At 40.3% G+C, this 60,948-nt stretch overlaps 2 protein-coding genes across 3 annotated transcripts; one reads left to right on the top strand and one right to left on the bottom strand.

Moving 5' to 3' along the window:
- Positions 1–366: 366 nt before the first annotated feature.
- Positions 367–4,041, bottom strand: LOC117827942 (transcription and mRNA export factor ENY2-2-like). 2 transcript variants are annotated; one of them, XM_034704829.1, is made up of 5 exons: positions 3,801–4,041; positions 3,627–3,706; positions 3,464–3,534; positions 3,300–3,374; positions 367–629 (listed from the first exon to the last, which is right to left on the bottom strand). In XM_034704829.1, exons 1-5 carry the CDS (start codon positions 3,864–3,866, stop codon positions 553–555), a joined length of 369 nt encoding a protein of 122 aa, XP_034560720.1. In that variant the 5' UTR covers positions 3,867–4,041; the 3' UTR covers positions 367–552. The 2 variants fall into 2 exon arrangements, with proteins under 2 accessions (XP_034560720.1, XP_034560721.1); XM_034704830.1 differs by having other exon boundaries at positions 3,627–3,701; positions 3,801–4,031.
- Positions 4,042–4,077: 36 nt separating this feature from the next.
- On the top strand, positions 4,078–53,346 carry nudcd1 (NudC domain containing 1). The gene is made up of 10 exons (XM_034704828.1): positions 4,078–4,295; positions 5,672–5,826; positions 9,785–9,970; positions 12,860–13,043; positions 19,133–19,321; positions 30,173–30,380; positions 36,743–36,887; positions 39,237–39,362; positions 48,851–49,010; positions 52,645–53,346. Exons 1-10 carry the CDS (start codon positions 4,181–4,183, stop codon positions 52,932–52,934), a joined length of 1,758 nt encoding a protein of 585 aa, XP_034560719.1. The 5' UTR covers positions 4,078–4,180; the 3' UTR covers positions 52,935–53,346.
- The last annotated feature ends 7,602 nt before the right edge of the window (positions 53,347–60,948 follow it).

Raw genomic sequence — 60,948 nt, 5'->3', positions numbered from 1 at the left:
GCGATACCAAAGATACCCCTGTCACTGTCAGTATTGTACTAACAGTGATAAGCTGTCACATTTTATCAGCCTGTTATGAAAAATGAACACAAGAAATGTTGCCTGGCAAGTTAAGATAGATGTGAGAGAACATGTGCGTCAGTCTCAACCTTCTGAAGGAAGCCTTACAATCATGTATTAGAGGCAAATCACACCATTTGATATCCATGGACGCTCATTTTTGTCACTGTTTACCCATCATGTTGTCTGTAAAGAGAAACATAATGGTAATAAGCGTTCTATGTAATTTTTTGGGGTTTCACAATGGGATATTTTATGAGGTTTATCATCTCCACAGCAGTTTAAAAAAAAATTCTGAACACCCTCTTGACCAAAATAGGCATGACTTTATTTTTTCCAAAACTGTGGCATAACAAACTAAAATCAATATGAAAACACACATTACAAAATAAAAATAACACTTTAGCATTGCTCACAATGAGAACATCAGTTTGGGTTTTAATTGCAGATCTACAGTGAGTACAAAAATGTCTAGACGGTAAATTGTCTCTTTCACAAAGTTGCGTGTTGAGCTAGAAAAGCTCTGATTCTCTGCAGGAGCTCTTTCTTCACACTGTCCGGTACGAGTGCTGCAAAGGAGAAATGAAAGGCATGAATATATGTGTCAGAAGAAACATAAACTCAAAGCTACATTACATACATACTCAGGAATATTTTAAGGGTGTTAAATTGTTGCATTATGATTTGTAGTATTCATTCTTTTTTATATGTGTGTATCAGAAAGGTAAATTAACCTTTCAGTGTGATGCAGTACAAACAAACGCCACCTTTCAAACACATTTGCTTGTGTTTAGCATCTTGTGTAATAGTTTCCTGCACTTCTTTATTGATAAGGTTGCTACTGCAAGGGCTCTCATTTTGGCTCCTGCATTTGACCCCTGGGACCCTGTTCCTGGTTCTGCAGCTTTTCATAAGTTTGAGCCTGTGTCTCTGTCGTTCTTAGAGAATCTGGTTGGCCATATTAAGCCATCAGGTTTCTCCCTGTGATGCTGTCCCCCCCAGACTATTTAAAGAGGTTTTCCCTAGTATAGGGAAGTCAGTTCTGGCTATTATCAACAGCAGTCGGTCTACTGGTTTTAAACATGCAGTGGTGCAGCCTCTACTTAAGAAACCTGGCCTTGATCGCAGCGTGCTGGCCAATTTCAGGCCTATCTCCAAGCTCCCTTTATCTCAAAAATCCTGGAGAAAGTTGTTCATGCTCAGTTAAAATGGTTTCTGGATGAGCACGAGGTCCTGGAGGTCTTTCAATCTGGCTTTAAAATTCTCCATAGCACCGAGTCAGCTTTATTAAGAGTTTTTAATGATATCCTCCTTGCAAATGACTCTGGTGACTCTTGTTCTGTTGGACCTAACAGCAGCCTTTGATACTGTGGACCACAATACCCTAGTGGCCCGGCTACGCCACCTAGTAGGTATCTGTGGTATTGCACTTGAGTGGTTCAAATCATATCTGGCTGACAGGAGTATAAGTGTAAGCCTTGGAAATTCAGAGTCCAGCTCTGCCCCGCTGCTGTATGGGGTTCCACAGGGGTTGATTTTAGGCCCCCTGCTTTTTTCCTTGTATTTACTGCCCCTGGGCTCCATCCTGAGGAAGCATGGCATCTCCTTCCATTGTTATGCTGACGACAGTCAGATATATGTGCCGTTAAAAAAAGAGTAATGCTTCCTCCCTCGCACCACTTCTGGCATGTCTTGAGGACATCAAAGCCTGGATGGCTTTAAACTTATAAATTTCAATGAAAAGAAAACAGAAGTGATGGTTTTTGGTCCCAGTGGGCCATGTGAACCTCCTGTTGACTTGGGCCCTTTGGCAGATTATTTGAGGCCAACAGTCTCAAACTTGGGTTTTAAGATGGACAGTGATTTTAAATTGGATCGTCAAATTAGCTCTGTAGTGAAGTCCAGCTTTTTTCAGCTTAGGCAGCTGGCAAAGGTGAGGCCTTTTCTTGCACAGCAGCACTTTGAGACAGTTATCCATGCTTTTATTACTTCTCGGCTGGATTACTGTAATGCACTCTATATTGGAGTTAGTCAGTCCTCCCTTTTAAATGGTTAACTTTGCTCACTGTCTGCTAAAAATGTCCGGCCCAGCTCATGTCCTTAGTCTGAAAATCCGGCCCGACCAAATATTTAATTGAATAGCCCTGCTGTAGAATCAAGCACCGAACCTGGGGCGACAGATCTTACTCCTCGCTGCCCCCGCCCTCTGGAACTCTCTCCCCAAACAGAATCAGAACTCCACTGACCTACAAAATTCAAAACCCAGCTCAAAAAGAACCGCTTTTAACTGTTAATGTTTTTATATCAACTGTGATAATATTTAGTTTCTTTTAATGTGTTTTATTTGTAAAGTGTCTTTGAGTTTTCTGAGAACGATATAATTAAAATGTGTTATTATTATTATAAGCAATACAATAACCCAAATGTACCCCAAATCACGTGAAACTGAGTAAATAAAATGTATAGAGTATAACCATGTCGGACTTCCGTAGACATAGGAACACCACGTTTATTTTTGTGTTTACATGATTACATATGCACTTTATCAACCATAATCCCACCATGTCAACCTGTCACTACTGACATTTTTTTTAATACTGCCTGTAATTACTTCTATTTAATTTAAATTCCATTGTAACATTGTATATATCTAAATTGTATTCTAGTTTTATTTATCTATTGTTATTTTTACTGATACTATTTTATTTTTATTTTTACTTATTTTTACTTCTTTCTTGATTGTACTTATGTCTGGGTTGCTGTAACAACTGAATTCCCCCCTGGGGATCAATAAAGTAATATCTTATCTTAGCTAGACTGTTCTCCACTGTTGAAGATCATGTCTTCCAGCTACAATTGACTCGCACTGTCCTTCTCTACTCTGGGAATCTGTGTTCAGCTCTTGAGTGGCCCAGCACTTGGTACTTTGGTCATTATTGTGGTGATGTTAATTGTTGATGATGATAATGGAAGGTCTTAAATGGTTTGGTTGCCTCATTGTAGATGTTCCTTATTTGAAGAAAAAAACAAAACCTTATTTACATTTGTGCATTGCCTTTACACTGCTTGGCAGTACCAGCACCCAAATTGACTTGAAGCACTTTGTTACTCTTACTGATCTTGTTTCCTCTTGTCTAGATCTTTGCTTGTGTCGTTCTTGTTCTCGTATGTACGTCGCTTTGGATAAAAGCGTCTGCTAAATGACATTGTAACATTGTAACACATGTGTATGTCTGTACCTCTGCCCTTTGGTGTGACTTCTGTGACCAGGTCCTCCACTGTGACATGCTCCAGACCCTTTTCTTTGATTACATCTGGACAGAAGAGTCGTAAAATACTTCAGAAATCCAGTTTAATCGAATCACCGCAACACATACACACTAAAAACTACAAAATACATTACCTTTGCAGTGTGCTTTCAGCTGATCCTTCCATCCACACTCCACCAGTTTTGCCCTGAGTAGTTCCTTCAACCTGTAGTCACATAATTGGTTGACAACATATCAAACAAATGTATAAAAGCTGCTGTCTGTAGTCATTCGCAGTGAGATGAAAAGCTCTCTTACCGCTCCCGTTCCCCCATTTCTATCAGCTTTTGGTTTATTGCAGCCCTCATCTGCGAGTCTTTGCTCATGATCTGTCTGGACTCATAAATAAAACAGTCATATATTCTGTTTAGATTCAGTTATGTGAGGGGAAATGTGCGGAGAAATGTTCAATTTTGGCGAGGAAATCGTTACCTTTTGTCGAGATGGATCAGCTGGGGAACACACAGTCCATCCACGATACTGTACCGGGTAGAACATTCCGCTTAATGGTTCCGCTTTAGTGCTAACATTGAAAGCTAACCCTTCCTCCTTCGTAACACTTAATTTAATAACTCCACAACAACGAGACTACAAACCTTATAAGATAATGATAACTGTCACAAATTACTGTCACACCATAATAACAACATTTTGAATAGAAAATTCAGCAGGAGCGCCAAAACAGGTCTTGTCCGCCGTAAATGTGAGTCCGTGTTCACACAAACCGGAAACGTGTGTCTCCTGCAACATCATCACCACACTCCAAAAGCTGGAACCAACTTCTGCACTTCCCATTCATAATTTTTAAAGACATGGCTGCGTCCAATTATTCTCTAAAGGTCAAGAGGGACCTGCTGGACCCCAACTTTGAAAGTTACAGGTTATCTCTGGACGCTATTCCAACCTACAAAGTGGAACTGGATGCAGGTGAGAGAAACTTACTTGCAGTGCAGTTAGCAAGTGTGCTAGCTTAGATTGACAGTGATGCCATACTTCTGTCACAGCTGCACACATACACATGTGATGAGCTGGATTATTTATAATTTATGGTTACCTGGAAATTCGGCAGTGTTAAAGAAGTGAGGCTGCCCTAGTTGTAGCACAGGGGAGCAAGGTCCTCTTACTAGCAGGGGTTCAGAGGGGACTGTCTATTAATATGTATGCAATGGACACAATTTTAAGGACCTGTATGGCTCAATCACACATGATTCTTAAAAGCTCAAGGCATCAGTACATAATGAATCTATCTTTGAAATAATAATAAAAAGACAGAAACAGGCAGGTTGCAAAATCAAGTTGGTGCCAAAAGAGGCACAGGAGGATTTCTGTGTTTTAGTATTTAAGTTGATTTTTATTTATTTTTTTATTTAACCTTTATTTAACCAGGTGAGTCAATTGAGAACCAATTCTCATTTACAATAACGACCTGGGCGAGAAGGCAACACAGGTGGCATGACAATAAATAAAAGACAAAACAAAAAACAGAGAGGACATACATAGAAACCTAGAGACAGAACAATACAATACAATACAAACATATGACAGCAGTGAAGAACTTAAAAGTAATTTAAAAGCAAGTGCAGTGATGTTGAGTTATGGGGTGTATTAGGTTTTTGAAAGTGGCGAGTGGAATGAGAGAGGTCAGCTTTAGGGATTGTTGAAGGTGATTCCAGTCATTTGTAGCGGAAAACTGGAAGGAGGTGCGTCCAAAGGAGGTCCGGGCTTTGGGTGGGATGAGTTTGATAAGGCTACTTGAGCGCAGGCTACGGTTTGTGCTGTGAAGTTTGATTAGTGACTGTAGATATAACAGGGTTTTACCAGTGAGGGATTTGTAAATGAATGGAAACCAGTGTGTTTGTCTGCAAGAGTGGAGTGAGGGCTGATAATATAAAAACAGAAATGCAAATATTGTTCTGCGTGGCAATGCAACAACACACTCAAGCCTCACTCAAAAGACACAAAGAGAAAATGTAGAAATATAGAAAATGCTAACAGATAACGATTCAAGGTTTTTTTATTGTCATACCAACACAAGCTGTCGCATGAGGTGGAACAAAATGTTGTCTCGATCCCGTACAAAGCCACAATAAGAAAACACAATTAAAAAAAGAAGACAAGCAAGAGCATTTAGACTGCAAGAAGCAGCATAAATAAACAATAATACATATTAAAATATAAATAATATGCAAAAGTTAAGAAATGTTAAGTGCACTGCACAGTGTTAAAGTATGGAAGCTGCAGTTTTGTGATGTCTCAATTATACGCCTTTCTTTCACCTCTTTGCTCTGTCATCTCTTCTGCAGCTGTCGAGGAAGTGAAGTTGAAGGACACGCAGTACACTTTGGAACACATGCGTGCTTTTGGCATGTACAACTACCTCCACCTGGACCCTTGGTATGAAGACAGTGTTCTGTTTGTGGACTGTAAAGGACGCGTTTTAAGTCTCACCGTCACCCTGGTAAGCTCTTAAATCCTCCAGATCTTTAAAGTCCCTCTTCCTGGTGAGCTATTTATGTGTTTGACAGCACATGTGTATTATTCATAAGCTGTTTTTTTATTTAACCTTTATTTAACTAGTTTGGTCAAAGATCTATTTTTCAAGGGAGACCTGGCCAAGACAGTCAGCAGCAAAATACACAAAGTTACAGACATTGACACACAGAGAACCAACGGACAATTTATATGCATGTTTGTCACTGGAAGAGCAATTACCTAGGAGGCAGATGTATAACAAGATACACTAAAAACAACAACATCCTAAAGATTCTACTTCAAAGTCTTTCATTTTAGATTTTAAAACATGAAGTGACACCGGCCCCTTGAGTTTCAATCTATTCTGCAATAAATTCCAGGCAAGGGGTGCAGAATAACTGAATGCCCTTATCCCAGTTCCTGTTTGAGCTCTTGGGACAGAAAGCATTAAAAAGTCCTGGGAGCGCAATAAGTACTGCCCAGCACTTTTCTGTTAGTATTTCCCTCCAAAGTTGTCACTGCAACTTTTTGTATTCTATTCCTCATGTGAAGTGAAGCAGATGTGATTCTGCTGTTGTGTCAGTGGGAACTAATACATCAGACACACCAGTAGATGGTGACCAAACACTGGTGAATATGCAGCATCTGCACATGATGCATTTCTGGCAGGTGATGTCTAAACGAAACTTTTTTATTCAAGCCAATAAAACCATGAATCTCTGCAAACATTTCCTCCTCTGGATGCTCTGTTAAACACGGACGGAGGAGTTCAAGATTCAGCAATAGGAGAGAAAAGTAGACAGTAATTTCACAACATTGTCTGGGTTCAAATCAGCACAGAGGATAAAGTTTGTTTTGTCGATTGCATAAATGACTGAAATATGCAGATCCAGGTTTCTTATCTGACACCAAAATGCTGAGGTCAGGAGCAAAATGAGCCCAATGACCTTTATCATACAGACTTCTTTTATACGTGGGATATCATTTACTTCAATTAGAGATAATTTGCGCGGCACCCATGTTGTTTTTTGTGTCCAAACTGGCCTGAATGATGATCATCAGACTATAATCCAGCCTGACTTTATCCCTGCTTTTCAGTGGCATCATTAAACCACTCTTTATGAAAATGTGTCGCCAACGTCTAATTACAATCATCACATCATAATTACGGCTCCTGGCAGGCGTTTTTCATATGTTTTCAGGCTAGTGTCAGCGGGCTCATTGTACAGAGGCGGTTCACACTCTGCTCGGGGGCATTAATGCAGCAGAAAACCATCTGAAACGTGCTTCAGACATCAGGTAGCGATATGATTCGCGGTGTCACGCTCCATGGCAACAACAACACGGCGGCTGTATGGTCCTTTTCAAAACCCTGTTACTGCACGCAATGAGTAATTGATGCTCTTGCTCAGCTGCATATCTGTCTGTTACTAATAAGCCTGTGAGAGTCATTAATGTCATGTGAAGCAGAGTCACATGGGCGGCCACATGAAGGCTGGTCATCTTTTCCTTGATGAGTACATGTTTTCTTTTCCTCAGGGTCTATAACAGGCATCTCTCTTTTTTTTACCTCTTACCATAAAACATTGTGGAAATTATGTTTTACTGTTTTTTACACTGGATGGAAAGAGCAGATTTTCTCTATGGGATTAGATAGAGCCCTGTTGAGTATCAAAGCAGCAGCCTCTCTCTCTTCTTTTGTAGTTCAAAGCACTCGCTCGTTAAGTGTCTCAACTCCAGTCATGACTAGACTGCTTAACATTTTTTAGGTACACAAAGTGTTATAACACCCAGCAGTCCTTTACTTGTAACTTACAATGAAGCATTGTATTTCTGATGCTTTCCTCAGCTTTCCATCAGCTTTGTATTTAAAAAAGTTGATTCTCTGATTCTGGTGTCTCAAATTTAAAGACCTGCTGCTTTTTTTAATCATTTATGACGGTCAGTGGATATCCAATCAAATCTGAAACAGTCCAAAGTTTTTCATTTTGGACTTTTAGAAACTGTCAGTCACTTCCCATGAAAATGATTTGCTATTCATATCACATTGTTCAGATGCTCCATCATTATATCTATTTGATACTCCCGCTAGAATCTGCATATGATTCATCGTTGCACATCCATAACACTCGATCAGTGTGCCTGCACATAAACACCGCTGCACACTGTATTAGATCATTAACAAGTGTCTGCACTCTCATCATCATCATCATCATCATCATCATCATCATCATCATCATCATCATCATCATCATCATCATCATCATCATCATCATCATCATCATCGTCTACTCTGCACTCTGTCATCACACATTTACAACTCTAGCTCTGCATTGCACAGTTATACCTCTGCCTCTCTGTAGATGTCTGATTTTCTTTTTCTCCAGAGTGCTGTGTTTCAGTGTTTTTAAGTGGGGGTCCTTAGGAAAACATGTTAGGAACTTGTATATTTAATTAATTGGATATTTGCAATCGTAATACACAATAAATGAAGCTTTATTTATAGAGCACCTTTCATACAAATTAAATGCAATTCAAAGTGCTTTACAGCGATTGAATAAAAAAAACAAAACAAATATAGAAATGGATTTCAAAGTAGAGATTAATGTACACCAATTGCAATAAAATATATAAATAAACAACAAAAGGAAATGGTTAAGAAATAAATAGATAAAAGATAAAAGATGAGGAGTTAATACAATAAAAGAAAGGTAATTATAAAATTCTAATATTAATAAAAGCACTACAAATTGAAATTGGATAGTAAAAATTAAAGAGTTAAAAATAAGTAAAACACTAGATTATTAAAATAAATACAAAGTGACATTAAAATGATAAATTTAAATAAGTTGTATTAAAAAATAGCCTAAAAGACAGTTAAATAAATTAAGGGTCTCTATGGCAAATTTGGGGAATCTGCTCTATAGCAGTGTTTTAAATGTGTCACCCACTGTCTTTATTGTTGTTGTTGTTGTAGAAAACTATGACCCAGATCTGCTCTATGATGTTTGAAGTCAGTATCTGTTAAAACAAACATTTGGCGGATTTGATGAAATTGAAAGATGATGAGACTTTTCCTCAAAGAAATGGGATGATGTGACTGTATGTAACAATGAATTATTATCAGTAGGTGTCCTCTACAAGCTGGGGCTGAATGACTGTTTTTAATAATGATCAAACTGCAGAGTGAATGTCAGATGTAAATGAAAATCTTTAAGCATTGCCATCAGTGTACCTTAGATGTGTACTTACATACTGTAGAAATGAGTTCCTGGAAAGGTTCAGTACGATCTTCTGCTCAAACCGTCCAACGAGGTGAAACTAGACGAAATCTTTGAGCCTGTGCTGCCACCAATGAAGCCCACTGAAGATCAACTCTGCTCCAAACCTTGATGAATTAAGATGTCTGGACTACTGGAGCCCTGCAGTGTGCGAGCCGTCTTCTTCTTTGTTTGATTTCAGGGATTAAACCAAGACAACAATACTCAGTTTGATGGTTATCCAACAGTGCTGCTGAGTAAACCCCCCACATATATAGACAAATCAAAACTACCTTAGAACAAGGCTCTGCAATTTGGAAAAGGAATGCTTTTATAACCAGCATGAGTCTTAATTAGTAGAAGTAATTTTAGAATCACATTCTCCTTTTTCTGCAAACACTAAAAATATGGTGATGTGGGCACTGAGCGTTTTGTTTTCTGGAGAACAAGATTTGTCGACGAGGGAATCACTGCAGCACTACACTAATTAACACAACACTGTTTGTAACTTTATCATAAAACTGCAGCTACTTGGATTTGTAAATCGCTCTTGGCCTTTTTTGCAGTTTGATAATATTTGAATAAATTGTGCAGCCTTTGTTTGGACTCATGTATAAACATGAATGTCTGATTGTTTCCTGGATGCTGCTTTTGACTGATGGGTCTGCTGTGTTCTCAATCCAGGACACAGCTCTGGGGAAGCCAAGAGAGGTGTATCGCATAACCTCTGAGTCCAGTGAGTGTGAGAACCGTCTGTGTGCGTCCCTCAGTCTCACCTCAGCGACCTGGGCTGCTCTCGCTGACGGGGCGGGGCGACTTTGCCTTCTGCGCACCGGCAAGAGAGGAGACGGCACTCATATGAAGTGGGAGGTGAGTTTACTGCAGCGGCAAATACACAAACAAGTTTTCAAGCACGTGTGTGTGCTTGATCGAATGATAAATACAACACTGATTTAACATGGATACTAAAAGACAAGCCTCATCAATAGATCACATTCTTTCCTTCTCAGTCTTGAAGAGACACAGATATGTACAAAAAAAAGAAAGCCGAAAACGCACGTGGGTGTGATGGAACTTACAAGGCTCATATTTAAACCATAAATAGAAGACATCTAAAGATAATAAACTATTCAAAGCCACCTAAACTTATGAAATGTCAGAGATCACATAAGTAAGAACAGAAATTTAGTTTCAGCAAAAGAAACAAATTAAAAATGGAATGAAGCAAGAGATGTACAATGCATTTTTGTCAGCAGAGGATTTCTGAACCCTTTTTTTCTGCACAAGCAAGCCAGATATCCCAGTTACTGATTTAATTGTTTGTTCACATCCTGATTCATTCAGTCCACAAGTCCAGCATAACGTTTTAATACATTTAATAACAATTTAATTAAAAAAAGGTGATTAATTGTGACCGTGACAAGGGAGTTTGTTTATGCCAGCTGACACTATTTCTGACAACAAGCCAGGGTTTGATACTTTTTTTCATTTCTGGCTGGTAAAATAATTAAAAGATAAAGGGGGATGATGTCCTTCTTTTTGTACTCGTTGTCAGCACACATACTGAGAGGAACAAAAGCCAAAAATTAATTCACCATATTAACGAGTACTTTTCTGTGTCCAAAGCCTTATCAGGCTATTTCCTCTGCACTGAGAAACCCACCAACTAAAAAGAAAGAGAACTCAGAAATAAGTCACACTTTTACACTCTGCGATAAGGTTCTTTAACCATGACCTTTAAACTAACACAAAGAACCTTGGACACAACTTTGAGAAAGTGTAACTTTATAAAATGAGCTTCTCTACAGTGAAATGTCCTTTTAGGGCCTGTTTCCACTAAGGGTGTTATTTTTGCGCTGGTTTCCAAACCAATGCAGGTCAGCATTTTCAGCACCTGGCGTCACTAGCACAAAAAACCCTTGAGGCGCTTATCAATGCCACCTCTCCATCTTATTCAGTAAATCAGAATCAAGGAGGCTTTGGACTTTTGTTATCTACTTTGTCAATGGCAGAGGAGAAACTAATCAGACTCGATGTTTTAAGGGTACAGTTGTTAGTTCTATAGCTGCTATTGCCACAATTGTTGTTGTTGGTGCTCCCAGCACAAAAAAGGCATTAGTGGACACAGGCCCTCATTTGACATGGAGGTTCTTTATAAAATGTCCCAGGAAAAGATCAATATTAAGCATTAACACTTAAAGATCAGTACAGAAGGGCAGTGAGAGGACTTTCATAACCCAGCAACAGTACGCAGCAGTGAGAAGGGCTTTGAAAATGACGCTGTGGATGCTTCCAGCATGAAAAAAGGCATTAGTGGACACAGCCCCTTATGCGGCATGGAGATTCTTCATAAAATGTCCCAGGAAAAGGTAAATGTTAAGCGTGCAGAACAATTTACACTTAAAGATCACTACAGAAGAGCAATGAGACAACTTTCATAACCTAGTAACAGTAAGTGTCTGTGAGAAGGGCTCTGACATTAATGTTGTGGATGCTTCCAGCACAAAAAAGGACATAGGCCCTTAATTGGCACGGAGATTCTTTATAAAATGCCCCAGGAAAAGGTCAATATTAAGCATAAAGAACCTTTTTTTACTTAAAGATCACTGCAGAGGGAAACAGAAGTGCAGGGAGAAAACTTTCATAACCAAGTAACAGTAAGCACTGGTGAGAAGGGCCCTGAAATTGATGTTGTGGGTTCTACAAGCATGAAAGGCGATAGTGGACACAGGCCCTTATTTGGCATGGTGCAAATGCAATAAAACGACAGACAAACAATACAACGGACAACAAAAACAAAGTGAAAGAAACAAAACAAAGCAACAACATGAGGACAGACTAAAACAGGGCTGACTATGTGGGTTAAACTAAACATAGACAACGAGTAAATAGATAGATAAAACATAATAAGTGAGGTAGTGCATGGTGCAAATGTTGCAATATACGCAATCACAGATTGAAAATTGCTGTTTTAAAGGAATCTCCACTTCACACCTGTCATGTGGGAAATGCATTTTCATTCAGCTGCATACAAGCTATCCAGATGAATGACAATAAAGTTTGAGTTGAGTTGAGTTGATATAATTTAAAGTTTTAGAACCAGTGTCTGTGCTTTGAATCAGCATGTGGTTGTGAGGGATGAAGTCCCTGTTCATTTTATCCTGTTTACCAGTTTGTAATGGGGATTAGCTTAAGATGAGAGTCGTTCCTGGAACAAGCCCACTTGATGCCGTTCTTAAAGCAGGAGTAGACTTTGTAATAAAGATTGAGCTCCTGAGTCAGAAACTTCTAATGGTTTACTATTAAATGTGAGCACTCAGAGACTCAGAGGCAAATGATTTTGTGATGTAAGTTTGTGTTGTAAAGCTACCTCATAAAACTGGATGTATCTTCTCATCACACTTAAGTTGGTCTCCTCTGCATAACATGAACTCCCTTAAGTAAACAACTGTAGACACTAACTTTGAAAGAGTGGCTTAAATAATCTTAATTGCTAAAGCAAAGACAAATTCCCTCTTTCTAAACCACAGTTGCGATCACAATCAATTTGATGCTGGCAGTTAATGTTGTGGCGTGTACTCTATGGAAATAGTCACTCTTGTTTCTGATGGTCTTGTTTACTTTGTAGATCATAAAGATGCATCAGGGGTAATTTCCATCTCCTCACAGGAGCTTTAACATGACTTCCAGCTGACAGATTGTGCCCACAGTTAGTTTTATCTCATGAAAGTGATCGCATTTGTTGATGTGTGTTTGCAGCCGCTGTTCAGTGAAGACATGGAGGAGCCTTTCACCATCCTGCACAGCGTCTCACATGTCCAGGGCGGAGTCCACGCCATGGAGGTCCTGCTGCTCCGCATCCTGAAGGACCCGCAGGAAACCAAAGGGAGCGGATACTCTGTGTCTCTAGAGTGGATCACAGTCTCAAACACTGCAGGACAAGGTGGGTGATGCACCAACGCAACGTACTTTTGACAAAAGTTTTTTATTCATAATTGGGTCTAAATTAGGCCCCAAAATGAACTGCGTTGTTACATTTCCATGCTAATGTTTACAGTATTAATTCCAAATAGACAAAATAAATCTTCATTCATTAAATCATATGAGGAAGTTAGTCAGAGTTTGTTTATACTGGAGTTTAATTATCATGTCCCAGATGAGATTAGAGCACTCTGAAGCAAACATTGGCAGGAAAGGTTTTCATTAAAGTCGCTGGCACTCCTCGAGAAAGAAAGACACTCTGACTAATGATGCAGAGATTGAAAAGACAAATAGACACAGGCAGCCTTTGGAGTACCTTCTTCATTAAGTTGGATTTAAAGATGTAGCTCTTTGATACCCGAAAGGCCGTTTAATTATCTTTTGGACTTTGTTTGGTGTTTGATTGTTTGACTAAATTTACATTTACATAATTATTCTCTGTGGAAAGTCTGGTCTTTACTTTGAATCTTCTTCTATAAAATCATCAGTCGCAGCAACAGAGTGACTTTAATTACTGATCACAGATTCTGGATTAAATGAAGCATCTGTATACAAGCCTGGATTTCAGGATGGGAAGTGTCCTAGTTTCCATTTGTAGTACATTTGTAGTCAAAACAGTATTGACCAATCAGGGACTCGCAGGCTTGGGTGTATCCAGGCTGTATGGAGAGCAAAAGCAGGCATACAGACATCCTGGCTCCGGTTAATGGTATTCTGACGACAGTTTATTGACCTCAATAAACACAAATCTGCATGGGAGTAGAACTAACAGTTCGTTCTCCTGCAGAAATTTAAACTTGAGCAACAAATCAGCTTGATGCTGTTTTTGGGGAAAACCAATCAACATTTAGATTTCCTGAATTCCTTGAATGCACCAGAAAATGATCGACGTGACCTTCATTCAGAAAAATCAGCATTGTAAGTTGTTTTCTTCCCCTCTTCAGGACAGACCTGAAAAGGCTTGTATTGATTATATTTACAAGTATGCATCAAGATTAGGGTTGCAAAATTCCAGGAATTTTCAAAGTTGGAAACTTTCCACGGGAATTAACAGGAATTTATGGGAATTTATGGGAATAAACCAAGAATTTACTAAATTGAAGGTTGGCTCTAAATAAGGAACTTAAATGTAGTTGGGGAAAATATATTTTAGCATAATCCTGACTGAAACAACCAGATTTCATGCAAGTACAGTTGAATATCTATGCTATTCCTCAATCATATGCACATAGCACACTACTTACTGCAGGGCTATTGAGACCACACCCCCTACATGCACTGTGCATTCCTCCATCACATGCACAGATGATTTCTATTTTGGATGGATGTCTGCTTGTATCAAAACAAATATTTATGCTTGGATATGATACCTTTCCATTACATTCCACCCCTTTGCAACCCTGATCAGGATTTCGTCACACTTTAGATCCAATATTTTGAAAATAAGTTACAAGAAAATGTGTTTATTTGAGGTTCATATCACTGAAGTGGACAATAATAAAGCCTCTGTGTGACTTACTGTCTACAGTGAAACTGAGACTTAACAGAACAAGCACTATTCTGTAGGATGTAATGAACCCAAAGAGAAGCTGTTTATAATGCAGGCATGTCTGGAGAGTTGGATTTCGCTCTGCTTTTGAACACCTCTCAAGCTGCTGATTGGACTGTAAACAATGCAGCGATCAGAAAGGGAAGTTGTGGCTTGAAATGGTTTGGATGACAGTTTGAGACTAATTCTAACGCTGATGTAGTATTCCCAATATGCCTGTGTACAGAGCTGTTAAAAGACTATTGAATCAATATTTTAAAAGACACAGAAAACAGCTTTAAAGTTACGTTACATCGCGTGGATGTTTGTGTGAGGTTTCTGTTTTGATGTTTCTGCGTCTGCTGGGTTTATTTGCTGCTGAGTGTCAGCCTGTCAGATTTTTCTTGACAGGAACATCAGAAGAGCATCGTGTCTTTTGTGTGTCACTCCAGGGGGGCTCGTCATGGGAGAAAAAAAATCATTCACTGTTTTAAACACAGAAGATACAACCTGTCTGACAGACAGTGACGCCTCATTTTGGTGAGGGGGTTGTCTCTTTGATGCTTGTTATATTCAGATTTTGTTTTGTTGTACTTCATATATGAAGAAACAGAAGTAGATGAGAATAATTTTAGGCTGTCAAACATTTAAAAAGGTATGAAAAGTAAACACAAATAATATTCATTCATGAGTGTCCCTGTGGTTTGCTTAAATCACAAGAAACATCTATAGTAGTGTTGAAATAATAAGCTAGTTAATTGATCATTTATTTGTAATTACTGAGGCATGTACTTGTGTCAGCTTATAAGATGTAAAGGTCTTTCATGCTTTTATATCCTTCCACTTAGACTACTATAACTAAACAAACATAGTTTAAACAAGTTACAGCTAGTCCAAAATGCAGCAGCCCGACTCCTCACAAGAACCCAAAAGAGGGACCACATCACTCCTCAATCAATCAATCAATCAATCAATCAATCAATCTTTATTTGTATAGCGCCAAATCACAACAAACGTTATCTCAAGATGCTTTTACAAACCTCAGGCAGAACCAGACTCATGTTAGACAGCCATCATGCCTCGACTGAGTTGGGTCTGGAAAGACAGATAGAGGGGAGTAAGAGAGAGAAGTGATAGTGATGAGACGAGTCGTAGAAGCTGTTGCCTCTGGAGTCCAGCACGTCCGTATCAGCTGGAGTCCAGATCGTCCGCAGCAGGAGGACGTCTACGGCAGCTCAGAGGAATCTACGAGACAATGGAGCTCGGGGACTCCAGAAAGGTCTATGGTTAGTAACTTTAATGGGACAGGCAGAGTTAAAGTAAGTGATGAAGGGGTTGGGGGGAAGGGGGTGAGCTAGGATCCCAGTGTGTCAGTGCGCCAGTTCCCCCGGCAGTCTAGGCCTATAGCATCATGACAAAAGCTGGTCCAAGCCTGATCCAGCTCTAACTATAAGCTTTATCAAAAAGGAAAGTTTTAAGCCTACTCTTAAAAGTGGAGAGGGTGTCTGCCTCCCGGACCCTGACTGGTAGATGATTCCAAAGGAGAGGGGCCTGATAACTGAAGGTTCTACCTCCCATACTACTTTTAGAGATTTTAGGTACAACTAGCAAGCCTGCATGTTGGGAGCGTAGAGTTCTAGAGGGGTAATAGGGCACTATGAGCTCTTTAAGATACGAGGGTGCCTGATTTTTAAGGGCTTTGTCGGCTAAAAGAAGGATTTTAAATTACATTCTACATTTTATTGGGAGCCAGTGTAGAGAAGCTAACACTGGAGAAATGTGCTCCCTCTTCCTAGTTCTAGTCAATACTCGAGCTGCGGCGTTTTGAACTAGCTGAAGAATCTTTAGAGACTTATTGGGGCAGCCTGATAAGAGGGAGTTACAGTAATCTAACCTGGAGGTAACAAATGCATGGACTAGTTTTTCTGCGTCGCTCTGAGATAGGAAGTGTCTAATTTTAGAAATATTGCGCAAGTGAAAATAGGCTGACCTTGAGATTTGCTGAATTTGGGAGTTGAAGGATAAATCTTGATCAAATAGGACTCCTGGATTCCTAGCAGAGGTGCTGGATGCCAGACTAATGCCATCTAAGGTACTTATATTATTAGAAAAAGTCTCTCTGAGGTGTTTGGGGCCAATAACAATCACTTCAGTTTTTTCTGAGTTTAGCAGTAAGAAATTTCTGGTCATCCATGTCTTTATGTCTTTTAGACAAGCAACTAATTTAGATAACTGATTGGTTTCTTCTGGCTTCACTGATAAATAGAGCTGAGTGTCATCAGCATAACAATGAAAATGAATTGAGTGCTTCCTCATGATGTTACCTAGAGGAAGCATATATAAGGTGAAGATAATTGGTCCTAGCACTGATCCTTGTGGAACTCCCTGACTAACCCTGGTCTGCACTGAGGACTTTTCATTAACGTGAACGAATTGAGATCGATCTGTTAAGTACGATTTAAACCAAGCTAAAGCAGTTCCTGTAATGCCAATTAGTTGCTCTAATCTCTGTAACAGGATTTGATGGTCAATCGTATCGAATGCAGCGCTAAGATCTAATAAAACAAGTACGGAAAGAAGACCACTGTCTGAGGCCATTAGTAGATCATTGGTTACTTTTAGCAGTGCAGTCTCTGTGCTATGGTGGGCTCTAAACCCCGACTGAAAATCCTCAAACAAACTGTTGCTCTTAAGAAAGTCCCAGAGCTGAACTGACACCACTTTCTCTAGGATTTTAGAGATAAAGGGGAGGTTAGATATCGGTCTATAGTTAGATAAGGAGCCTGAATCAAGAGTGGGCTTTTTAAGGAGAGGTTTAATTACAGCTACTTTAAATGATTGAGGTACATAGCCTGTCAGTAAAGACATATTAATCATACTGAGTAAAGAACTGCTAACTAGTGGAATTACTTCTTTTAGCAGCTTAGTTGGGATTGGGTCTAAAAGACCGGTCGATGGTTTAGCTGAAGAAACTGTTGAAACCAGTTCAGGAAGGTCAATGGGTGAAAAACAGTCTAGGTATACATCTGACTTTAACGCCGTTTCAATGATCCCACTGTTGGTAAAGGGTCCTACACTAGTTAAAGGTAAGAGGTTACTAATTTGATCTCTAATCTTTAAGATTTATCATTAAAGACGCTCGTAAAGTCATCGCTGCTGAGGGCTAAAGGAATACATGGCTCAGTGGAGCTATGACTGTCTGTCAGCCTGGCTACAGTGCTGAAGAGGAACCTAGGGTTGTTTTTATTCTCTTCTATTAGAGAGGAGTAATAGGCAGCTCGAGCATGCTGCAGGGCCTTCCTACATTTATTAAGACTATCCTTCCAAAGTGAGCAGGTTTCAGTTGTTTCTCCTGTTTTAGCTTCCCTTCATTGGCTTCTGATAGATTTTAGAATTGATTTTAAGATTTAATGTTGACTTTTAAAGCACGCTCTGGACTCGCACCGCAGTACATATTTGATCTCCTCAACCCGTACGTGCCCGGTCGTACCCTGAGGTCCTCAGCCAAGGCTCTGCTGGCAGTCCCACAGTCGAGGCTGTAGACCAAAGTTTGACTGGAGCTCTGACCCTCTGGAACAACCTCCCTGAGGAGATCAGATTGGCCACCTCCTTATCCTTTTTTAAATTCCTTTTAAAAACACACTTTTATAGATGTGCTTTTACAGGTGATGTCACCTGAGCGTGTTTTATTTCAGATGTTTTATTATTTATCAGGCAGTATCACTGGCAGGTTTTTACTCTCTTTATTCTTTTTATTCTTTTATATTTTCATATTTCTGATCTTTTAATTGCTTCAATATTTAATATTTTGTTGTTTTTAGTATTCCAACATTGTTTTGTCTTAACCTTTTTTATCTTCTTTCCTGTCATTTCTTCTTTCTGTCCCCTCCCTGCAGGTTATTGCTCTTTTTATTATTTTATTCTTTTTCATTGTCTTCTTCACATTTCTCTTTTATTGTATTTTAGTTTCTTTCCTATCTGTTAAGCACTTTGTAACCCTGTTTTGAAAAGTGCTATATAAATAAAGATCACTGTTATTATTTTTATTTAAATTCACTAGTTTGAGGATAACAATCTTTTGTGAAAACAAGCGATATCAGATATTCAGAGTAAAGATAAATAAAATGTGAAACTTGACAATACCAGCAGATTCTCTGCAGCTAAACAGTGCTGCAGTATTTCATATCCTACAGGCCTCTGCAGTACAATTTAGACAAAATGGCTTTTTACCAGGAAGAGAAAGAGCATAATATTTGCACATTAAACACAGTTTAACAGAGCTGCAACTAATAATAGTAATAATAATACATTTTATTTAAAGCGCCTTTCTAAGCACTCAAGGACACTTTACAGAGAGGTTAAAAACACAATAAAAACAACACAGCCTAACTAACAATGGATTCTGTCACTCAATCTAGCTCTAATGTGAAGCATGGTGTTGTTAACCGTCCTTCTCTGTCAGATTTCAACTGAGGACCAGTTTCCTGTACTCACTGTACTCCTCTCTGTGCTTCCTCGTGCAGGTCAGGAGAAGAAGTACGAGGTGAAGAAGAGGAGGGTCCTCAGCGGGAAGTCTGTGCCTCACTATGCAGCTGTGGAGCCTCAGGGGAAGGGTCTGATGGTGGCCTCGGAGAAACCGTTCATCTTCACACATGTGGACGGTGTTCCTGTGGAGGAGCCTGACCCACAGCCCATGGAGGTGGAGAAGACAGGTGAGTCAGAGGTGCTGTGAGGAATCTGATGGCACACTGGGAGGAAGTAATTACTGTGGGCAGGATTATTTTATAACTGTAATAATGAGATCACTGCAGGCCCTTTTTAATATAAGTAGTCACCACACATCATAGAAATGGAGAAAAGTGAAACTGACACTAAAAAGAAGTTGTTTAAAGCGGCAGTAATTCTAATGGCAGATGGTGTGACGCATATTATTATTTAATATGGTTATTATAGGTACCTTGTTAGCAAACAGGTGTCTGTTTACTATGGATGTTCTGAAGCGACTAATTTGCTCGTCCTTTAAACGGAAAGAAAAATCCTGACTAGTTCAAAGGTAAGAGAAAAGAAAGTCTAAATTGAGCACAACTTTCTTAACTCTTAACACCACTGAACACGGGACCACAGTCTGTGGGTACATGGTTACTGGGCAGAGCTAGCAGCACCAGCCTTTGGTTCTCCCTGCAAGTTAATGACCAAATGTCTGGGATATAACCAGACACGGCCCTCAATCAAGTTTGTCTCCATTTTACAAATCAAAATACGCCAAATTGTGCTGCACTGCAAGGTGTGGACTGTCAACTGTGACTGTTAAAATCAGGTAGTTGTGGGTTTCAACTGGAGCTACAGCTCCAACTAGTGGCGAGTGTCAGCACTGCAGCTCAGATCATATGCCCCTGTTTCAGGTTGACTTAAATGAAATATCAATAACTCGTTTGACCGTATTGTAATTCTGATGTCAGCGTAGGTGACAACGTTTAAATGTGTTGTTAACGCACACATACATGCTATTGTCTTACCTTTTGCACTGGATCCCACACATCTTTAACCAAAGTGTCCGTATTTATTTCAGAAACCGGCTCTTTGGGTGAAAGATTTTGCTCAGACTGCTGAACTCATTTAGAAAAGTTGTGATGCCACATCAGAAGATTTAACAGAGTCTTACTCAGACTTTGAGAAAACACTGAAAGAGGGTTTAATATGTTTCTATCATATTTGTGGTGGAAAAAGTGACATCTTTTTGTTTCCTTGTTAAAATCACAGTCTGAAATCAGCCATACAGAGAGCCAGCCTGTCTGTGAAACTGTTGAATCAAAGTGAAACACAAACATCATCTGGGCTGAATGATGGAATCACCACCACACTCATTTGGGATGAGACCGCTTCCGGTTGGATTCATCATGCAGTTACATCTGCTTGCTTTTGGTCACTTCTTTACCAGGTTACCTTTTGAGAGGCAGGAACTGCCTACTTGTTCTGTCGTCATAGAAACCCTGAGTGGGCAGCACATTATTTTCAATCAGACGGGGTCTCTGTCATAATCAGTGTCTGCTCACTGCCATTATTACTGCTCATGCTGACCATGTGCATCTGCGACACAGCCTCGCTCTTTCTTCACCATGGTGCTTAATTAAAATGTCTGATTAATTAATCAGTTAAAAGGTATCAGGCAGGTTTGTTTGGGTTTTTAGGTGATACACATTATTCATTAATGCTCCTGAAATAAATACTGATACCTCTTTATGACCGACAAAAGCACTCAAAACCATCATCCACAGACGCACTACTTCTAGATACATTTTTTTGATACCAGAGTCTGTCACCAAAGATTGATAGCATACAGAGCAGATGCACCTTTTATTTATTACTTCTACTGAAATGATCTGAAGTGAGAGATATGTTTGTCTGTTAAAGCAGGATGAGATTACCTGAAAGTACTACTTACACAAAATCAAAACTAGTGTTGTAGTCAAGACCACATTAACCGAGACCAAGACATTTCCAAGACCAGAGTGCAGAGACTAAGACAAGACCAAGACATTTAGGGATCGAGACTGAGTCAAGACCAAGACCAAGGCAGGGCAAGACCAAGGCAGGGCAAGACCGAGACAAGACCAAGACCATATATCCATGAAAAATCACCATGAGAGTTAACAAAGTAAAATACTTCTGTTTATTTTATTTAAGTTTTCTTTAAATACAATCAAAAGCAACAAACAAGGTTTGGTTTTGCCTTTGTTGCCTTTCTTTTGACACACTGTGAGAGAGTTTATTGCCTAATTAAACAAATTAGCACTCAACTCTGGTCACGGGCAAAATGAATTAATTGAGAAAGGGGGGGGAGGGGTGTCCTCTTTTATCACAGTAATGACGGGAACCCAGAGTGCATCAGTGGTGGTCTCGACCGGTCTTGATATGAAATACGGAGTCTGCCCAGTCCGAGACCGAGACAAGTCCGAGTAAAAATGCTTTCGATTCCGAGACCGAGACCTTAAATAAGCGGTCTCGAGACCAAGACAGGTCTCGAGTACTAACACTAATCAGAACAGACATGAGAAATGCTTCTTTGTCCACAGGGGGCGCCAAAATCAACACAAACCAAGGTAACCTCACAGCAGCTTCAATATATATTCAATAAATAGGGGTGTGCACATTTAGATGACTAGATTAAACGCTCCTTGCTCCTCTTTTAGCTCCAGAATTACTGGCCGGTTAAACGTACTATTCACATTTTAGTTATTGTAAGCCTGAAAAGCCGCTCATATTTTGGGTAGCGCAGCCACCCGGGCGCAGATCAAATATCTCATCCTGCTGCGTTTCCGATGTCTAACGTGCACTCACAATACATCTTTGCTGTCTCATTTTTTTGAAAGTCTGTCTCTGCAGTGTTCTGTCAGTCACGTTGTCTGACGGCCCCTCTGCAGAGGTGACGGACAGGTTAAGTCCTCTCTCTGATGGTCTAGTTTGCTCACACGGATCATATAGAGACGTGTTTGAGTGTGTTTTATGACCAACTTAAAACTCCTCACAGGAGCTTTAAACAAGTGAAAATTTAACATAAACCTTCAAAAGATAGTTTTTCAGAGTTGAACCAAACATTCATGTCTGCTGTTTTTAATACCTTTTATACATTTATGCTCGAACACTCTGTGATACTCACAACCTGTACACAAGCAGCAAAGCAGCCACCAGCTTCTCTAAAGGTTTTAAACCCTCTGATGACCCAGACAGGGCAAGGTGTGTGAATGTGTGTGTGTGTATGTGTGTGTGTGTGTGTGTGTGATGATGGCACTGAAGCAGAATAATGGCTGCTTTTTAGCCAGTCCTTTTATCAGCGCTCTGCCTCTCTGCTTTCAGTGAGGAGGAAGAGGTTTAGATGTCAAGAGAGGGGGCATCTTCAAACAGGCCCGTAAGTGATGAGAGAGGAAATGCAAAGAGGACAGGAGAGATGGAGGGACCTGAAGGTGATTTGATGGAGAAGAGGTGCAGATAGAGAGGACATGTAGTACGTTATCTTTATATTGCATAGACAAAAATGCAGTCTTGTTGTTAGAGTCTGTGTGATTGAATTGAGATCATTTTAACATCAAAGAAAGAAATGATAGGTACCCAACAGACTTAAAATCACATTTCAGATTAGACCTTAGAGAAAAATAATCAGCAGAATCAGAGACGACAAAGTTTGTTTCTTGGAGGTAAGAAGAAGATTTGGAAATGAATGAGAGGTTTGGCAGTACTCCTCCACCCCTCTCATTAGTTTCTTTGTTGATTCAGAGGAGAAAAAAACAAAAGGTGGTAATGAACACGTCTCAATTTCTCACTTGGCTGCCAGATTTGGAGCTGGTCTGTTGGTTTGGAGCTCCATAATTGGACCATTTTCAGTTTGCAGCTTTTGCCAGCAATAACAGCATGTTGAATATGACAGCTCTGGCACTGCAGAGGTGTCGTACGTGAGCGAACTGGCACACAGGCGTCTGTTTATAAATGGGATGACCTGGCTCAGAGTAAACCTTTCTTTCTGCCTCATCACCTTACCTCAACGTTATTTTATTATTACAACTTTTAACATCATGATGGTGCCAGTCTGGATTAAATCAATTATTCTTTTTTTTATTGACAGCTGACTTTATTATAACTCTTCAGAAAAGAGAATCACACTTCTTGTATTCTAAATTTAAATTATGAACTAATATTTTTAATCTTTTGTAATCTTATGAGCACCAATAAAAGTATGTACAGTACATCATAGTCAGTAAACTCCTACACTCTAAAGGCTGATTTATACTTCTGCATTGATTCAACGGCGTACCCTACGCCGGGGGGCCGCGTAGCTCCCGTACCTACGCCATGGCCTACGCACGTAGCTGACGTGCACCTCCTCCAAAATGTAACTCCCGTAGAGCTGACGCGGACCGCAAGCTCTGTGATGGTCCGCTCGGCGGCTTTGTCTTTCCCATAGACTGTAAAAAATAGGGCTGTTTCCGAAATCGCCTATTATACTATCAATACGTACTGATATGTCCAAAATTCAGTATGTAGTAAGTAGTATGTGAACAAGAGCAAAATCTGCAGTATGCCAAAACTCCCCGGATGTCTACTGATTCGGGAAAATTTCTCAGTATGCATCGGACCAGTCTGCCTCGCGTACTGTTTCCCATAATGCATAGCGCTCGTTCTGCTTTTTCTTTTCCTCATTTTTTGACGGGAGGAAATCCGTTTTTGGGTGCTGTGAAAGTTATCAGATTATATATAAACTACTTCCTAACTTTTTAAATCATAAATGGATGATAAATAAGCATTTTATTTATCGGCTTCGCCGTTGTTTACTTCCTCTTTCCGAAACCGGAAATCCAGCGAAGTCTGGCTCAGCATGCTGCATGACAGATCGGACAGAACAGTCATACTACATACTAAATTCAAACTCAGTATGTAGTAGGCAATACCTACTGCCTACTACATTAGTAAGTAGTATGTAGCAGGCCGTTTCGGAAACAGCCTAGGTCTTTCCCGCATTTACAACACTTCCGGGATCCCGGACATCGGCTGCACATCGGCCGTGTATTTCATCTCCTCCTCTCTATTCTTCATGTAATCATGTCTGTATGATAAACAGCAACATGTATCAGCTGTAGATTAACATAACACGCTCTGAAACTCTGTGGAAAAGTAAACAGAGATCGTAGTGGGACCGGAAGCAGGCGGCCGGCTATCAGAGAGACCGCACTGCCCTCAAGCGTTTCGGCGGAGAATTGCTGCGCGACACGGACACACCGACGCACAAGTATGCGGGGCTCATGTCCGCGTCAGCCCCTGCTGCGTAGGGGAGACGCAGAAGTATAAATCAGCCTTAAGGGTTTCTTTTAAAAAACAAACGTGTTGTCAGTTTAATATACTTCAAGCATCAAAAGTCAAAGGACTGATTTTAAAGAAAATCACGGATATATTCTGAAATCTGAAATGAGCAGATTATTTAAGCTGCTACATAAATGTGTGAGCAGCTTCTTCTGTTGTTGTAGCTGATTTAGTGTGTTTTTAGTTAAAGGAGACCTATAACACTCATTTTAACCTTTCATTATGTCAGGCTGGGACACATTCAGAGCAGCTCTGAATGATTTGCAGCTTAAAAAAATATTTATTTATCTTCTACTGAGCACTTTCATTTCAGCACTCCTCAGCCTATGCCTGAAACGCTTCGTTTTAGCTGTTTTTCCAGTGATATCAAGTTGAACACAGCCTCGGGTGTTACTTTTCTCACAGCTGTGTCATCATGAAACAACCTGAAAGTTGTGCCTTTTAAGGAAATTGTCTGAGGCTATCCTTGCTGACTTGCAGCTTGTTTTCCTGAGCTTTCATTGAAGGTCTTTATAGATGGAACATCCTCAGGTTTCAGTAACAGCTGAGACGCACATCCAGCTCGTTCAGGCACTTTGTATATAAAGGAGTCATCAGTGAAGTGTTGAGCATAAACAGCTACGATGTGGCTGTTGCTGTCCTGAAAACATAAAAACTTCCCCACTGTTTTCTGATGCCTTTGTCTTTGGGAAGATGAAATAGCTGTGAGTTTCCTTCATGTCCCAAAAGAAAACTCCAGTCTCAGACATACTGAATCATCTAAGTGCAGAGCGGAGTGGAGAAATGGACTTTCCAGCTTCCAGGGTGCCGTGACCTTCAACATTGTCTTGATAGGACGGCAAAGCGTGACGTCAGCTTCAGGCAAAGTCTCACAAAGTTCTCAGAGAATCAGGAAAACACATTCAGGAAATATACCAACATCAGTGTTACTCATTATTATGAAGCTTTGCTGAGGTTTAGTTTGGACATCCAACATTTTAACATTATATGTATGTACTAAAATACAGATCTGAACAAAATGACTCCTTTAAAAAGTATACAATGTACAGTGGGTATGGAAAGTATTCAGATCCCCTTAAAGTTTTCACTCTTTGTCATATTGCAGCCATTTGCTAAAATCATTTAATTATTTTTTTTGAACTGAAATATCACATGGCCATAGGTATTCAGACCATTTGCTCAGTATTGAGTAGAAGCACCTTTTTGAGCTAATACAGCCATGAGTCTTCTTGGGAAGTTTTTCACACCTGGATTTTTGGGATCCTCTGCCATTCCTCCTTGCAGATCCTCTCCAGTTCTGTCAGGTTGGATGGTGAACGTTGGTGGACAGCCATTTTCAGGTCTCTCCAGAGATGCTCAATTGTGTTTTTAGTCAGGGTTCTGGCTTGGCCATTCAGGAACAGTCACAGAGTTTTTCCGAAGCCACTTCATTATTTTAGCTATGTTCTTTGGCCCAGTCTGAGGTCCTGAGCACTCTGGAAAAGGTTTCCGCTAAGGATATCTCTGTACTATTATTGTAGAAAGGTTAAAGGTTATTGCTCAGCTCCAATCTGCAACGATGAAATGTTCAAACCAAGCCAGAAACCTTGGTGTAATCTTAGACTCAGACCTTAATTTCAGCAGCCACATAAAGACAATTACAAAGTCCGCCTACTATCACCTTAAGAATATATCAAGGATTAAAGGACTTATGTCTCAGCAGGATGCAGAAAAACTGGTCCATGCATTTATCTTTAGCAGACTAGACTACTGTAACGGGGTCTTTACAGGACTTCCTAAAAAGTCCATCAGACGGCTGCAGCTCATACAGAATGCTGCTGCTGGAGTCCTAACAAGGACCCAAAAAGTAGACCACATCACTCCAGTTCTTAGATCTCTACACTGGCTTCCTGTCGGTCAGAGAATAGACTTTAAAATCCTGCTGATGGTTTATAAAGCACTGAATGGTTTAGGCCCAAAATACATTGCTGATCTGCTACTACTTTATGAACCACCTCGACCTCTGAGATCATCAGGTACTGGTCTGCTTTCAGTCCCTAGAGTCAGAACGAAACATGGTGAAGCAGCGTTTAGTCATTATGCACCACATATCTGGAACACACTCCCTGAAAGCTGTAGGTCTGCTCCAACTCTCACCTCTTTTAAATCAAAGACTAAGACTTTCTTATTTGCCACTGCCTTCCTATCTTAGATTATTTTAACCCACTTTAAATTAAAATTTTAATGTAATTTTAATATATTTCTAATTTTCCTTTTCTTTTCTGTTTTATCATATTTGTCATTTTAATTGTGTTCTTTTATGCTTGTCTGAATGTCTCCAATGCTTTTAATGTTTTAATGTAAAGCACATTGAGTTGCCCTCGTGTATGAAATGCGCTATACAAATAAAGCTGCCTTGCCTTACCTAGCCTACTGGGGCGCATTCACCTTTCCTGCACTCGTCCATGTGCATCCCCCTCCCTCTGACATGTTTCCATTAATGCATGTCCACACAGTCGTGTTTGTGCATGTGTGTGTAGATGATTCAACACCAGTGTGAAAAACTGAATTTCCTCTTGGGGCTTAAGAGGCGTATCTTCCTCTTCTCAAACCGTTTTGCTTTCGTCGCTCTTTTACTAGTTTTCAACCAGTCGTCCTGTCCCTGCAGCTGAATAACATCCCCACAGCATGATGCTGCCACCTCCATGCTTCACTGTTGGGATTGTATTGGGCAGGTATTTTAGGTCAGTGGTTTCCAACCCAGGGCCCCTTCAAAGGGTCATTGATCAAATCTTAATCTGTATTCACACATGCACAATCCTTGGAAGTGGGCTGCATGTGCGAATGCAAACAACTAAAATCATGTGTGGTTGTGCACCTTTAGTAGTTTATTGGTTGGAGTGTGCTCATTTTTGCCTTTTCACCACTCAAGATGTGAAGATTTGAATTAAAATGCCCCATAGCATCCTCGTAGTTAGTGTTTACTACATGTCGTTCAGGAAATTCTAATCAGTGGCTTTGATTAGTTTTATATTTTTGGTTTGCTTCCCAGGTGATGGAATAAAATAATGTTCTTTGTGTATTTTCATCATTGTACACACAGAGCCTGAGGCTTTAACTAACAATGAAAACAAAAGCTGTACTTTTATCACACATTGCCTTCTTATTCCCGCCATATGCAGCTTGTACACCAGCTGTTTTCACCATCGCTGGAAATATTCAGAAGTCCCTGTGAGCACATATTTGTGTACCACACAGTATAGATATATATATATATAAAAAGATTAGATTTTCAGATAACAGCGAGCCAACAGGCCGCTCGAGGTGCTGAGTCAGAGGACGAGCTGGCTTCTTAACAATGTGGGCAGTGGTGAGAACAGATTTGTTCCTTGTCAGGAGGAGTGGAGATGCAGCTGTCGACTTTGTGAAAGAGGTCTTTTAAGAAAATGGAGGACTAAAGCCTGAACTCATTCAGTGTTTAGTTTTTTTTTCAACACTGCTAATGCTTTAAATATTACTCAAGTGGCTAAAAAGCTTTAATGATATGGGATTCCATTACTTTGGAAGGGCGTATAAGTGATTGACATTGATGGATTATATCTCTATTTTAACATTTCAGTCAGAGCAGCTGTTTGTGCCAAAATGCCTTGTTAAGCTTGGTAATATAGAGAAACCCTTTTGAAAAGTCATGATTCAGCACCTGGCTTGGATCAATACTGAAAGCAGCTAGCTTGTTCTTAGCTTTAAACCTTACAGTGCACTAAATTTGATGAGATCTGTTAACGGGGTCCTGAGAAAGATTCTCACAGCACACAAACAGGATTAAAGGTTATCACGTACATGTCACAGGTGATGAATGACAGCAGTTTGGTGCTTTAGAATTTTAACCTCAAGTGTCCCAGAAACCTATCTAGTTAATTTGTTTTTTACTATGTGGTTTAAAGTAGGGGTTAATGGATCAACCATGGCCAATTATCAGTGCCAATAATTGGCGTTAAGCGGATCATCTGTGTCAGCTTTTCTTGACAACCATTGCTAACAAAATAAGTTAATGAAACTGTGTGTGTGTCATCCCCTCTGGGTCTGTTTCAACTCACCACTCTGTCTCACCTAATGTCGGCCACAACACGATCTGATTGGCTAGACTGCACTTGAAGTGTAATTGGTAACCATATGGTGAATCCCAAAAACTTAAACCTTTTCTAAAGACATTTGAAGAAAGTCTGTGTTGGATTTTTTTAATATTACTGATTCTAAATTATGACAGAAAGTTTTTCTATTGAGGCAGATGTGTGTCCAACATGAGTCTGGTTCTGCTCAAGGTTTCTGCCTGTTAAAGGAAGTTTGTTCTGGCTGCTGTAACTTGCTAAATGCTGCAAAGTGCTCTGCTCATGGTGGATTAAGATGAGATCAGACTGAGTCCTGTCTGTAAGATGTGACTGGATCTTATCCTGTCTTGATGTTAGGTCTTTGTTAATAATAGAACATAGAGTACGGTTTAGACCTGCTCTGTTTGTAAAGAGTCTTCAGGTAACATTTTTGTGAATTGGAGCTATATAAATAAAGATTGATTGATTGATTATTTTTACTGTAAAAACATATCTGCTCCAAATATCAGCTATCTGTCTCATGAACTACTTATATTTGAATTGGTGTCTGTATCGGCCCTTAAAAACCAATAACAGTCAACCCCTTCTTTAAATACTGTACATATTAATGCCCTGGAAGACTCCAGATGGAAACAAGTATGACAAGATTTGGCACAATTACATGATGCACCCAAGAGCTCATGTTTGATGCCCGTTATCTATTTTTAAATTAGATTTTAAAAGGCACTTTTTTGTGCTTTTTAAACACATTCTTGAACGCATCATTTGGCCAAAGTTGAAACAGCAGTAGCTCAGTCTGTGGGGATTTGGCTTGGAAACTAGAGGATCCTGGTTCAAGTCCCATTACAAACCAAGTTTAAAGGTTGGGTAACTGCAGTGGTGTCAATGAGGAAGACCCCTAACCCCCAAATAGCTGAGGGTAGCTCAGGGCACTTGTCTATGTGCATCCCCCTCACTCTGACATGTCTCCTTTAATGCATGTCCACAGGGTCGTGTTTGTGCATGTGTGTAGATGATTCAACACCAGTGTAAAAAAACAAATTTCCTCTTGGGGGTTAAGAGGTGAATCTTCCTTTTCTCAAGCCATTTTGCTTCTGTAGCTCTTTTACTATTTTTCATGTTCACTAAATTCTTGGCACACCACCCTCAATGTCCAGTTATAGCCGGTCGGCTGAATTATTGAGTGTTGAACATTTTCATAAATAATCAGAGTTTTTCCAAACATTGACTTCAAATGTTGTTTATTCAGTCATAAAGAATTAGTGCCAGCTAATTTTTCAGGAGCTTTAAAGCCACAAAATGACTAATTTGTTTGTGAATGGAGAGCAAACACATTCAATCATGGTGACTTCATCCCTGCTGAGCTTTTCTAATTAATTTCTTCACAGCAAACGTTGCCAAAGTGAAGGCGTCTCACTGGACAGTTCTGTCAGACTCTGTTGGTTAAAAAAGCAAATTATGGAGGAGAGTTGTCTTAACAGGTTCAGTCCAACTACTTCCTCCCTCATGGTTAGAAGACTTGTTTTTTCGTAGATCTCCATGTGCAGTGTCACCTAATATTCATCAGTAATTCCCCTGTGTAACACTAACTTTAACACCTTATATTTCTCCTCTGTGTGATTCCAGATCCTATTTACTTCTGGCAGCAGACAGCAGAGGACATCACAGTGTGTGTGCGCATGCCCGAAGGTGTCACCAAAGAGGAGGTGCTGTTTAAACTGACCGCCGACAACGTCAGCCTTGGAGTTCAGGGTTTCCCTCCTTTACTGGAAGGCCAGCTGTTTGCATCTGTAGACACCGAGGCCAGCGCCTGGATCATCAAGGATGACAAAAGGTTTGCATCATGGACGTGCAAAGTTTCTGAAATGATTGTTTGATTTCAAAACCGTAGATCACCTCCCATCTGCATTTTTAATACTGCCCTAGTGCAGTACAGGACTGTGAGCTATCAAGACTCTGGTATTGGAATCCACTGGTCGTGTTTAATACATTGCCAAACTGAAAGTAAGGCAGTATATGTCCTCTCCACTTCCTGGTTCTTTGTGTTTATGTCAGTGATATCATCTTTCTGACACAGCTCATGCTCTTGTTGGAATGAAAGTATCGGTTATCTGACATAGTGCACAACACTGCCCTTCCATTGATGGGGAGTATAAATTCAACACAAAATGCACCACTGCAACACAGTACTGTTACGGCCAAATTCCACCAGATCGGTGTCAGGTCCATCTCCGATCCGTCACAGCACTGATAGGTTTCTATTCTAGTCAATGTGTTAACTCCCACTGAATCCGCTCTGTTGCATTCCAGCTGTGTATCTGATCCTGCAGGTCGGAACGCAGTGGATCAGATACGCAAGACTTTTATTTTTGCAGGATGCAGGAGCACGATGTATCAATATGCACAGAGCAGATGGAGCAGGACAGGAAGCCAGGCACCAAAACAAAATGAAAACATCCGGTTGATTGTCAGAATAAAACACTCTGTGTTCTCACCAGATCGTATTTCACTTAACTACAACAACAAACCGTCATGATGAGCGGAGCCAGGCCTGGAGTCAACAGGTCAGAGGTTTTCAGAGGACCATAAAGACAACATGGATGAGGAGAGGAGGAGGATAAACCACGGTCACATGACTCCAGCTGTCCAATAGATGAGTTTAAAAAAAACAGCATGACAGTACTCAAACTAGCTTTTTTTTTAGCTCATCTTGTCCAGTTTTCATGCACCAATACAGGATTTATGAAAAGTGAGATGTGTGGGGATATTGGATTTTAATATTCATCCCTTGCAGCAGTTTCATCACTGCTACAGTGAGTACGATTTTCTTAGTCCCCCTAATCCATCATGGCACATTTTCTATAGCCTTACATGATCATTAAAGGAGTATTATTGTAAAGCTGCACTGTAGAATATTTCTCTATTGAGTAGGTCCACCATAAAGACATCCAGGTCTATCAGGGATATGTGCAGTAGAGATATTATTTATGGCTCAGGACCATTATTCAGCTTCCCTTTATGGGGTAATGTGTTCTTTTCTTTTTCCCACAGACTGAATCACAAGGTGTGTGGCGAGCGTTTCTTGTTCTCACTTAGAACCAGAATCCTTTTGTAAATTGCCAATATATTGCATGTCCCCGTGACCCTGGTCGCTGAGTCCTCACAGGAGCTCTCCATTCAAATTGCTCTGAAAATGAGCCTGACCCTGAGCGATTCAAGGAGACTTATATGTTAAATGAACACCACGCCAGTGAAAAGAATAATCTCACCCAGTGAAGAGAGACTGAGACAAACTCCAGTAGCCAGGGAGGGAAAGCAGGGCCTCGCTGTGGCTGTTATCTGAAGGAGGACAAGGTCTTCTGAAGAGAGGATTGAAAACACAGGAGGCTTGTGGAGCCAAAAGCAGAAAGTTAAATGTTATTTAATGCTATAAAAGTGGATATAACAGCATGATTGACAGCTCTGTTGACTAATGTGGCTCCTGCAATGCTGCTGTCACTAGATTAGCCGAGCAGAGGAGGAACTGTGAAAGTAAAGTTAACCAATAAAAGCAAAAGAGTCATTGAACTCTCTTGTATTGTGTGTCTGCTTCAGACGGACACAAAAACCAGATCCGCAATATGTTTGGAGTCGGGGGGTATTTTGGCTTCACTCTTTGTACAACGTGAGGAGCTGGAGGGACGTCACCCATCTTTATATACAGTCAGTGTAATGGGCCATTTAGTTTTTATGCATTTTGGACTAGCAGGAAACTCCTCAAGTTGTGATTTCTGTCATATTGTATTATTTTACGATGATCCGTACAGAAAGGAACATGTGTTGTAAAAAGTTTTGCCTTAAATTTTGCTTAAACATCCCCAATTCAGAATTTACCATAGATGCTCAGCTGAGATTATCCCGCCTCAGCTAATAACAACTACGTCATCACAAAGCTCTTACAGCTTTTAAAATGCATCCTGATGACGAACAAGCGTTGCACTCGGTATATAATGCTGTGATTTTGGCCTTGGTGGAGCTCTGTGCTGCAGATTGTACAGCTGGAGTTCAGCCTTCACGGTGTGCAGCTGTTAAGAGCCAGATTCAGGAGATGTTGTTCTGGCTGTGAAAGAGAGTACCTGCTCTTTTTCCCTCTTAATAACATCCTCTGTGATTCAGTGTTACAAAACAATAAAACAGGAAAAAGGGCTGAGGGAGATGAGTACTTTTCATAAGCAGTGGATCTTTTGATCCAGTCTGAGTTGAGTCACATCCCTCCCACTTTAAGACCTTTCATCTGGGTCTCCATCAGCTCTTTATCTCTGCTTCCGGTTTCTTCATTACCAGTCCTCTGTTCAGGGTAGAAACATGTCACATGGCCTGTTTGTATGTTTTCTGACCATCCTTGAGGAGGTCTTATGTGCATCTTGTGGTGTGTAGAATGAAAATGTACAAATAGAAAAGTGTAGGTAAGGATCTGTAGGACAAGCACGAGTGTGTACCTTGAAAATGTCTTCGTATTCAGTTCGTCTTCTTCAATGTGTTCTGGCAGATATATCAAAGATGAATTTATCCGTCATTTGATGCTTGTTGGGAGATATTACCACACTCTGCAGCCTGCTGTGTGCGTCTACATTCTCTTTTAAGCTGTGAGTGTTTCCTGTATATATCAAAGGAACATTTTGTCTGATAGTCAGACAAAATATAAGTGGATGGTGAGATTTTATCCCATAAAACGTTGTGTTCGTATGCAGTCAGACTGCATGTGATGGTCTTTACATGGAGATACATTATAGAAGAAACACTCCATTGTTAGTGTTGGGCACGTTTTTCCATACCATTTGGTTATGCTCTTCACAAACAGCTGAGTACCCTCCTGCTCTCCTGTATCTGCTGCTGAATTAAGAAGATATCCTTTGTGCCTCTTTCATTTCTTCTCATTGTTGCACAAATACAGACCAGTTTTGCTGACGCATGTTTACATTCATAGACTGAAGCTGCACAATATGTCACATTGAAGCAGAGATGGTTCAGAAAGGAGACTTGAATTATTTGATTCATTTCCCGTACATGTGTCACATGGCTTTGCCCCTTGCTGAAGGTATCTGAAGCAGCCGGATCAGATTGTTAACAAAACTTAATATTGAACCTATTTTTTAAAGCCATATGTTCTAATGTAGGAGTATCATAAGACCTTCTTTTAGATCGACAAATTTTATAAAACAATAATGAAAATGTCTCTTTTCTTGCAATATCTGCTGACCAACATCTTTTCTTAATGTTGGTGCAGAGCAAGCAGTTGCCAACCTTTCTTTCCAGCCAGATTGGAGAAAAAACTACCTCAACATGTCCCATACAATTTCAGCCAAGACATTAGATGCACACTTTATCCACAGGAGGCGCCAAAATCACCCTCTGTGGACAAATAAAAAGTTTCCTTACAGTAGCTTTAACATTGCCAACATTTGCGCCATGGCAAAAAGTGATAAACTTTTTCACACAGCTATTGAAAAAGCTGCACGCAATGTGTTTTTGTTCAGAGTTAAAACGTGTTTCGAGTGTTTAATACCTCAAGTCAGCTTAAGATTATGTTTAAATGTTTAATCGACTAAGACATTAGATGCTTGGGAACATCTCTACTCCCTGCAACCTTTCAAGTTTCATCGCTCTGATTGGTTCTAAAGTCCAGTTGAATTGTAGTCCTTGTCTTTTTTTAAATCAAAGGTCCTGCAAGGCTCATATTTAACTTTGATTAATGGCACATTTTTAAGCCAACGTGACTGAGGGACCTGTATTCAGATGTGATCAAACCAAATAGGAGCCGTTCAATGAAATAAACAAAACGCCTTCATCTATACAGATATTGTACTAAATTAGACTCTAAATGTATCATATCCATTGACTATTTTAGGTTTTAAAGTCTTTAAAAAATGTTATAATCATTGTGGGCTAAATTAAACCGTATAAGTTCAACTTTATTAACTACTTTTTTTCTTGATTATGTCACTATCATGTGTCGTTGCCTTCAGATCACTCTCCTCCGACAGCTCACATGTTGCCCTGCTGATAGTGATTCGTCATATTCTCTCTATCACATATTCAGCCCTATTCAGTGGACTAAATGCATTTTGAGAGTACATTCAAGGCCAGGAAACATGACATGCATTAACAAACGTTAGTTCTTTTTGCTCGCTTGCTCAATGGAGAACTACAAACGATTCAATGGTGCACTATGACTGAATATTCTCACTCAGCAGCACTGCTGATGTCCATTTGAAAAATCTAAATGAAATTCACTCAGGAAAAATGCACAGCAGAAAAAAACTGTTCAACAAGGAGAGAGAATTATTCTAATTTCATTCAAATGTATTCAAGTTTTGGCTTGAAACCACAAAAACTGATTTTCATTTCTATTCAGTGACATGTAGAGGGATAATGAACAGGCTCACGTGGCCCCTTCAGTGACACAGGATCAGTGTGTAGGTTTCATACAATAATACAATGTACCACAGCTGCGACCTATAAAAAGCATATAATGTGGAGTGTTTGTGAAGGTTATTAATAGTCCAGGTTTAAACTGTGATTATGGTTATGATTCCTTTTCATTAACTGTTACTCCAGTAAAGTGATGACAGTTTAGTTTGAATTCAATGTGATTGTAAAAAAATTATAATCTTTTGCAAATATTAAACTAAAATTGGGTCCGGGAAATAACCAATTTTAAGTTGGTTTAAGAAAAAGCTGCAATATCACAATATACTCCAGCCAAACTTACTTTTACGATGGCCTTGTTTTGTTGGATCAATAGTCCAGAAGTAAAAACATTCAGTTTAAATGCTGGATGTTTTTACATTTGATGCTCTAGTACGACTATTTTTGTGTTTGTTTTTGCTTTAAAATTAACTGAACAGTTAATCAGCTAACAAGTAAGGGATAATTACCACCTGCTCACTATATATTATTAATGACTCCATACATTATCCTGCTTATTAGCTGGCTAAATATACAAAATATACAAAATAATACAACAAGTTGACACTAAAAATTGATTACAGATGATTTTATTGATTTAAAGATACTTTGTTTATACGGCTAAAATGAGTCCCTGTGATTCAATGGTTAGTAGCGCTTCCACAGCAACAGTGTCTCATCATTCCACTTGCTGGTCAAATTACTATAAAAACCCATCATTACTGTTATAAATCACATAAAAATGAACATTTTAATTCGCTGTTAAGTGAAAACAATGTTTTTCTGTTGGCCTCTTAACAGATTCAGAAAATAACAGCAGCAGGTGTTTGTTTTTGCTTCACGTCTGTTTTCTCTGATGTGTCTTTTGTCCAGCTCTGTGTGTTTTTTCACATCCCTCGCTAGTTTCTGCTCCTCTTGTCGTCTTGTCTCTGCTGATGACTTGTCAACCATTAAACACCAATCTTAAGTTTTTGCCACATTGTCAACAGGAAGAGGTGAAATCATAAACTTTAAATATGTACCAGAATCCTTTCTGTGGATTGATTTGATACAACGTTTGGGATCACGTTGTCCCTGGAGTTGCTCCTGCTTTTCAGAATTATTAACCGTTGATATGGGGTTTCGACCAATCAGAACCAAGTATTTAACACTGCAGGATGATTAGTATGTAAGCTGTATAACAATGGATGAAGAGAGTGCAATCATTCTGATACTAAAGCAGCGTCCAGAACATAGATCACAAGGTTTTGATTGGTAGATTTGATTGGAACTAAAGCATGGCTGAACAAAAGACTGATGTTTTTAGATTTTTATCTCTTTGGTTAAAAAAACAAAACAAAAAACTACCTCTTGTATTTTTAAACTCTTATGGCTTTACTCTGCTACCGAACTTTGAACACTTCACACTTGTAACAACAAAGGAGCATAATTTGGGTCAAAACTAGATCATCGAAAGTCCTCTCAAGTTCTCGTCCGACCTTTCGCATCAACACTGAGTTTCATCCCACCAGACCGTCTGACTGATTTACTGGCTGATTGCATCATTCTCATTCTCTTTTTGCTTTGCTCTGGAGTTCAGAGAATTTAGTTTTCAGGCTTAGTCTGAAATTTTCTGAAACTGAAGTTTCTTCTCTTCTGTATGCTTTAAACTCAAAAACATAGAACACTCATGTTCACAGATTTAACATCCTACACATTATATATGACTTGTTGTGTTTGTTGTATGTGTGTATTTGCATGTGACCTCAGCCTGGAGGTGAGCCTGCAGAAGCGCAGTGAGGGGCCGATGTGGGCGGAGCTTGTGATGGGAGACAGGAGAGGAGAGTACGTGATGAACGACGAGCAGGCTGCCCTGATCCACGAGAGACTGACACACCTGACCTCTGAAGACATGGTAGGCTCTATTTTTACAACATGATTCTAACCTGATGATTTACAGTCATGGTGTCTTTTATCTGGGTTTTGACTTTGACTTAATGAAGATTTTATCGTTTTAACAACTGAATATCATTTCCGATCACAGATAAATCTGCCGTGTGGATGCGTCACTGCTCTTAAAAGACAGAGGAGTAAAACTGTGCATATTTACATTATTCAGACATTTATGGAGCACATGTTGTGACACTGGCATCTTTTCAAAGTTTACTCACTGTTATGTTTGAGATAATAATTCTACGTAGCTACAAATCAAACCTGCTAAAAGTTGTCTTGAACAAAGTAAAGTAATATCTAAAACAAGACCCATCCATCTTCCTCTGCTTATCTGGGTCCAGGTCGTAGATTGACCGGTAAATTGAGTGCTTTGCCTTCTGGCTCAGCTCCCTCTTCACCACAATAGAGATTGACAGACGGATCGGACTGTTATCAACGGATACCAGTCCGATCCGTTTGTCAATCTCGTGCTCCCTCTTCCCCTCACTCGTGAACAAGACCCCCAGATACTTAAACTCCTCCACTTGGGGCAAAGACTCTCCTCCGACCCAGAGTGGGCAAGCCACCCTTTTCCGACTGAGCACCATGGCCTCAGACTTGGAGGTGCCGATCCTCATCCCTGCTGCTTCACACTCAGCTGCAAACCGTCCAAGTGTGAGCTGGAGGTCACTGCAGAGTGAGGTCAATGGTCAAGAGCAGAGATAGAATCCTATGGTCACCAAACTGGACACCCTCCGCCACTTGGCTGCACCGAGAAATCCTGTCTATAAAAGTTATGAACAGAACTGGTGACAATTGTCAGCCTTGGGAATGGATTCGACTTACTACTAAAAGAAGATCTGTTTTCATTGATTTATTTGCACAACAAATACACGCTTTGACAAGAGCCACATCTTTGTGACAGTGGCTGATGGTGCTGATGGTTCTCATGGGAAATGAAGTCTTTATTCTAGGAAACCACTACCAACTTTGTCCAAAGGGGTCACCAGAATCAACACCACATGAAAACTCCTTACTGTACCTTTAAGTGATACCTAAAGACTGATATCTACATACAGTCACTTTTATTCTACTTTATTTATTTATTTAGTTTTTTATTTATTTGAAGTATAGCATCTTAATTTCTTTTCCTGGATTAATATTTTAGTGTTTTATTATCTTTATTATCTTAAATATCTATTTTATTTTGGTGATTTTTATTTCCTGTGTTGAGTTTTAACATCTTATTTTACATCCAGTGTTTCCTCATTAAGATATCATGAGAATGTCTCCTCAGTTCGTTCAGCAACTTCTTTTTATTTTTTATTTATTTTATTTTTATTGTTTTTATTACTATTGTTGCATACATTGTGTTCCTAACCGTAGTATTGTGGGGTGGGTTTGGGGTGGGATCTTTTTCTTAATTTATTCTATTTTAAGTTGTTTTTATGTACAGTACTTTGTATTACAATGTCATTGTATGAAAAGCGCTTTATAAATAAAGTCTGATTGATTGATTCAGATGCGGCTATTAATCTGCTTATTAACATAATTTCTGAACAACAACTCCTTTCTTGCTTTTCGAGACCCACAGAAGGAAGGGAAGTCTTGGCTAGAAGTCCTTCAGTGTTAACCTCTACCCACCTGGAATCCCCAGAAAGTTGTCTGTTACTCTCAGAGTCCATTGGGTTTTGTGATCGCTAATGAAAAACCAAGATGTCGGCTATTCATCATCTTCTGTACATTAATAGCCGTTCTGGTAAAAGCACTTTGTGTCAGCCAGTTTGAAACAGTCCCTTGATGGTTCAGTACACCCAGATATATAAGAGCAATAAAAATCTCTGACAGTTGGCTCTTTAAAATCGATCTCCTCACAGCATCTCAGCCTTTTGTTGAGTCTCTGGTTGAATTCATGTGCTGTTAAATCAATTAGCACTAAGTGTTGGGAAACATAACTCAGACATTTCACCTTCATGAATGATTGCTCTGGGTTTGTTTTCTCCGGAGGTTTTCGTCATGACCTCACATGCCTTTTCTATTTAAGTCCTCCAGCTTTCAGCGTCTCTCCCCCTCCTCATCTTTGTCCTCTTCCTCTTCAGCTGCTCTGAGCCCTCTTCTTCCTGACGTCTTGTTCACATCATCACACTCTCGCGTCACTCTCATGTTTGGTAGCATTTTTAGCTCCATCCTCTCCTGGCCTCACTTTTCATTTAGGATCATCTGGGTCCACTCGAAGCCCTCAGTGCAAATTAAGCCTTTTTACATGTTAATGAATGTAAAGAAGTGTAACCACAGCCTCTGCCTTGTTCTCTATCTCCTTCTCTTTCACCAGAATGGAAACCCTGACAGAGGCAAGCCCCCCTGTAATTCTCAGGAGCTGGAGGACTGTGATGGGTTCCCAGAAGACAGCTTCAGCCTCACACACTTTGACGGAGAATCCCTGAAGCCCACTCAGGTGGTGAGTAGCGCCGCTCTCCTCCCCTGGTAAACACTTTGGCCCTGCGATTCAACTTCAAGCCCGAACCCTATTATTTTACGACAGCCATTTCTGTCGCCTCCTTCCATCCTTCATTTCCCTCAAGTACTCTGTTGGCTACCTGATGCTCACCGCCGCTGTTCTGAGAGCACGATTTTATTCAGCCATTCCCCCAGCGAGCGAGCCAGCGCCGGCCTTGCCCTTTAACAAGCCACTTGACCAGAGAGCTCCACAGAGGCCCAGCAGAGAAGGAACATGCACACCTCCTTCATTTCCATCACGGCTCCTCGTGACTCGAATAGCAACAAGCTGACCCTTTGTTGCTGGCATCTATTTTTGAAATACATTCAACGGGGTACGCCACCTCACCTGGCAGGATTAGTCCCAGGAGCTGTGCTTTAATTGAAATGCCACAGGTTTCCTCCAGTGGCTGAGCTTTTTAGCAGGGTGTGGAGTCATGATTTCTCCCTACGTGTGTCATGCTGTCGTCTCCAGGTTTTTCTGATTGTTGTGCTGGTCAGCACTGAGTCAGAAATCTGCTCTTTGATTTCTGTGTGGAGGAAGACGGGGAGTTGTTGATTTACATCCCAAGGTATGAGTCAGTCATTCCACCTGATTTAAAAACAGGCCTTTTATAAAAGCAGACCTTTATTTATCATCTTAGCTTAATCAATTTAAAATGATATCACCAAAAATCGTTCAGGGATTGATGAAGCTTTTGCTCTAAGTAACTTCAAAAGAAGAAGCACACTGAGAACATAATCGAAATCAATAATCAAAGGTGTTTTTATGCCACATTTTTTCCCCACACAACGTTGGTAAATTCATACATAGGAAAAGCCTTGGAATGAAAAAAGATTTGCAAGAACTTAATCTCAGCTGCTCAGTGAAAACTCAGCCTTGTGTTATTTGTGTTTTAAAAGATTGTTCAGGTATTGTAGCTCAAAAACAGCAATTACTGAAAAGAATGCGACTCGTCTGCTTCCTCCATCCCCGGCGTTACGAATGAGCCACATCCTCCTGCCATGTGCGTCCTTCCCTCGTCATTCTTCCCCACAAGGTGAAAAACACACATCACGTCACAGTATTACATCAAGGCGAGATGTTTAATGTCAGTCTCAGAAAAAAAAGTCTCAAGTAGGTTTAGAAAAATGTGTTTCTGTTGTTTCTCAGAAAATGTTTTTCTCTTTTGAAGCTTTTATTCTCACTTATGCCAAAAAGAGTCAAATCAAAAGACTGAGGTAAGAGACTGCAGCAGCCGGATTTCTGCATGTAAAGACAGAATAATGAGCATAAGTGAATGTTTCTCTTGTCTTAAAACACAAATACAGCATTTAGAAAAAGCTCTATTCATGAGTGCACATTAGTGAACGTCCATCTTTCTTTCACTTTGTCTGTTTTATCTACTCATAATAATTTCCGTGTTTATGGTTAAAAATTTCTGCATGAGAAAAATGAATCCTTTCATGATGTGATGAAAGAATAATAATGAACTGAATGTAAGGTCCAGTGTTTGTGTGCAGTCTGATGAAGAGCTTTATATGAACTCAAACCCTTCAATGTTACTGCCTCCATTTACTCTGCAGGCTGCGCTGCCTTTAAGTGAGCTGGATTGTACTCGTACATATCCCATGTGCCTTCAGAAGGACAGTTCAGTCTGTTTGTTCCACACGTGTGTGAACATGTGAGTGTGTGTGTGGATGTCAGTTTCTCTGTATTTCCTCCAGAAAGCTTTACCTTTCTATTCGCCCCTTCTGTTCCTCGTCGTGTCGCCTTAATGCCTCAGCCTGCCCATGAGGACGCGCGCTGACCTTTGTTATGAAACCTCTCAGTTTTTAAAATAGTGTCACCTTCTGTTTATTTGAGACCTTTGTTGACGTGCTTCTCTTTGGTCCTGATCCCATCTGAAAAAGGATAAGAAAGGTTTTTATGTGTTTTCCTCAGAGGGAGGATTTGAGTCATATCCTCTGACCATATTGGTAATACCTTCACAAAGGAGAGTATCTGTACATCCGTTAGCTGTTCTTACTGGAAGCTTTGCGATCAGGGCTTTTTTTTTTCTTCAAGGGATGAGTTATAAAACTTAAAAAGCAAGATTTCCTTTGGTAACGAAAACGATAAAAAGGAGCCCTGTGAGTTATTATACAATGTTTGAAAGAAATCCGAAAACTCAGTCATATATTTTAGTGCTGTGATTAGAAATATGCAAATTTTCATTTTTTTATTAGTCTGGATGGGGATCGAAACACACCTCTGTTAAGGACCCAGTTCCACATTTTTGAAACCCCATAATTCAACAATGTTTTAGCTCGGAATGCTCAGAAGCAACTCATTTCCTTGTTGTGTAAACAGAAATTTAAATCCTGACAACCTGACCAGTGTAAAGGTGAGGACAATTCAGAAAGCAGTCAACAAATAATAGAAAATGGTTAAACCTAGTATCATGGAGTCAGTTGGTCAATGTCAAATTGATTTGAGGAATACTGGCAGAGTAGCATAATGCTAACAGAGCTAATACCGGACACGAACGCCACATTGGAAGGATTAAACCTGCTGTGGGCGGACAGGATACAGGAGAGCAAGACTGAACACACTGGTAAAGAAAGCCAGCTCAGTCCTGGACCCTGTGGAGGTGGTGGCTGACAGGAGGATTATGGCCAAGCTGTCGTCTTTGATGAACATTTCTTTTTTAGATATATATTCTGATAGATTAGATATATATTGACATTGAGTGTTCTAGACCTCCCATGTTTTCAAAAGCGTATTGAGATAACATTTGTTGTGATTTGGTACTATACAAATAAAGATTGATTGATTGATGATTGATTTGGAGAGTGTCGCTAACACTAGCAGAGCTTGCACCACCAGCATTCAGTCCTCCTCCTCATAACAGGGCTGCTGACAGATTTTGGCTGGCTTCGACGCTTTTTCATTTTTACTTTTCAGAAACTCTCGGTGCTCCTCAGGGTAACGGTTCGTGAATTGGTAGTGTTAAACGAGTGTTGTGCTGCTCCTCCACACATGGGTTGTACTCCACAAGCATTGCAAATATCTATTTTGTCTGTTGTTTGCGACACTTCAAAATACTTCCGTACAGACGACATGTTGAAGCTCATTGCTGGCGCGCTTAATCTGTCATCACGTGCATAATCACCTTATCAAACTTACGTATCAGCAGCAATTATCATACCTGCTGGCACCGAAGTATTGCAGATATTGTGCCTCCCTACATCCAGTGAAATATATGTCATCACTTACTAGATTTTTTGCCTGATATTTGACAGATTTCATGCTTCCAAAGTTTCCCTGATCAGTATTTCCCTTATCACCACTGTGATGCTGACATTTGTGGCTTTGAGTGAAATATAAACTCATGTTAGATTACAATATAATTTTGTACAGACAGCTGCTCAGGCTGGATTGTGATACATATGGTGGACCATCTCATTCTTTTTTGTTTTGCATGATGTTTAAGTCTAAATGTAAGTTTTTCCATTATTTTGTTTGATGATCAGTTACTTGCTAAATTAAGAGCACTCGTGGGCGCAAGGGATTCAAGCCTGTAGCCCCTTCCCCGCATTTCATTCCCCCACTCTCTCCCAGTTTCCTGCTCTGTCCACTGTCCTCTCCTGACTGAGTAAAAGTGTGAAAGCCCCAAAAATATAACTTAAAAAAAACAACTAAGAGCAGTCCTGTGATCATCTTTCTTATGTATCCCTGATAAATAACAAATGTTGTCAATTTCATTGCTTTCTGAATCAGTATCACTGATGGTTGTGTTCCTGCTGGGCTTACACTGTCTATTCCATGGTGTGAAACTTGTCTCTGTCAAGGCGTTGGCACTGACAACCGAGAGCAACTCCACGAGTCAATTAGCATCTTAAAACAGCAGAGCATCTCTGAAAACAGCTGCTGTGCTGAATCTCAAAATCACATGGTGCTTGCTTTAAAATAACCTGCCTCCAGGAAGTGACATTGAATGAAATGAGATGCAGGAGCAACACAGTGAAGGAAAAAGAGTTTCCTATCATATATCTTTCACCACATCAGAGTAAGTGATACTGTTTTGTTTCAAACGAAACACTTAGTTGTGTTTAAAAGACAAAGTTCAGCTTCTCTGCGGGGAAAGAGTCGACATAAACAATCATTTATCTTTGAGTAAGCAGCCCCTTGACAGGAACATGGTGAATGCACTGTTGATGATGATGATGATGACTGAGATTTGGCATTTCAGCTGTTATTACAGACATCTGGCCTCCTTGTACAGATGCATCCACATCGCTCATAATGACACCCTCTCACTCTCTGTTCTCTGTTTTCTGAGCTTAAATATTGCAGTTAAATAAGAATGTAGTTTTACTTACAGTAGAAGCTCCATCACACTGACAGAGGCAGGCACAACTAGTTATGATTACTTGTGCAGACACAGTGTAACTGTAGTGCTGCTGATTGCATGAGTCAATTGAACAACCATCTAGAAGATAACACTCAATGTCTTTGTTTACAATGGTTGGTGCAGTCTTTCTTCTTGGTCTTCTTTGACTTCGCCTTCTTCTGTCTTTTGTCATCTTCTCCTTCCTTGTACTCTTCCTTGTCTTCTATTTGTTCCTTGTACTCTTCCTTGTCTTCTATTTCTTCCTTGTCATCTTTCTTTTCCAATAACATCTTCCCCTTTGTTTTCTTTCTTTCGTCTTTGTCAACTTGTTCTTTGACCTCTTCCTCAGTGTCTTCTTATTATGTGACTTCTTCCTCATTGTGTCCTTCTTGATATGCTTCTCCTTCCTCATCCTTGTCATCCTTGACTTCGTTATGCTTCTTCTTCCTTGTGATGTCCTCCTTGATATGCTTCTCCTTCCTCATGTTGTCCTTCTTGTTATGCTACTTCTTCCTCTTTGTGTCCATTTAATGCTTCATCTTCCTAATTTTGTCCTTCTTGATATGCTTCTCCTTCCTCATGTTGTCCTCCTTGACTTTGTTATGCTTCTTCTTCCTTGTGATGTCTTTCTTGATATGCTTCTTCTTCCTCATTATGTCCTCCTTGACTTTGTTATGCTTCTTCTTCCTTGTGATGTCCTTCTTGTAATGCTTCTTCTTCTTCATTATGTCCTTGATATGCTTCTCCTTCCTCATGTTGTCCTCCTTGACTTTGTAATGCTTCTTCTTCCTTGTGATGTCCTTCTTGATATGCTTCTTCTTCCTCATTTTGTCCTCCTTGACTTTGTTATGCTTCTTCTTCCTTGTGATGTCCTTCTTGATATGCTTCTTCTTCCTCATTGTGTCCTCCTTGACTTTGTTATGCTTCTTCTTCCTTGTGATGTCCTCCTTGATATGCTTCTTCTTCCTCATTGTGTCCTTCTTGATATGCTTCTCCTTCCTCATTTTATCCTCCTTGACTTTGTTATGCTTCTTCTTCCTTGTGATGTCCTTCTTGATATGCTTCTTCTTCCTCATTATGTCCTTGATATGCTTCTTCTTCCTCATTGTGTCCTTCTTGATATGCTTATTCTTCCTCATTGTGTCCATCTTTATATGTTTATTCTTCCTCATTGTGTCCATCTTAATATGCTTCTCCTTCCTCATTGTGTCCTTCTTGATCTGCTTCTTCTTCCTCAACGTGTCCTTCTTGATATGCTTCTCCTTCCTCATTTTGTCCTCCTTGACTTTGTTATGCTTCTTCTTCCTTGTGATGTCCTTCTTGTCATGCTTTTCTTCCTCATTGAGTCCTTCTCTTGTCCTTCGTGTTATGCTTCTTCCTTCTCACTGAGTCCTTCTTGCTATGCTTCTTCCTTCTCACTGAGTCCTTCTTGCTATGCTTCTTCCTTCTCACTGAGTCCTTCTTGCTATGCTTCTTCTTCCTCATTGAGTCCTTGTTATGCTTTTTCGTCCTCATTGTCTCATTCTTCCTCGTTGTCCTTCCTTCTCTTTGTCGTCTTGTTCCTTGTCTTCTTCCTCCTTGTCTACTTGTTCTTTGTCTCCCTCCTCCTTGACCTCATGTCCTGTCTCTTACTTCATGTTGTGTTTTTGTTCTTTTTACTTATTCTTCATGCTTTTCCTCATAGTTTTCTTCTTGTTCTTCATGATTCTTTTAATGATAGTAGAAAGAGTACTGACACACAAAGGCATTAAGAGAGTCTTACAGGAGGCAAGTGTCAGGACACGTTCACTACATTCTGTCTTTGCTTCTCTGAGGCATTACAAACTATCAAAGAAGTCACAGTATCACACAGTCGTATCACAGTTTCAGTGGAATATTTTGCTTTCAGAGTTGATCTCTGAGTCCAGGTCATCCTCAGCCTTTTATAAAAAATCCTCTGGTTCTTAGAATTTAGCTCACCCTTCTTTTTTTTTTTATTGCTCTATGTTTGAATACCATTATCTGGGTTTCACAGGTAACACAGGAATTAGCAGGGATTTCTGTTCTCTGGATCTGAGAGGTTAATCCGCTGCTTTGTTCTGCAACTGGCTGTTAAATCCTCCTCATTCAGTAACAGCTTTGTGAAGGGACTAAAGCAGAGTATAAACTTTTGTTATGATTCCTTCCTAGTTTGGCTCAAAATATCATATTGTGGAGGTTTGATCTTCTTAGTGCTGTCTTTTATAAAGCAAGACCTGACTTCCTGCAATTTATGACAAAGAGAGTTTGTCCAGGAGCCGCTGGAAAAGGTGTTGCTGTAAAATAATGAGATAGAAACCATGGGATTGGATTTTTCCTTTTTTAGACTGAACGTTATTAAAGCCAAAGACTCTCAGAGGAAACAGGTTGATTTTTAAAGACCAGGGCTTTGCATAGTTGGACGTGTATTTGAGTCATACAGTAATTATGCTCTGACTGTGAGTTTGAAAATGTCCTGACTTTCAGAGGGGAAACAAAAATCTCAGTGCCTGGCAGGTGGGTCTGAGAATTGAGGGTTATTCCTTTATGTCATGGAACTTTCAACAAAGGTGCTGTTGGTTGAGTTTCTCCCCAAATTAATCAGATTCCATTCCCCAATAACCATCGATCAGTAACCTCTATAACAAAGTGACTGAATATTTGTTTTTATTCAACTTTTATTCTCTTGTTTTTGTGTTGTTCCAAAATGACCCGGGCAATCAGTGGCATCATTTTCAGGCGACTCGCTCACACACAGGCTCGAGCGATCATCTGCTGCTACTTTAAGTCAAACATAAGCGTCCAGAGATGAGTTTTTGGAGTGGAGGAGTAGAGGAGTGTTGGCTTGCTAAACGGCCTGTCATTTTACACAACCATCAGCCACCGACATACAAGCTGCTTTATGCTGATTTCTCAATGCCTGTCAAGTCCGTGTTGAGATGGGAGGACAGGCTGACAGCCTCTGAGACACGCCGCCTGTTAGATTCACAGGATGTTGGTGGACTCCGAGCGAGGGATCAGTGTGAACAGTTAGATGTCGAGGAGCAATTATGTCATAGCAACAGTCCTTTATTTTCCAAAATAAATGGAGTCAGACTTGAAAAGCACCAAACCACACTCGCGCAGTTATGTGAAGCGGGCACACACAGCAGAGCGAGTGAGTGTGGAGGAGATACAGGGACCTGAAGTGCAGATTTTTAGCTGTTATGTGCATGCTACATTTCAGACTGCCACAAGCAGATTTTCTAATTTAGAGATTAACAAAGCATGAAAATGCTTTCAATCAAATAATAAAACTAACACCATTAAAACAGAATAAAACCAAGAGGAAATACAGACAAAACACACCTCATAGAGCAGGGGTGTCAAACATGCGGTCCGTGGGCCAAAACCGGCCCGCCAGAGGTTCCAATCCGGTCAGTGGAACAACTTTGTAAAGTGAAAAAATTAAATAGAAGACATTAGCTGCAATTTTTCAAAAAGTAACAACTATTTTAAATTTGTCCTCTTGGGGTCGCATAAAATCATAGTGCTGACGGAGCGCACCTGAGCGGCACTTTTTTTCTCAAAGTGAGAAAATAAATGACTTGCTGTTTGCATAATCTGGTTGAGATCATTAAGACTTTTTAGAGCACTATAAGATGATCCACTAACTACTAACACTAGCACTACACCCCTGCCTACAACATTGTCCAGCAAGCAAAGTGTTCATGCTGGAGCTGAGGGGTCCAAAATAATCAACTTTACCTTCTTCATTATTATAATCTATCTGTTCTTTTGCTGTAAACATTACACTCTGTGTCAGGTGAATGGGTAACCTGTGTGTTTGGTGTGTTCGCAGCAGGTTCCAGGGCTTAAAGAGTAAAATATTCAGCCCCACTATGAGACTCATCATGGCAAAAAATACAACAGCTGTTTTTGTAGAAAGATAGTTCATTGAATGTAAACATTTTCAGAATGTACTTGTACTTTTTGCACTAAAACAAAGTGGAAAATTTAGAGTTTTTGTTATTTATAGGTTATTATGTTATTATTTTACTGGTCCGGCCCACTTCAGATCAACTTGGGATGTATGTGGCCCCTGAACTAACATGAGTTTGACGCCCCTGTCATAGAGCCTTAGAGAAGTATGAGAAAAATGAATAAACCTTTTTGATGTCTCAGGAAAACATTTGTACCAGCAAAATCAGTCAGAGATTAAGTTTAATGGAGCACTGTTGGCCTAGCAGTTTAAGCGGGCACCTCATATGTATATGCCGCAGTCCTTGTGGAGGTCACGGGTTAGAATCCCTGCCTCTCCCATTTGCTGCATGTCTTCCCCCCTATCTACTCCCCATATTTCCTGTCTCTCTCCAGATTTCTATCAAATAAAGGCAAAAATGCCCAAAAATATAACTTATATAACTAAAAAAGGAAAGGCAGGAATCAAAAATGAGTGAAAAACAAACAAGGATTAAGGAAAGGAAGTAAGGTGGAGAGTGATAAACGAAGGTCGTAAAGAGGATAAAATGAACAGAAGAAAGCGTGGAAGGAAGAAAAAGGAAGGAATTAAATAAGGTTGGTTGTAAGGAAGAAAGTTAGAAAGAAAATAAAATCAATAAAGAAGGTTTGTAATTTAAAAATCAGTTAGACATTGAAAATGAGAATTAAAAAGAAACAAAAACAGTAAAGTGAGCATGAATATCAGAAAGAAAGATCAATGAAAGTCAGACCACCTTGTGAGGGTAGTTACTGACCTGATCGTGTGAATTTGTCGAATTAGAAAAGCACTTCTTTTCTGATGGATCAGGTTCTCGATTTAGTTTAGCTAAGGGTATTTTTCCAATTCTTTGTGTGCAACCAACGAACAACTAGAGGATGAATATGAGATACATATCTAAGACACAAGAAATACTGGAATAGTTCAGAAGCATGAGAAGCAGAAGACATCACCTCTGTTTATGTCACAGCCCCAGTCCTTGTCACGGATCATGGACCTGCTCCTGTGTCACAGAAGGTTGCATTGAGAGCATATGTTAATATTAAAGTGGAAAAGAAAGTCTGATAGAATCCATATGACTTTAATTCACACCTTCACCTCCCTCTTGTGTCTCTGCAGGTGAATCTGGGCAGCCATCAGTACCTGTTCACCGTGGACGTGAACCCCGCTGACATGCCGTGTCTCTGCCTCAGGCATGACGTGGACGCTCTGGTGTGGCAGCCTCGTCCCGACCAACCCAGTAACCTGTGGGAACACATCGCCACGTTCAACGCTCTGGGTAAGAATTTTATTATGTAATTGAAGTGAATTTACAAACTTTTACAAATGACAGTAACTGCATGTAACACACCTTGCAATTACGCAATTCATCAAAAAACATCATAACATAACATATGACATGAGAAAATTACTTCAACAAGCCTTTAAAAAGTGAATCAAATAAAACGGCAAAAGCAGAAGCCAAACTATATGAAACCAGTTATAAAATGAGTCAAAGTTATATTGCAGTAATATAAACTTAGTTAAGACCATGGCAAATTTTAATCAATTTTGCCCTAAGTGTCTGCATAATGGCTCACTTAAATACACACAGCTCCAACGCAGAGACGCTGTTTATCTGCAGCACCATGTAGGAAGCATTTAACCCTTTTTTTTTGTGTGTGCTTTATGAAAAGCTGCACAGTCCCTTTGTGATACAGACCTTTGCATCTGTTTTTGCATCCATTCTATCAATTCCAATTATAGATATAATCGTCAGGTTTACAGCGTTCATGGTGAATGTACTCTTTCCTTTCCTGATGAACATAAAGAAAACAGAACTCTGCTTCAGGCCCGAGAAAAGGCTTTGGGATGGCCTTCAAATTCTCATGGAGACATTTTTCAGTTACGACTAGTGGTGCAACGGATCATCGTTGATGATCATCCGTACGGATGCCTCTCCACGGATCGGCATGGACGTGGTCCGCGGATCGGTTGATGAAAAAAAGTTGCGCGTGTTCACGTGATGACCGCATGTAGAATCCACACTCACTCGTGAAGCGCAGCGGTAGTCATTGCAAGTGAAGGAGCAGAGGAACATGAAAACCCTCCTGCATCTATTCTGTCATATGTATGGGAGCATTTTGGTTTCCCTGTGAAATACAGTGAATGCTGAATGTGTTTGAGCCACGTTATGAAATTCCGTAGCACACCCACTAGACCAGAGGCCGTCAATACGCGGCCCGCGGACCACATCCGGCCGCCTATTTGTGGCCCCCGAACTGTTATTCCTTCACTCGGTGTTTTGGTCGGGTCACTGGTGTTTACCAGGACTTGTCTCCATGTCAACAATACGCAGACAGGCTGTTACTGGGTCACTTAGAGTCCAATGCTGGAGTGCAATTTTTTACTTTCACTTTCGTTTATGGAGCAGTTCGCATGTTGGCACTTTGCCAGCTGTAGGACCCTAGAATGCACGGAAACGGTGTGTTCACAGTTTGCAGCTCAAAGAAAAGTGGACGGTGAAAATCAGCAAATGAAAGAAGAATGGAGTGAAACTTTTGAAGATTCTCTGCTCCATCACTTGCCATGCCATGAAATGCAGTGAATGAGGCAGGACTGGGCCCACAGTAAATTTTGAGTTGAGCTGCTGAGTTGAGTGCTTGAGCAAGCTCTTCACTGGTGGTGGCCCGATCCCGCAGCTGTAACACCTTCAGGAGACGGTCCTGGCGCTTGCTGGACTTTCTTGGCGCCCTGGAGCCTGTTTGGCAACAATTGAACCTCTCTCCTTGAAGTTCTTGATAATTCGATAGACGGTTGACTGAGGTGCAATCTTACTCGCTGCTATAAACTTCCCTGTTAGGCCCTTTTTGTGCAATGCAATGATGGCTGCACGTGTTTCCTTGCAGGTAACCATGGCTAACAGATGAGGAACAATGGTGTCATGCACCATCTTCCTTTTAAAGTGTTCAGTCACTCAATCATGACAGATTGATCGCCAGCCTTGTCCTCATCAACACTCACACCTGTGTTAATGTGTGTGACACCTGTGTGTCATCGAAATTATGTTAGCTGGTCCTTTTGTGGCAGGGCTGAAATGCAGTGGAAATGTGTTTTTGGTGATAAAGTTCATTTCCAAGGCAAAGAGGGACTTTGCAATTAATTGCAGTTGAGCTGATCACTCCTCATAACATTCTGGAGTATATGCAAATTGCCATTATAAAAACTGAAGCAGCAGACTTTGTGAAAATTAATAGTTGTGTCATTCTCAAAACTTTTGGCCATGACTGTACACTCATCTTTTGAACCAGGCTGTAAACATTTTTTCTGCTGTAAAGATCGTCTTTTTTGAATTTGTGTGCATGTAGTTTTCGGTACTTCCGGAGGCAGCCTCAAGTGGAAACTCGAGGAACTGCAGTTTTTAACACTTCCGCATTGGCTTTAATTCTTGCGGCTGGAGGTTGCCGCTTGAGTAAAATCCACAAAACAAACTTCCTTGAGTACTTGATTCTTTGAAATACTTATATTTATCGATGAAGCACGTTTGCTAACTGTTAATGTCTGTGCAATAAGAAAGTAGATAATTTATCATCCACTAAACACCAAACATCAAAACTTCCCACTGACCCCTCTAGGCAGCTCCTCCACAGGTTCCCTTAAAGGTATGAGACATGTTCTGTTTCAGAGGTCTCAGTATGCTGGTTTGAAGATGTGCGCAGCATTCTTTCACAAAGCTGATCCTAATTTCCATTTTTGATGAATCATGGCATCTGGAGTTGAATAATTCATCCCTCAGCCATTAACTTTGTTTATGTCTGCTGTCACACAGCTGCTGAGCCTCCAGAGCTGCAGAGAGATGACAGAACGTTTGACGTGACAGCAGTTAGAGACGTGAGGGGAGGGAGTTAACCGACACTTAAACTGCTTTTATCAAACAAGGACAGCTTGCAGATTCTTTCCAGACTGAGCTTTTAGAATCATTTAGAGAAGTGTGGCTCATAAAAGTTGAGGGGGATAACTGGATGTTTGTGTTCATGTCTCAAATTCATTAGTTTAATCATCTCTAGAGATACTATCAATCTTTTCGATTTAATTCATCTTCTCGTGAGTCATACTCGAGTGACGACATCTGGAAGTCATTAAAAATCAGTTTTTATAATCGACAAGTCAAACAGTATCATTTGTCTTTTACTCAACTGAGCAGAGTTTTACCATCTGCTCGGTTTCTTTGGAATACAAAATCTGACTTAAAGTCACAGATGGATCCCTGGTGATAGTTTCAGAAACTATCTCTGTTTGTGTCAGAGGAAAACGAGCTGAAGATGTGAACGTTGTGCCTCCAAATCACGCTGCTTAGAGTCTGAGAGGAAGAAATGTCATGACTGTAAATACTTATCCAGAAGTTACACATCAGAAGGAGTTGATTTAAGCAGCATTTAACACGCAGGGGATCAGGAACAAGTTTGTTTGTCATCATATAAAGGTAAGACTTCTGCTCTGTTATAACAAATATTAGTGGGGCGCAGTTGGCCTAGTGGTCTAAATGTGCGCCCCCATGTACAGAGGCTATAGTCCTTGTTGCAGCGGTCGCTGATTCGACTCCCAGCCTCTGCCATTTGCTGCATGTTTTCCCCCACTCCGCTCCCCCCATGTTCTGTCGGTCTTCAGCTGTCCTGTCCATGAAGGCAAAAATGCCACAAAATCTAAACAACAACATTGGTATGGCATATTTAAAGCTCACATTTAAAAAGATGATTATAACTTTCTAAAACAGACAAACCAAACACTGGATCTAAAGAGTTATTGTCTTTCTTGTTTGCTGCTTTAAGTCCTTAAGGGTTGGGCACAGGGAGTGATCTGGTCAGTCATCTGGTTGCAGTTTGAACTCGACACACTAACTTTGAACATCCTCTTTTACTCTCCTTCTCTCACAGGCTACGTCCAGGCGTCCAAAAGGGATAAAAAGTTTGCGACCTGCGCTCCCAACTTCTCCTACGCCTCTCTGTGCGAGTGTCTCCGCAGAGCTTTCATCTACAGACAGCCGTCCCCGGTGGAAACCGTCCTGTTCAACAGGAAGCAGGGCCGACAGGTAGGGCAGGTTGCCAAGCAGCAGGTGGCCAGCCTGGACTCTGATAAACCAATCCTGGGCTTCAGGGCGACCAATGAGAGACTCTACATCCTGACCTCCAGTCACCTGTTTGTTCTGAAGGTCAATAATAATTAGATCTCGGACTTTTTTTAGATTTCCTTCTCGTCAAACCTTTAAAGGAGCAATCATTCCGAAATGAACCTGCAACAAGATGTGCACGTGTTTCCTCTGTCTGTGTCCAGTGTTACAGAAATGTGTAAGATCATTAATTATCATCATTTTATGAACCATGAATCATAATAAACATTTAGTAGATGTTACATTCCTTCAGGGTTATCATAATAACATCTAATCATATCTTTAAGAGCTTTAAGTCGACATCTCACGGTTCTTTGTGATCAAATGAATCACACTCGGAGAAACTGGATGTGTAATAAATGTTTATTCCCTTTATGTGTCACAATGTTCACGCTCCCTGTGGTATTGTCAGTATTTGTAACTCCATGAATTCCAGTACCTAAATATAGAAAGTATACATTCCTCTTAATGAGCGTCTGCTTCACTGAGCCGGCTGTGCCACTTGGATGGCTGCTTGCGATGTTTCATGAGATGGTCGGTGGGGAGGAGGACACAGAGGAAATCCCTCTCCTTGGCTCATTTTGCAATCATTACTGTGGAAGTACGAAAGAAGCGAGCGTGCATTTCCATAAATTTCCATAAACATGTTTCACATATCGCCCGGCTCCCGTTGCATTAGCTTCAATCTCGGACGCCTTAAATCTCAAGAGGCCTAAAAAATTCAATCAGATCTGCCTGAAATGTATTTCTTATTTTTCATTTCAATGAGAGGCCGACACCTCTCTAACCAGCTATGAGAATATGTAGAAATACCGGTGATGCATCTGATAGATTTGAAGAAAAAGATCAAACTTTATTAATCCTGAAGTCAATTTCGTGCCAGATTGTGCCAAAATTACAGCACAGTGAAGTGATATAAGAATGCTGCAACTGAGCATCAAATATAAGTTATTAAGCGTTTTAGGATTAAATGCACAGACTTGTTGCAAAAACAGAAGAACATAGCAGTTTTTAGACTTACAGTAGATGAGATATGCAGAAAAAGTAGTACCAAGTGTAAGTAAAGTAGTAAGTGTGATAGTTAAAGATAATACAGAATGTGTATTGCAACAGATAAAAATGTTACAACTGATATTAATCATGATTGAACATGGTCTTGATAAAGAGTAGTATAGCCTGTTGAGTCACAGTCTACATGAGGGTGAAAGTAACATTGCATGTTTTTAATAAACCTGATGGATCAGTAATGTTGTACTTGGACATGCACAACTTAATAAACATAATCCAGCAGGATATTGAAGCAATATTGTGAAAATTTGAAGAGCATCTCAGAACCCATCAGCTGTCTGACAACCACACAGTAAGACCTATAAGGGCCACAGCTAACGCTTCAGCTGTTTGAGTGTAGAAAGGTACTTTATGTACAATTACAAGAGTCCCACTGTCCAACTTGCAAAAACAAATAATTTTAATGGCAACATCTCTGCAAAATGTTTGCCTGATGAAGGTCTTGCACTGAAATGCTGCCATTAAAAATATTTATTTTTGAAGTTGGATAGTGTGCGGGATTCTTTTAATTCTAATTTTGTGAGCTTTCACTCCTCTCCTACGCACCTGTCCCATAAAGTAGATGTGTGAAGCCTTTTCTTCACTTTTGAGTGTTTTAGTGTAGCCAGCAGTTAGGGACAAACAAACAACTTCCAGCTGAGACTTTCTTTTTTTTTTTTTTTTTTGCTAAATAATTTTTGGCCATTTGCCTTTAGTAGTTAGGACAGCTGAAGAGGACAGGAAATGTGGGGAGTAGAGAGTAGGGGAAGACATGCAGGAAATGGTCGACCGGCTGGGAATCGAACCGGCAACCCCTGCGGCGAGGACTGTAGCCACTATACTGTATGTGGGACGCTTGGACCGCTAGGCCACCGGCGCCCTCAAGATTTTCTTTCTCTACATTGTGTACAGTCTAAGGAGCAATTTGAGAAGTCGCCATGTGTTCAGATCAGCAGCTTTTCTTGTTTCATTTCATCCCCCAGAGGAGCACCAGTTCATCTGCTTTCATCTTTGTTTGGTGGGTCCCAGTTTCACTGTAAATAATGTGTTATTCAAAGGCTTCACTCTGGCTTACTTGAGCAGTGTGAACCTGAAAGAAGAAACTGATTTTCTTGCAATTTAACTGCAGTTAACACGTCTCTTTTGCAAAATCAACATCACCATGACACAGAAATGTTAAAATGCAAGTTTTGTCCAGTCTTTCATTTAAGAGGAGAAAAAAAAAAAACTTAACAAAAGCATCAGATCAATCATTTCTGATGCACTATTGGTAGTCAGTCAATCAATCAATCAATCAGTCAGACTTTATTTATAAAGCGCTTTTCATACAATGATATTGTAACACAAATTGCTGTACAAAAAAAATAAAAATAAAAAGACCCCCTCCATCCTAATCCCAACCCAGCCCGAGCCCAAAACCCACCCGCAATCCTAAAGTGAAGTGAACACAATATATGCAACAATAATAATAAAAACAATGAAAATAAAATAAGTAAATACAAATAAAAAATAATTTGCTGAACGAACTGAGGAATGAGAAATGAGGAAAACACTGGAGGTAAAATCAGATGTTAAAACTCAACACAGGAAATAAAAATCACCAAAATAAAATACATTTCTAAGATAATAAAACACTAAAATATAAATATGAATACATAATACTGTTCTTAGTCAATTCTACATACATACATTTATAGAGATAAATATATTATTGTCAGATTTTCAGATTACTGCTGATCTGAGTTAGGATGTATTTTAAGGGGAGTGACCCTCCTGCTTTTGCTCTGCTGCATACAACGTTTTTTCTTGCTGATGCCTGATTGGTCTAGATTTCCAGGACTACAAATGCACTACAAACAAAAACCAGCACACTTCTCAAACTGAAACTCCAGCGTGTAAATAGCAGTAAATAGAGATTATATGTTGAGATTAATTTCACAACAGACGGAGCTGCAGTTTGTATTTTCTGTGTATCCCTGTTTTTCACTTCTGCCAAAATCCTCTCAGGAAACATTTCTTCATTTCTCGGACAGCACTCGCATTTTTCAAAAACCCAGAAGAACTCAACAACAGAACACAAAATAACTCGAGACACACTAATAGACTTTTTCTGTAAGAAGAAAAGGAACGGTCCACATCCTATTTTTCACATTTTCTTTGATCTTAAGGCAACAGAAAGTAAAAACTGGCACACAGAGGATAGATGCAGAGATGAGGCTGTCTGAAGGATTAGATCCAAAAAGGCTGGAGGCTAAAACAGCATCGCCTTTGACTCCTGCAGGAAATCACCTCATATCATTTTCCCTCCATGAAGTAACAATAAACAGAAGCTAGCGAGTGTGTGTGTGTGTGTGTGTGTGTGTGTGTGTGTGTGTGTGTGTGTGTGTGTGTGTGTGTGTGTGTGTGTGTGTGTGTGTGTGTGTGTGTGTGTGTGTGTGTGTGTGTGTGTGTTTGTTTGCTGGCTGGACAAAGCTGCAAAGGAGGTTCTGAAATTATAGGAGAACTGCGCTAACCATTTTATTGATCTTGCCTAAAATTGCCAGTGTTGTGTGAACAAGAACCGAAGAACAACAGTGTATCAGTCAAAGGTGGTTTGGCTTCATCAGGAAGAGCAATTTAGTGAAAACTATCTGCAATTTGTGTTCCCAGGTCCCCCGAGTCCAGTGGCTTTCTGAGGCCATTTGTTTCTCCCCGGCTCAGCCACACCACAGGCCTCCCACTAATCAGCCCTCTCTCCTCTCTCTGTCTTTGTGTTGCTCCAGAAAATCCAGTTTTACCCACAGTTTCTATTAAATTACTGGTGTCCAATTCAATTAGGCTGCAACGCTTGTTTTTATCAGCTGTGCCAGAATCCAGCTAATATCTCTGAGGACAAGGCCTGTCCTTACTCAGACCTCCCCCTCCAAAAACACACAGAGCAATTTCACCACGTGGAATTGGATAATGCAACCCAGTTACCGCTCGCCATCTGCATATCCCAGAGCTTCACATGGCTGCTCTCAGGTAAACACTGCATGCCTTTAAGAGTTGGCTTTTGGAGGCCTTTATTAAAAGTGTGCTTTGGTGAATCACAGCTGAGCTTTTTTGGGAGCAAATTCAATCTCTCTGAATGAACTTCCTCGGCTGTAAGGTCAGGAAACCTGATGAGACTCTGAATTAAAATCAAGTTCCCTGAGATGACGAAGATCTGCAATGAGTTCATATTTCACCACCAGTGTTTTTATTTTCAGCTCCACTGTGGAGTCAGGATGCTACTTCAGTTATTTGATCCAAATTATCCATTAGTCCTCCAGTTCTGTGTAAATAATAGTCAAATAAGGGGCAGGACAGGTCAAGTCAATTTATTTTATTTTAATAGAGCCAAATCCGCAAAAGTTCTCTCAGGTCTCTTTTAATACAAAATGAGTCCAGACCTGACTCTGTGGAGTATTCAAATAACAGCAATGGGGTGGAATGGAAATCTAATTGTTCTTCACCTTTTAAGAGCTATGCATGAGAAATAACAAACATAGCTTTACACTACATCAGCTCACAGACTTTTATTTCAATCTGAGACTGCAGAAGTTAGTTAAGTCCACACACATATTCTCCATCCGTTTCCCTCCGCTTGTCACAGATCTGGCAGAGAGATCCGTCTAAGCAAATCAACCAAGACATCCCTCTCGCTAGCAATGTTTTCCAGCTCCTCCAGGGGGGGGATCCCGAGGCTTTTCCAGGCTAGGTGAGATATATAATCCCTCCAGTGAGCTCTGGATCTACCCCAAGGCCTCCTCCCAGTTGAGAATGCCTGGAACAACTCTACAGGGAAGCATCCTTACCAAATACCAGAACCGCCTCAACTCACTCATTTTGATGTGAAGGAGCAGCAGCTCTACTCCGAGATCCCTCCAGGCTGAGCCCAGCCGGAAGAAGGAAGCTCATTTCAGCCGCTTGTATCCGTGACCTCGTTGTTTTGTTCAGAACCCAAAGCTCATGGTCATAGATGAGGGTTAGAACCACGACAGTCCAGTGAAGAGGAGCTGAGCTGTAGTTTCTTTTGAGGCATAATTAATAAAGATTGAGTAATTGTACTAAATTTTTTTATTCGGTTATTGTTGTGTTCGTACTAAGATAAGCCCTGATTATTTATTTATCATATATTAAACTTCAGACATAACTTAAGTGTAACTTTATGAAGTCCAGTGTGCTTTTCAAACCATCGAACAGTTAAAGTAAACAAAGCTGCTCATCATCATCAGCAGGAGAGTAAGTGTTGGTCACTTGTTGAGTTGATTGCTCATTGTTTGATAATGAATAAAACTCCTCCTATAGGAACAATACATAGAGGACAGTAATTAGATGTTATGGACGGTGTACCTGCACAGTTTGCTCTCTGTGAACAGCTGATGTTATGACACTTTGGAAAGAATCAAAAGCAAAGAAGAGAAATTCGACTCAGCCTCTCAGCCGTCATTTATTCAACCGTCCAGTAGAAGGCAACATCACAGGTTGAAGATAAAATTCAAACGGTGTACATCCAGATGAAAAATATGCATCCTTTTGGGTTGATTTATTACAGTCAAACTTTACTGCCATGTTCTCTACAATATGCAGTATTCATTTAGTAAATTATGATCCAATGTAGAATAAAATGGATGATAGGTAAGTTATGTTTTTGGAGTGGCAGCCTGGAGTGGACTAATAGCTTATAGGGACAATGATTGATTAGCCTGATTAGGTACACCTCTTCAATGTTTATGATACCTTTGTGTTAGATTACCTGCTCCACCTACATCCCCACTTTCTTTTCCTTTTTCCTGCACAGCTCTTTGTGTTATTCATCATATCTCTCTTCAGACTGTGTTCCAGGAGCACACGATGCAGCCAAGGCCGTCTTTTACCTCAGACTTCAGAAGTACCCTGTCTTGGGTCCGGCTTCTTCCACTTTTTGAATAAGATATAACACTCCTTCAAGGCTTCTTTGTGTCCTGGGTAGAAAGATTAATCCTGTGCATGTGATGTTGTCAGTTCAGCTTACTCTGCCGTGATATCACAAGGTTTCTTCAACCTCTTCAGTCATCTTTTGAGGCTTGTGGTGCACCTTCAACCGAAACCAGCCAGGTCTTTGTCTGTCCCTCAAAATCATCTTTGACAAATACTATACAGACAATTTAATTTTCTTAACAGCCCAGATATTCCTTCTGAAGGTTTCCCAAGGACAGGACACAATTTGAAGGTGGGATAACATTGTTAGCAGAACAGCCAAAAGACATCTCCTTTGTCAACCTGCCATCCCCCCTTCTGTATCCTCTCGTAGCAGAGAGGGTGCAGCAGTGGAGGAGGGGTTGTTTGGTTTAATATGTTGGTGGAATGAGATTATTTGTGAGTCAGAGAAAGAGAGAGTTTATGGCCTAAACAGTTGCTGTGAAATATAAGAAGCTTTGTAAATCCCTGGCGCTGTCCATGGTGCTGAAGAAGCAACAATTTCTTACTGCGACTTAACCTGAACACACTACAGTCTGGTGTTGTGAGGATGTCCTGATAGATTTTGAAAATGAAGCGTCTTTGGATGTAGAAGTGTGTGTGCGTGTGTGTAGGGGCAGCTCATCCATACGATCCAAGCTCCTGCAGTCCAAATGTCAAAGTGTCCTTGGGTGAGAACCTGAGCCTGAAATTGCTCCTAGTGGCGTAGCAGGCAGCATACGAATGAGTATATGTGAATGGGATTAGTTGATGGGCACTAGATCGCATCCTCTGCCATCAGTGTGTGAATGTGTGAAAGCTACTTGCAGACTTTGAGTGCTCTGAGTGATCGTAGGACTAGAAAAGGGCTCTTTAAGTGCACTCTATTGACCATTAAAGCACGGGTTGAATTGAAGAAGCTTTGCAGCTTTGTGTCTGGGAAATGTTTCACAACTTTGAGACATTTTGTAGACTTAGAGTTTAATCAGTTCATTTAAGACAAATAAATTAATTAGCCCATTATTCCACAACTTAAATTGATAACTGCAGGCCTTGTAGCAATGTTTAGTTACGTAAGAGCAAATGTTTTTTATTTACTGGCTTTTTATGATTTCATCAGAGGGGATAGGACAGTGACTAGAGTAGGGAACAGGAAGGAGGGAGTGGGGAGGAGACTTCTGAATAGCCGGGTTCCTGAAACAACAGACGTGGAGTGGCTGAAAAAATAGATTGATTCACCCCATGTCATGTGCCATTGTGAAAGACAATCAAAACCATGTCTGGGGTGCCACATGACCTCAGAACAGAAAGTCTAGCATGTTTGATTTTTCACTCCATCTTCTACGATTGGTTCTGTCACATTAGTGAGGTTGGCCAATGAGAGCACAGAGCAAACATCACAAGTGTAAACAAACAAAATGGCAGTAAGAGAGAGGAATGATGAAGATGCTGCTGCGAAATGGAAATATGAGCCAGAGGAAAGGTTTGTTGAGCTTTGGCAACAACATCCCTACCTTTATGATGTGTCATTGAACGACGAGCATGACAGAGAAATGGCATATCCGAGTATCCTCTAGCCCCGCCCCTCCTCCTTCCAAGGTCATCACATTGGTCGTGATGATTGGTCAGATACCACGGTGTAGTCTGTCATGTTTGTTGGTGATGCCATGACACGAATTTGAGGCTCTGCCTAATCTCATACGGTGTATCAGACAAAATCTTTGACTGCATATAAAACTTGGAGTTTTCCATCACAATCACTGCAGATAAAGTGACTGTTATTCACACAGTCACTCATATCTCTGTGTGTTCCTTTCCATGTGCAATTATTCATAAATGCTGAGCTGTGTCCTCGTAGCAGGAGGGCTGTAATTACACCACCCCTTGTCTTTGTTAGAGTCTCCATCCGCTGTGTCATAACCAACATTATAGATTATTGACCCATTATCTCTGAACAACCCCTTTTATTGTGCTGAAACATACTGATTAGAGAGTTAATGAGCCAGAAAGTTTATTATCTCTACCTCTGCATTTACTTGAAAAGTACTCCTTTTTCTGCTCATCCTCATCTGCTTTTCTCAGA

Source organism: Notolabrus celidotus, chromosome 16 (genome assembly GCF_009762535.1).
Source record: "Notolabrus celidotus isolate fNotCel1 chromosome 16, fNotCel1.pri, whole genome shotgun sequence".
Taxonomy (NCBI): Eukaryota; Metazoa; Chordata; class Actinopteri; order Labriformes; family Labridae; genus Notolabrus; species Notolabrus celidotus.
Note: the sequence above shows the minus strand (reverse complement) of the source record. Positions and strands in the feature narration are given on the sequence as shown.

Coding starts and splice junctions, on each gene's coding strand:
- nudcd1 (XM_034704828.1), top strand. CDS start 4,181: ATGGCTGCGTCCAATTATTCTCTAAAGGTCAAGAGGGACCTGCTGGAC. Junction 30,381..36,742: donor ATCATCAAGGATGACAAAAG/GTTTGCATCATG, acceptor ATGTGACCTCAG/CCTGGAGGTGAGCCTGCAGA. Junction 49,011..52,644: donor CGCCACGTTCAACGCTCTGG/GTAAGAATTTTA, acceptor CTTCTCTCACAG/GCTACGTCCAGGCGTCCAAA.
- LOC117827942 (XM_034704829.1), bottom strand. CDS start 3,866: ATGTTCTACCCGGTACAGTATCGTGGATGGACTGTGTGTTCCCCAGCT. Junction 3,375..3,463: donor GCTGAAAGCACACTGCAAAG/GTAATGTATTTT, acceptor TCTTCTGTCCAG/ATGTAATCAAAGAAAAGGGT. Junction 630..3,299: donor AGTCACACCAAAGGGCAGAG/GTACAGACATAC, acceptor TCTCCTTTGCAG/CACTCGTACCGGACAGTGTG.